Raw genomic sequence first — 69,236 nt, 5'->3', positions numbered from 1 at the left:
GAAAAGTCTGACGATACCAAGTGTTGGGAAGGGATGGAGCAGCTAGAACCCTCAAACAGCGTAGGGGGGATGTGAAATAGTCCAGCGACTTTAGAAAAACCTGGTCGTTTCTTAAAATGTCAGACATACACTGAGCAAACTACCCAGTGTCTCCACTCCTGGGTTTCTATCCAAGGAGATGAGAAGATCACTTCCCAGGGTTGCCACACTGGTAGCTGCCTGAGATTCCTTTCTACTGGACCCCTGGATATATCCCTTTGTTTCTTACTTTCTGCACTTTTCTTTTAGGAAGCAGCCTCAACCCCTGCCCACTCCTTGCCATAAACCTGGTCTGGACTAGAAGGTAATCAGGAAATAGACCTTCTGTGCATGTAACTGCTGAGACTTTGTGTGCGTGTATGTGTGGTCAAATAGCTTGCATTCCTTATCCTGAGTTAACCAGCACCATTCTTGCTGATGTAGATTCTCAGATTCCTAACAAAGGGTGTTCGGGTGGTACATTTTCAGAGTTCTTGCATGTCTGAAAAATGACTTTCTTTTGACTTCACATTTGAGTTTGGCTAGTGAGGCCAATGTGCCAGTTGTCTACCCAAGATCCATCCCCCACTTCTTTCTTGCTAACAGAACCGTTTTCCTGTCCGTGGGCTGCAAGGTACTTGATTTCTCAGGGTCCTTGGTAGCCAGGAAGAGTTCTGTGACACACTTCAGGCCACAGAACCGTAAGCAGAAATTTGCCTGGGTTTCCTAGGTAAGAAGCTTTGCTCTACTGACAAAAGGGAACAGATACACCTGACACCAGCCTTCTTTCTTCTTACAGTGAACATGAATGTGATGTCTGGAGCTGGAGCTGTTATCTTGTGACCATGTGGCAACAAATACAAGATAAAGGCCTGTGGAATCACAGAGATGCTAACCTGAATGCCTCTGAGGCACAGAGCAAGGAGCAATGCTTCTTAAAGATTTGTCATTAGATGAGAGAACTAGCCTCCTATTTGTTTAAATTGTGTTTTCTATTACTGAGAACATTTTTAATGGACCCAGGAGGGATATGATATTGGTTCAAAGTAATCTTCCCTCAGAATTCGAAGACCTTTCTTTGCTATCTTTTGGTCTCCATTATTGCTGATTCCAGACTTGTTCATGTTCCTTTCTTTGTAATCTTTAAAAAAACAAAAAGGAAGCTTTAAAATTAATATTCTTTTAATCTATGTTGCTCAGATATTTCTTAGTATGTAAAGTTACCAGTCTTTTAAAAATCCATCCTACTATCGTTTGATGGACCATTTCATTTTAATTTTTTTCTATTTGATAATTTCCTCCCTTTTGTTCCCCTACATTCTCTTTCTGGAACAGCTGATACAGATATTGAACCTTCTGGATGGATCCTTTATAGCTCTTACCTTTTTTTTCATATTCTCCATCTTTTTGTTCTGTGTTCCAGGATCCACTAAACATGCTCAAGTCTTAATTCAGGGAAGTGGATTTGGTTCACCTGATAGAGCATCTGCCTACCACATGGGAGGTCCAGGGTTCAAACCCAGGGCCTCCTGACCTGTATGGAGCTGGCCCGCAGGCAGTGCTGATATGCACAAGGAGTGCCGTGCCACGCGTAGGGGAGCCCCACGCCCAAGGAGTGTGTGCCGTAAGGAGAGCCACCCCGCATGAGAAAACTGCAGCCTGCCCAGGAGTGGCACCGCACACACGGAGAGCTGACGCGGCAAGATGACGCAACAAAAAAGAGACACAGATTCCGGGTTCCACTGATAAGAATACAAGTGGACACAGAAGAACACACAGCAAATGGACACAGAGAGCAGACACCGGGGGGGGGGGGGGCAGGTCTGGGAGAGGGGAGAGAAATAAATAAAAAATAAATCTTAAAAAAAAAGTCTTAATTCACATTCCTGTGGGTGTGAACCCATTTGTAAATAGGACCTTTGAAGATGTTATTATGAGTTCAGTTAGGGACTCATTTGTGAATTGGGACTTCAAAGACCCTGCTCAGATGAGGCCAGATCAAGTTGGGCCTTAAACCATATGACTGGACTCCTTAGGAGGCAGAGGAAATTCAGACATGGTCGGTAGCAGCCCGATTCAGAAGAAGCCAGAGAACGAAGCAGATGGCCACGTGCCAGAGGCAGAGAGCCCAGCTAAGGAGGCTAAGGGTTGTGGCAAACAGCTACCGACTGTGGGAGAAGGAATGCCCTGCTGGCATCCTGATTTGGGACTTCTAGCCTCCAAAACCGGGGGCCAATAACTTCCTGTAGTTTAAGCCAAAGAGTGTGTGGTCTTAGCAGACTCAACGAACTAAGATGCTTTCTATTAATTTCTTTCAAAGTCAGCATTATTTTTAGTGTTCAAGAATTCTCTTTTTGCTTTCTAATTGCTCCTTCCTCAAAGCTTCTTGTTCTTGTTTTGTGGATGTGTTATCTCCTAAAATATCTCTGAGGAGCTTTCACCCCAAAGTTACTGTCTATAACTTGAATTATATTTACTTTCTTTCGAGTCAGTTTTTTTTCTTCTTCTTCTATTAATTTTAATATTTCTCTTGCAGCTCCAGTTTTCTCCCATTTATCTCGTACTTCCAGGGTAAGGAAAAATTCCTCACATAGCCTAAAGTGTGCTGCTTAGTCTAACCCCAATTACATTATTTTATTTTATTTTTTAGTTTCTAGGCTGGGGATTGAATTCGGGACCTTGTATGTGGGAAGTCAGTGCTCAACCACTGAGCCACAATTGGCATCCCTGCGTTGTTTTTTTTCATGTGTTTGCTTGTTTATTTGTTTTTTTGGAGGCACCTGGGATGGAACCCAGAAACTCCCATGTTTGAAGCAGGCATTCAACCACTTGAGCCACATTTGCTCCCCTTAATAACATTTTCAAAACTATTTTTTAAACCAAAGAAGACTTAAGTAAATGGAAGGACATTCCTTGCTCATGAATTGGAAGACTAAATATCATTAAGATGTCAGTTCTATCCAAACTGATTTACAGATTCAACGCAATCCCAATAAAAATCCCAACAGTCTTTTTTGCAGAAATGGAAAAGCCAATAATCAAATTGATTTGGAAGGGTAAGGGGTCCTGAATAGCCAAAAATGTCTTTAAGGAAGAATGAAGCTGGAGGACTCTCACTTCCTTATTTTAAAGCATATTTCTTAGCTATAGTGGTTAAAAACAGCATGGTACTGGGGTAAAGACAGACAGATTGACCAATGGAACAGAATCGAGAATGCAGAAATAGACCCTCATATCTATAATCAAATGATTTCTGACAAGGTGGTCAAGCCCTCCCAGCTGGGCCAGAACAGTCCATTCAACAAATGATGCTGGGAGAACTGGATATCTATATCCAAAAGAAAGAAATTCTATCTCACACCTTATACAAAAATTAGCTACAAATGGATCAAAGACCTTAATATAAAAGTGATAACCATAAATCCTGGAAGAAAACATAGGAAAACATCTTCAAGATCCTGTGATAGGCAGTATGGTCTTAAACCTTACACCCAAAGCAAGAGCAACAAAAGAAAAAAAATAGATAAATGGGACTTCCTCAGAATTAAACACTTTTGCACCTCAAAGGACTTTGTCAAAAGAGTGAAAAGGCAGGCAACTTGATGGGAAAAAATATTTGGCAATCTCATATCTGATAAGAGTTCAATATCCATGATATATAAAGAGATCATACAACTCAACAATAAAAAGACAAATGACCCAATTAAAATATGGGCAAAAAACTTGAAAAGGCAACTATCCAAAGAAGAAATACCCCAAATGATGAAAAAACTCATGAAAAAATGTTCAATATCACAAGCAAATAGGGAAATGCAAATCAAAACTACAATGAGATGTTACTTCACACTTTTAGAATGGCCACTATTAAAAAGTTGGAAGTCTCTAAATGTTGGAGAGAACCTGGAGAGATAGGAACACTTAGTCACTGTTGGTGGGAATGCAGAATGGTACAGTGGAAGACTGTTTGGCAGTTCCTAAGGAAGTTGAATATAGACTTACCACGTGACCCTGCGATACACTACTGGGTACATACCCAAAAGAAGTGAGAGTAGTGATGTGAACAGACATCTGCACACTGATGTTCACAGCGGCATTATTCACAATTGCCAAAAGTTGGAAGACAACTCAGGTATCCATCGGCTGATGAATGGATAAAAAAATTTTGTGTATATATACAATGGGATATTATACAATGGTAAGAAGGAATGAAGTCGTGAAGCACGTGACAACATGGATGAGCCTGGAGGACATTATGTTGATTGAAGAAAGCCAGACACAAAAGGACAAATACTGTATGATTGTGCTATTATGAACTAAATGTATTATGTAAACTCATGGTGTTAATAATTAGAATACAGGTCACCAGAAAAATAGAATGAGGGTAGAAAATGGAAGCTGGGGGTTAATTTGTGCAGAATTGGTTAAAAGGTTGTTTGTAAATCTTTGTAAATGAATGGAAATGGTGAGAGCTATTATATGGGCATGACAGGGGTCTGAAGGAAAGTTTAAGGACATGTATATTACTAGAAGGAAAGCTAAAAATTGTAACATGGGACTGTAGAGTATAGTGAAACCTCATGTAAAATACAAATATGCGTTATATTGCACATATAAGATTTTTTACAAAATATAAGTACAAATATACTAGAGAGAAGGAAACAGAAGAGCAGGTATGAACAGAAGGAGAAGCATAGAGAGATTGAGAGGTAATAAGTTTTGTTTGGTTTTTGTTTATTATTATTTGAATGAAAATGCTCTAAAATGATTGAAGTGATGAATGCACAACTGTGTGATTATACTGAAAACCATGGACTATACACTTTGGATGGCTTTATGTTTTATTAATATGTATCAATAAAATTTATTTGAAAAAGTTATTTCTTTTAAATTAAAAAATTTTTTGATTTTGATAAGTACAAACATAAAATTGCAAAAAACATATGAATATTCAAAGAATAATAATAAAGCTAACATCCATATAACCAAATTCCAAATTAAGAAAAGATACACGGCCCGGACTCTGTGTTCTTCTGTGTTCAGGCTTGCCTCGCTCTCCACGGGGAAATCATTGTTCTGATCCCTGCGATAATCACTTCCTTGTGTTCTCTTTAGTTATTTTTTGTTTTTTGTTTTTTACTGTGCATCCCTCTACAAAATAGTGTTTAGCTTTACCTGGCTTTGAGCTGTATAGCACCATATGGTTTGTAATATTCTTATTTCTTTTGTACAACATAATTTTGAAAGATTCTTTCAAGTTGATGTGTATCAATTTTCAATGTTGGATGATAATCCAATGTACGAATATTCTAGATGTTGCCCTTCCAGACTCCATTGGGATTATTTCCACTTTCAAGCTATTACAAATACTACGGCTATGAACATTTTAAAAGGTGTTCTCTGGTGTACATGTGCAAGAATTGCTCCAAGGAGGCAAATTTGCTGACAGATTATGACAGGTTTAAAATGTACTCAGTTACGACGAACTGACTTCTGAAGTGGTTGAATCAACTCATATTCTCGCCAGCAGAGTATGAGAGTTCACATTCTTGACAGTACCTGCTATTGTCACACTTTTAAATTTTTGCTAACCAGGAGTGGGTGTTGGATCCTTGTGGGTTTTATTTGCATTATTCATGAGATTGGGCAGGGTTCTTATGTTTACCCGTCACTCCCGGCTCCTCTGGAGGTGCCTGTTCAAGTCTTTCCTCCTCTTCTCCACCCCTGCATTTTTGCTCCGGTTGGCTGTCTACCTTCCTTATTCATTCATAGGAATTCTTTACATATCTTACTTTGTCAAATTATGAGTGCTTTAAGTATTTTATTTCTTTGCTTTATAGTCTTTTGATAAAGAATGTTCCTAATTGTAATGCTGTTGAATTTAGAACACACTCCCTACCTCATGATCATAAAGATATTTTAAAATATCATCTTCTAAAGCTTCGGAGTTTTGCTTTTTACATTTAGGTTAAATGGAGTTAATTTTTGTGAGGGCGGAGGTCTAATTTCATTTTCCCCCATATGGATAACTCATAATCCCAGCACTATTTATTGAAAAGTTCATCCTGTACTCACTGACCCGCAGTCTCTCAGGTGGACGCACATGCGTGTGTATTCATATACCTATCTACTTATTTATTTCTGGACTTTCATTTTTGTTCCATTTGGACTATTTGTCTAGTCTCATGTCACTAGCACACTGACTTACTTGCTGCAGTTTTATGTCTTGGTATCTATCTGCTAGGGACACCTCTCCCTGCTCCTTTTTCAAGAATGTCTTGGTTAGTTTTAGTCCTTTGCATATAAATTTTACACATAGCTTATCAAGTTCCCAAAAAATACCCGTGGTGATTTTGATTAGGATTGCCTGGATTCTACAGACAAATTTGGAGAGAACATTGTTATAGTATGGAGTCTTTCAATCCACTGACATGGCTTAACTCTCCATTTTTAGATCTTTTTTTGCTGTCACTAAATAACATTTTATTCCAGAAGGGCCTTGCTCCTTTTTCATTAGATTTATTCCTAAATACTATATATCTATTCTTTTATTCTATTATAAATTATATCTTATTTTATTTCATTTTATAATGTTTATTGCCAATGTATGGAAACACAAAACAATAGATTTGTACGTACTAAGTTTTTTTTATCCAGCAGTTTTGCTAAATTCTCTTCTTAATTCTAATAAGTAATCTGAGGGAGTTTTTGGATTTTCTATATAAGACCTGAAAATAATAACAGTTTTTTCCCCTTCATTGCTAATTCTCTTACCTTTTATTTCATCTTGTTGCCATACTTACTTTTAAGACAGCATCATCTAATAGAAATCTGTCATAAAGTAAGCCATATATATAATACAAAAATTTCTATGGCCACATTAAAAAATTAAAAGCATGTGAAATTAATTTTAATAATACATTGTATTTAACCGAATATACTACAATATTATTTCAACATGTAATCAACAGAAATTATTAATGAGATAGTTTACAATAGTTTTTTTCTTTGTGCTAAGTTTTTGAAACCTGGTGTATATTGTATCCTTACACTACATCTCGATTTGGACTAGTCACATTTTAAGTGTTCAGTAGTTACATGTGGCTATTAGGCAACAAAGGGAGAAGATATAGAGCATAATATTTTAAAATTTCTTTTGTTTTTTATTTTTTATTTTCCAGTGCAATATTTAATATAAACAGGCATAGCAGCCATTCTTGCCTTGTTGTTATAATCTCAAGGGGAATGCTTTCCATACTTCACCATTAATTGGGATGTTTGCTATAGTGGTTTTTTTTGTACAGATCTTGATCAGAATAAAGACATTACTTGTATTCTAATTTGCCATGAGATTTGAAATATAAATAGATGGTGAACTTGATCTTTTCCTGCATCCATTGAGTTGCTCATATAGATGTCTTTCTCTTTCAGTCTTTGAACGTGGTGAATCCTATTAACTGATGTTCAAGTGCTACACCAGCTGCAGCTCAGGAGTGGACACCATGTGGTCATGATGCATGACACTGCCGGGTTTGTTTCGCTAATGTTTTGTTTAGGAGTTTTGTATCTATATTCACGGGTGACATTGGCCTGTAATATTCTTTTCTTGTACTGTCCTTGTCATAAAAAGATTTGGGGAGTATCCCCTCTTTTCCTATCACGTGGAAAAGTTGGGATAAGATGGGACTTGTTTCTTCTTTAAACATTTGATCATAACTCAGAGGCGAAGCCCTGTGGGCCCGAGTTTTCTTTGTGGGAACGTTTCCGATGAGGGATTCAGCTGCGTTCCTGGTGGAGGGGCGGGCTGACGGTCAGAGGGCGCCCCGGGACAGCCGTGCGGGTTGCTAAAGTACTGAAACAGTCTCATACCAGAGGGTACAGAGCCACCACCTCCAACTGCCCAAGGCAGCGCCCGCTCCAGGGCTGCGGCAGGACCCTCCTATGGCACAAAAATCCAAGGGTTAACGCCGAGCACAGCCGGGGGCTTCCCGGACCCTGCCCCGCGCTAAGGCCGGCACCGGGGCTGAGGAGCTGGAAGAGCCCGCGCCGGGTGTCAGCTCCCTTGCTGGGTCCTAGGAGCAGGGGCGGCGCCCCCTCAGTTTTTCTCTTCTCCAGGCAGTTTCGGCTTGTTGTATTTTTTTTTTCTAGGAAATTTTCCCCTTTCATTTAAACTTTCAATCTATTATAATCAAGTTATTCATAATGTTCTTTCCTCTTTTCTTTTTAGAAAATGTCTACAGAATCTTTAGTTATGTCCTCTTCATTCTGACTTTAGTTATTTGCGCTCTCTTTTTCTCGATCACTTTCGCCAGAGGGTTGGCAGACCTATTAGTCTTTTCACAGAAATAATTTTTGTTCATGCTGATCCTCTCTATTGTATATTTACTACTTCATTACTTGCCACTCTTTCCTTTATTCTTTCCTTCCTTCGGTTTTCTTTGGTTTACTTTACTATTCATTTTCTAGTTTCTTGAGGTAGCTGCTTACTCATTACTTCCAACGTTTTCTCTTTTCTAATAAAAACATTTAAAGCCACAAACTTCCCTCCAAATATTGTTTTAGCTGCATTTCACAACTTTAAAAAATATTTTCCTTATCGCTCAGCTCAAACATATTTTGTAATTTCCATTATTTCTTTTTGATCCGTGAGTTATCTAAAAATACAATTCTTAATTTCCAAATCTATAGGACTTTGAAGTTATCATTTTGTTATTGATTTCCAGCTTATTTGTATTGTGGCTAAGGAACGTATTCTATATGATTTCAGGCTCTTGAAATCTCTTGAGATTTGCCATTTTTGCAAATATTCCATATGTCTTGAAAAGGAGAGTATTCTGCAGTTGTAGCTGCAGTGTTCCTTAAAAGTCCATTAGTTGGGGAATGGTCATAGCTCAGTGGTTGAGTGCCTGCCTCCCAGGTATGATGTCCGGGATTAAATCCCACGTACCTCCTAAAAAAAAGAAAATCCATTAGTCAAGTTTATTAGTAATGTTGTGCAAATCTCCTATATCCTTGAGTTTTTTCCTGCTTATGGCATCAATTAGAGGGGGATGTATTTTTAAATCTCCCACTAAAATTGTGGAATTGTTTATATCTTTATGTAGGTCTCTCATTTATGTTTCTTATATTTTAATACTATGGTATTTGCATACAGTTTTGAAATCATTCTATCTGGTGAATTAGATCTTTTTTCATTATGAAGTAACCATTTGACTGCTAGAGATGCCTTTTATCTGATATTTATAAAACTGCACCAACTTTCTTTATGTTAGTATTTGCCTGACCTATTTTATACCATGTTTTACTCTCAATCTTTCAGTGTCCTTATATTTTGGAAGATGTCTCTCGTGAACTCCATCTAATTATTTTTATCCATCTGATAGTCTTTGTATTCAGCCTACCTGCATTTATTGAATTACAGTACCTTTAATTTATATCTATCATCTATTTGTCTCATCTGTTTTTTCTCTTCATTCTTGCCTGCTTCAGGATTGTTTTCACATTCTATTTTTCCCTTCTACTAAATGTTATACACCGTATTCCCATTCTGATGGTTACCCTAAAAATGACAACTTGCATTCTTTTTTTTTCCATTAAAAATTTATTTAAGTATATCATTCATACATGTGCATACATAAATGACAAGCGTATAGTAAAAGTTGTGAACTTACAAAACAAATATTCATACCATCATACAGGGCTTCCATCCATCCCTCCACCACCAATACCTTGACAACCTGCATTCTTACCAAAGTCTAAGCATATTTGACATCTTCACCTTCCTCTTGAAGAATACAAGGATCTGAGAACACTTTAACTCCACTCACCCAAGCTATATGCCATTGCTGTCTACTTTAAATCTGTTTCTATCCAGAAGACATTGTCCTTACTGTTTTATATTATCGATGTTCTGCATTGTTCTTTATTCCCTATTGCCTCAGACTTCTGTCTGTGATCGTCCTCCTGCCTGAAGTTTCTCTGGAATTTTCTTTAGGGAGGGTCTCCTAGTGGCAACCTTAGTTTTTGTATTTGTAAATGTTATCATTTCAACCTTATTCTGGAAATATCTTTTCACTGGGTACATAAGTCTCCCACGACGTTTTCACTGGTTATAGAATTCCAATTTGATATTTTCTCTCGAGACATTGAATGTATCATTCCGCTGCCTTCTGGCTTTCGTTGCTCCTTATAAAAAGTCAAGTGTAAATCCCTCATTTCCTTTTTCTTTGTGCTATATGGAGGTGCTTGGATTTTACTCCGAGGGCACTAGGGAGCTACGGAAGGTTTTAAGCAGGACAGCGACTCAATCAGATCTGCATTTTAGCAAGCGCTCTCTGGCACCGTGTGGACAGCGCTTCAGAGGGGATGGCAGCTTAGGGAGACGGTTGTTGTTCCAGTCCAGAGAGACGGGGGAGGAGCCAAGCCTGGGGGTGTAGAGGTGAGGAGGGCAGGGCGACCTGAGTCCGGGTGGGGAGGCTAGAGCGGCAGGATGTGGGGATCAGTGTAGGAGGGGGTGGGACGACGCCCTGGGCCCCGGTGTGGATGAGCGAGGCGCTGTTCACTGAGGTAGCGAAAACCCAAGAGGGTGGCCCTGGTTGCGGGAGGAGTCGTCGTCCTGGACCTGGAGATCCAGTCATTCCACAGACGGCCGCTCAACATCCGCTAAGGGCCAGCTCAGGCGTCCCGTGAGTGGGGGGACCCCAGGCCGCCTGGCGGGCAGCCGGCCCCGCGCGCCCTTTACGTCCACCGCGGCCAGCCCCGCCGCGAGTCACGGCCTCGGCTTGGGGCCTGGCAGGCAGCGGCCGCCCCAAGTAGGCGCTCCTCGACCGTCTGCGGCCGGCCGGCTGGGTGGGCGGAAGGATGGACGGTGGAGGCACCGGCTCAGGAAGGCCCCATCAGGCCGCCCCGGCGCCGGGATCGAGAGAGGACTGGGTCCCGCGGCGCCCCGACGGGCCGGGCAGCCTTAGCCAGCCGACCTGCGGCCGCTCGAGGGTCCGCGCCCGGCCCGCCGCCTCCTCGCCGAGAGGCTGTTTCCTCATCTGCTCTATAGGACAATGCCCTTCCCGCCCTCCGAGTCCCCCGCCGGTGTGGAGGAAGCGTCTAGGTGCTAATTAACACGTCCCGCCTCGGGGCGGGGCGGCGCGCGGGGGCGAGCGGAGCGCGGCGGCCGGCGCCCGCGCCAAATAAGTCCCGCGGGCCGGCGCCTCAGATAAGCCGCGCGCGTTTTATCTCGCTCCCCTGCGAGGCGCGGAGCCAGGCTCTCGCGAGGGCGGGGCCGGGGGCGGGGCGAGGGCGGCGAGGGGGCGGGGCGTGACCCGCAGGGCGCGAGCCGAGCCCCCGCGGGCGGCCGCGCGCTCTCCGCCCCCTCCCCGCGCGCGCTCTCGCGCCGGGGAAAACGTTGCGCAGGTTCAAAAATGGAACGTCGGCGGCGTGAGGGAGCGCGAGGGGGTGTGCGCGCGTGCGTGTGCGCGTGCGCGCCCAGGCGAGGGTGACGGGGACCCCGCCGGCCCGAGCATCGCGCGCCGCAGCCGCGGCCCCGCAGCTCCGCCCCTGGCCCGGCCCGGCCCCGGGCCCGCTCGCCCGCCGCCCCGCATGGAGCTGTCAGCCATCGGCGAGCAGGTGTTCGCCGTGGAGAGCATCCGGAAGAAGCGCGTGCGGAAGGTGAGGCTGCCCGGGGGCGGCTCCCCGGCCCCTTGTGGGGTCCCCTTCTTTCCCCAGCACTGCCGCCTCCACGCTGGAGGCGAGGGGGAAGGTGGGCGGGGGCCCAGGCAGCCCCGCGCTGCTGCGCCCGACTCCCCACCCCGTGCCTCAGTTTCCCCTGCCCCCGGTGGGCAAGTAAGATAAAAGTTATCGCCCCGGGATGCTGGGGGCAGTTGAACCCGTGAGAGTTGGAGAGAAGGATCGGGATGTAGGGTTTCTGTGCGCCACCCTTCCTCGCCCACCCTAATTCTAAATATGGGGAGACTGAGGCCCGAGTGGAGGAAACGACTGGCCCAGTGTGTTGATGGCAGAGCTGGGTCTCGAACTCGACTCTGTGCTGTTGGTACCTAGTCCTTTGAAGTTGGAGGCGGAGCTTTGGAGAAGCCAAGCCCTGAGCGATCCCGCCCCCTACCCTCGAGCCCGCCCCCTGCCCCTGAGGGTTTTCCAGCTGGACTTTGACCTCTTCCTATTCCTTCTTCCACCCGTCCCCCGCGTACACCTTCTTCCGCCAGCCCCCTCCTCCTCCTACTGGCCCTCCGGCCTCGCCCGGGATTCTTTGAAGCCGCCTACAGCGCTGGCGCATCTTCGAAGCTCCTCCCCCTCGGCTTTTGCCTCCAAAACACACACCCTGCAATTTAAGGAGGCGGCGGTTCTGCTGGGCTCAGGACCCCGCCCTTCGGGGCTGGTCTTGGCGGGGCTGGCTTCGGCAGTCCTGGTCTGGCTCTGCTTTTCCTCTGCACGTGTTTGCCGACGGGGCTCGCATCCCTCATCTCCCTCGTGCAGCCTCTTCCGAGGCCTGAGAGGTCTCTTCCTCCCATTTCACAGAGGCAGAAACCGAGACCCAGGCAGGGGAAGTGGCCTGCTGAAGGTCACACAAGTGTAGAGATGGAGGTAGAGCAGGAGCTCAAATTGGCTGACTGCTGACCTCTGTTTTGAGAGAGAAATTCAATCCTGGCTTGGTCAAGGATGAGGGTCAAGGTGGGTCAAGCTTCTTTTCTATCCCCAACTCAGCTCAGGATTGAGTTCTGCCTTCCGGTTGGGGCGTCCCTCCCTCGTCTCCCTTGCCCTGGGGTCTCCTCGATTTAAGAGAGTATTAATTTAGTCCACAAAACCTGGTGCTTCGCATGCAGTGTAGCATGAAGCAGGCACAGTGATGGGCCGCCTTCTCCAGCAGAGCTTGAAGGGTTGTGCAAGAGAGTGAGGTGCTCATACCTTGGGTCATTCACTCAAAACCTATTTATTGAGGATCTATTATGTACCAGGCTCACTCCAAGCTCCAGAGATACAGCCCTTCCCCCAAGGAGCTGGCCTTCTGGCAGGGGAGACAATGAATGAGGAAATGCAGACAGATGCCTCCAGTGGGGACGTGTGCAGACATAGAATTGCAAAAAGGTGGCCAAGGACATAGTTTGGTCCTAAAGTTCAGGTGTGGAGGGACTTTATGCATCTGATGGGGTTGGACTGGAAACTTTCTAAGGCTCCTATTGGCTGTAGAAGGGAGAGTCCTGGCTTTATTTTCTAACATCTGGAAGGGTGACCACACTTTCTGAAGGAAGGGTCTTTGCCAGCCCTCTCTGGCCAGGGTCTTTTGAGTTGAGGGCTCTAAAGTCACTGGCCTGTGGCCTCAGGACAGGGTTGACAGGGCTGGAGCCATGGGGGAAGGGAAGGAGGAATTTTCTAGCATTTGAAGTTTTCCAATCTGAAAAAAAGAAAAAAGAGTTGTGGTCTTGGCCCTGGGACTCTGGCCACGCACATCCCCCTTCCTGGCCTCAGTTTCCCTGTGTGACATGAAGAGGTTGGGTCTTGGAGCTCCTGCCATGATAGCCCCAGAGGTTTGAGGCCAAGTGTGCTCCTGTGTGCCCGTGGTCCAGGGTGGTCATGAAGCAGCCAGATTTGGGTCTCTCTGGGTTGGCAGGAGTCTGGTGGAGGGTGCCCAGATTGCGTATGTGTGCTGGGGGGCAGCAGTCTGCAGAGGGAATATGGGCTGAGGTCATTCAGGCCTGCCTGTCCTGGAGTGGCTGTCACACCGATGTCATGCCTCACTGTCTCCTCTCTCTCCTCAGGGTAAAGTCGAATATCTGGTGAAGTGGAAAGGATGGCCCCCAAAGTAAGGATCCTTCGTATGTGTCTGTCAGCCTGTCTGTCCATCCCTCCTCCTGCCTTCTGCCCCCTCCCCTGCTGGTTTTTAGCCCCAGTCACTCTTGTAATTGGCCAGCTGGCCTTGATCAAGTCATCCCCTTCTCTGAGCCTCAGTTTCCCTTCAGCCAGCTGAGGGGCTTGGAGCTCCTGAAGGTCAAGGTGGGCCATCAGCCTCTCTTCACTCCCCACCCCCCTCAGGTACTGAGCTCCAGCTTCCGGTTGGCGCCTCCATCCTCTTGTCTCCCCTCCGTCTGGGTATCTGGGAGGCGGAGGCCCAGCATCTTGGCTTCAGAGATGGCTGCTGGCCAGTGCAGGGGCCCCCAAGGCACAGCATGTACTCCAAGTACAAGGGAAGCTCACGGGGGAGCCCGGGAATGCGCAGGGCCATGTAGGGGCAGAGCCCGAGCCTGCCTTGCCTTCGGACGGCGCTCTCCAGGCTCCAGAGCAGATTCCCCTGCAGCTTGGGAGGTAGGTGTGCTTGTGATCTCCGTGGATGAAACAGGCTCAGAGAGGGTAAGCCTTAGGTCACAGAGCATGTGGAGGCGGAGCTGGGGCTCGAGCCAGTCTTCCCTGCTTCCGGTGTCTCCTCCCTGCCTCCCCAGCGTTACCATCCCAGAGCTGAGGGTTTGGGAACTGGGTCTAAGACCCAGGAGGTGGCTCCTCCTCCCCTGCCAAGGTCCTGCGGGGAAGCATCCCTTCAACTGGAAGTTGCATGGGGAGGGAATGAGCTTGTTGTGGGGTTCCCCATTGGTCTCTGGGTACCCTGCCCCCTGTCCCACCTCCTTGAGACTGACTCCTGGAAACCCCCTCTGCCCAGAGGGGGGTGACCTAAGGCTTACTCTCTCTGAGCCTGTTTCATCTACAGCAATCACTGTGGGGTTGACCCACAGGCAGCCCGATGGCTGGGGTTGGTGGCTGCCGGTAGGTAAGGCACACATCCTCACCTGCTGCCCCTGTTCTCAGGGGCCAAAGGAGGATTCCCTCCTCTGCTGAGCTGGTCAGAGGTGGGCTTCAGGCTCCATACTGAGGGAGGGAAGAAGTGAGAGGAGAGGAGGAGCGTGAGGGGCAGTCAAGGAAGATTCCCGGGCAACGCCACTCCCCTTTGTGGCTCCTGCTCGCGAGTCGTGGTGACCAGTATGCTGGCCTTTAAGGCACCGTTTGCTCTCTTCCTGCTCTAAAGACTCCATCTTTTGAAATAGTTCCTTATCTAAACAGAGGCCCTTGTTAATTAAAAGTTACCTCCTCCATTTTTATTGATTGCGAATGGACCCATCAGGCCATAAGAGTTTCACTCAGGAGGAGGAGGACTAGAACCCCCTGCACAGCCCTCGCTCTTTCCACTGGAGAGACAGCCAATTTGTTTGATTTCTTACTTTGCTGAGACTACCACATGGGCCCTCGTGATGCCTTTTGTGATCCCCAAATGGGTTCTGGAAGCCCGCTTTGACCAGATGGCCTACCTGGGGACCCCTTTCTGCTCCCACACCCTTTGTCCTGGGCTCCAGGCCTGGTTGCCCTCTTGGCAGTTCCCTGCCCTGGCCTCTGCTTCCTCTTCAAATTGCATTAATAAAGCCTCCTTGGACAGGTTGTTGTAAGGATTATATGATGGATATAAAGTGCCTGGTTCATGCTTAGTAAATGTTTGCTGTTAGTAGAAATCTAGACAGATAGGTTTCCAGGTCTCTCTGTTTTTCTCCAGCCAGGAAAGACACCTGGGGGCGGGGTGGGGGAGTTCTGTTCTTCACAGGAGCTCAAAGTAGTCTCAGAGATTATTTAGATAAATGCTCCCTGTCTTCAGATGGGGGGGGGGTGGCCATTCCAAGGACATAGCTGCTAGCCCTTGTGCAGTGTGGTACCTGTTTGATGCTTGCATGAGGCAGGTAGGGCCCATGCAGGGCCCACTTTGTCTTCAGTCTCTCCTCAGGGGGCCTTGCTTGGAGGGGAGGCCAAGAACAAGCAGGGAGCTGGTGGTCACCTAGACTGCTTCCTCCAGGCCTGAGAGCCTCTGCAGGTAGGGGAGTGCTGGGCAGGGGGCTCATGACACAGTCACCGCGATGTAAATGAGCACTAGCTCTGTGCCAGGCCCCTTGAGCCTGTATATATGCCTTGCCAATTTTCTCCCCCAACTAGACAAACAACTGCTCTTCCTCCCCTGCAGGCAGGGCAGAGGGGCTATGTTGCTAGCTCTGGAAGGCTCAGAAAGGGAGGGACCAGGGGCCTGGGGCAAAGGATATTAAATCCACAGCGACTAGTGTTCTCAGAACTGCTGAGACCTCCAGATAACCCACCCTCATTTCAGCTTGCCCAGCTCCCTGCCGCCTCCTTGGGAATTCCTCCCTTCCTTCTCCCTGCCCTCCCCCCCCCCCTTGCAAATGCTACCCTAGGTTTTAGGGAGCACTGCCTGCCTCCGCAGAGCCTTATTAATCATAGTATCGGCAGGAACTGGTTACCAGGCTATCAATCATTCAATCATTAAGCTCCCAGGATGAGCCAGGCATTGGCTTGTTTTTTGTTTTTTTTCCCCTGAACTTTAAAATATATATGTATTTTTATTTCTTTTTAAAAGATACTTAGGTTACATAAAATGTTACATAAAAATATATAAGGGATTCCCATATGCCCCACTCCTCACACCTCCCACTTTTCCCTACATTGACATCTTCTTTCATTAGTGTGGGACATTCATTGCAATTGATGAGCACATTTTGGAGCACTGCCATACAGCATGGGTTATAGTTTACATTGTAGTTCACACTCTGTCCCACTCCTTCCTGTAGGTTATGGAAGGATATATAATGTCCTGTATCTCTCTTTGCAATGTCGTTCAAGACCATTCCAAGTTATGAAAATGCCAATTGGCATAATTGCCTCTTAGCCACCCATTTTGCAGCTGGAGAGACAGAAGCCCAGAGCAGATAAGAGGACTTGCCCAGGATCATGCAGCTGAGATGGAGCAGACTGGGACTTAGGACCGTGGGCTGTCTGACCCCAGGCATGGCACCTACCTGTGGGATACCCAGCAAGCTCCATGAAAGGTGGCCCAGAGCCTGTCTGCTGGCCTTTTGGCCACTTCAGTGGGGAGTGTTCAGGCTTTGGAGCCAGCCCAGCTTGGTGGAGGAAGCTTCTGCTATCGCCCCCCGCCCCCTGCCCCACCACTCCCCGGCTGAGTTAGGAGTCCTACTTGGTATTCCTTGTTTCAGGCAGTTTAGAGCGGGGCCCTTTGAGGCCAGGGCCTCATTTTACAGAGGGGGAAATAGAGGTTGAGCGACTTGAGGGCTTAGTCCTGGCTCACACAGCTGTTAATCCTACCGAACCAAGCCTCGTGCTTGCTTCTGTCTTGCATCTGGCCTCTCCCTTGCTGTGTGACTCTGGGCCAGGTTTTTGCGCTCTCTAGGCTTTTCAAATTGATTTAATTGCTTATTTGCGTTATTATGTACAACACCACTCTAAGTGCTTTCCAAGGTTTTACACCTCTAAGCCTCTCGACAGCCCCAAGGGATAGGACCGTTAGTAGCTCTGCGGAGGCCGCACCCAGGCCGTCAGGAGCTGAGCCTGCCCGGGTGCTCCTCGTCTGGAGCAGCCTTCCGTTGGAGTGGGGTGGGGGTGGACCTGGCTCTGCTGCGGACCGGATCCGCCCGTCGCCCAGGCGCCTGCGTCACACCTCAGCAGCGCCCCCTGCGGAGCAGAAGCCTGCGGAGGTGGGGGCACACGCCCTGCAATGGCACGCCCCCCGCCCCCCACCCTGCGCACAAGGGGTTAAGGCGGCTTGTTTACAGGGCGCGGGGGCGGGGCGGGCGGTCACGTGGCCGTGTTTATCTCGGGGCCTCGCTGGCCCCGCCCCCGGCCCCTATTGGCTTGCGGGGTAGCCCTCGGCGCGCGCACCCCCTGTGCCTGCGCGCGCCTGCGTGCAGCGGCCTGGCTGCGGGAGCCGAGGGGCGGGGAAAAGCCGGGGGGCCCGCCCCTGCCCCGCCCCCGGAGCGCTCCCTTCCCGCCCAGCTGGCGTCGCACGCTTCAGCAGACAGAGCGGGGCTGGGGAGGCCGTGGTGGGCGGGCGGGAGACCCACCCGCACGGCCTCGCCGCTGGGGACCCCACCGACCCCGGCTCCTGTCCTGCCTGCGCCAGGTTGCTCGCGAAGCGCGCCTTGCTGGCTGTGGCCCCTGCGGAGGGGCGCGTGATGCCCTCCGCTTTACCCGGGACGGTGTCCGAGAGGTTAAGACACTCGTGCAGCCCCCCCCTCCACCCCCAGCGCGGAGCTCCGCCAGGCCTCCTGCAGCCAAGGCCGATCACCGGCTGCCCCAGGCCAGAAACGGTCCCCCTTCTCCGGCCTTTTCTGGGCATCCGGTGTGTGCCAGCCCCGTATCAGACAGAGACGGGCATCAGTCAGACAGCGCCTTCCCGGGGACCTCCCAGCCCGGTGGGCAGCCAGGCACAGTGACAGGTGAGGGACTCGAAGGTAGAGGGTTGCTGGGAATCGAAGTTCCGGTCTCAGCCTGGCCACGCACTGGCTCTGTGTCTTGGGCACCATGCTTGCTTCCATGCTTCGGCTTCTTCATCTGCAAGCTGGGAGAGTAAGAGAACCTACTTCCTAAGGTTGCTACTAGCAATGGAGGTTTCTGGGTGGGAGTCGCGCTGGTGCATCTCGCTTTTATTGTGGTGGTGGTGGTGGTGATGAAGATGAGGTAATTGAGGTCCAGAGACGGGTAGGGATTTGTCAGAAATCACACAGCAGCTAGTCGCTGCATCAGCAAAATATGGGGCGTCGGGAAGGGGCAAGCAGTGGGTAAGTGGTCAGGGCAGAGAGGACTAGAACATTGTAGAGACATTTCAACCGCTAGAGAAAGAGACAAGGAGAGGCATATGGCACAGGAGGAACACAAAAGCCCCTTTCCATATCAGTGACAGTTGTGAAAATATATCCTTTATTTTGAGGAAGAGGGAGTTAGCTTCTCCTAGTTTGGGTTTCACCCAATTCAGTCTCACTTGCATTTCAGCAGGGGTGAGTGAAACTCTGCAGGTGACTTCAGCAGCCATTCCAGAGCACGTGGGGCCCAGGACCTGGGCAGGGCACTCGGGGAGGAGTTGCTCACTGCAGCCAGGAAGTCAGCTGGATTCGTCAATAATTACGGCAGGTGCCAAGCGCACTAGGAAAGGCTGTGGGAGGGCAGCAGAGGGAAGTGTTTATTCTGCTTGGAGGCAGCTTGCAAGGGGGCATCTGGGAAAGCTCCAAAGACCTGGCTCTTAAAGGATGACTTGGGAGTTCCCCGAAGGGACAGAGCATTCCAGAAAGATAGCACAGCTGCACAAAGGAAGCTTGAGCTGGAAGTGCAGCACAGGGATGAAACAAGGTTCCTTTGTTACTGAGTCCCCTGAGCCTAAAAAGGGCCTGGCAGGAAAGAGGTGTGTGGAAGTGTTAGTTGAAGAAAGGAAGAAAGGATTTTTGCCCTCGGGCAGCTTGTTGTTCAAGTCTAGCTAGTTAAGTGCCATATGAGATGTCCCAGGATGGTCTAAGACAAAGGTTTTAGCTCAGCTGATTAGGGGGCAGCAGGGGCAGGGAGCGCTGCCCATCCTCTTTCTGCCTCTAAATGGGTCCCTGACACCTATTCATTGTGATCCGAGCACTGGCAAAGCCTCTGGCCAGAATCATAGAATATTGCTTTGTTTTTGTTCCTACATATGTTTTAAGTTTTAAACACTAGCATCTGTTTATGATGAGTGATACGGGTTTTCCATTTTGGAGGTTATATACATTTGCTTTAAAAATAAAAATATTTTGCTTTAAAGGTAGACACTAAGTAAATAAAAGCGCATGTAGAGAGAGGTTGGGGCAGAAGTCACCACGGTGGTGCCACAGATACCTGAGCTCCAGGACAGCTGCTCCATCACTGCTGGGCTCTGCCCCAGCAGGGGGATGCTCTTTGGTGTAGGGGTAGTGGAAGATCCCTGTGAGATACTCAGAGAGGCCTGCCATCGGATGGCTGAGCGGTTCGGCCACTAGACATTTACCAAATACCAGGAGGGTGCTAGGCCCAGAGATAAGGGAAGCTTACACCCGGCCAGAAGATGTCCGTTGGGCCAAGCAGGCGATGCTGGGGCTGGACTTGATGGGTGGGGAGAAACAGCGACAGCGGCAAACACGAAGTGCTCCCTGCACGCAGGCTGTGCAATAAACACGTTTAATCAGCACAGGAATCCCTTACAGTTGGCCCAGAGACGTTCAGTTCAGAACTTCTCCATTGTTCAGGAACACACAGCTAGCAAGGGGCAGAGCTGGGATTTGAACACGGGCAGTCTGGCTCCAGAGCCGCTGCCCTTTCCTGTGCTCTCTTGCGTCTCCTCGGAAGGGTGTCTGGGGCTCACAGGGGCCTGCTGTGTTCCAGGCACGATGGTCTATGGTGACCATGGACCCAACAGGAAGTTGGACACCCTCATGATTACCATGGGGGCGGGAAAGGTGCTCAGAAAGAGGGGCCTTCTGGTGGTTGGGGGCCTCGGGAGGCCCCTGGCTCAGCCTGGGTGGGCCGACACTGTTCCTCAGAATAGGGGCCAATTACTCTGGGCCAGGAGGGGGCAAAGGCCAGCAGACAGTGAATGCCAGGTGAGAGTGGGCAGCTCTGACCTCTTGTTCTTCTGCCCAGGTACAGCACGTGGGAGCCAGAGGAGCACATCCTGGACCCCCGCCTCGTCATGGCCTATGAGGAGAAGTAAGGGGGCCTCGTCCTGCCTTAGGGCCAGAGCAAGGGGTTATGGGGCGGGGTTTCCAGTGGGGGCACTGGGCAGAGGTTACAGCTGGGGGAAGGTGCTAGATGCCAGGTCAGGGCAGCTGAGGGCCCCATCCCTTTCCTGTTGCCAGGTGTCATTTGCCACTTCCTTACCCTCCCATGACTCATCTCTCTGCTTTAAAATGGGCCACCCCTACTAACACCTGCCTCGATACCCTCATAAGGCAGGGGTTTCAGTTGTGGTGCAGGGTGTAAAAATGCTTCACAGAAATGTCCTGTGTGTGAGGGGCAGCAATATCAACAAGTCAAGTGCTGACAGAGCAGAGGTTGATTCTCCCTGGAGATTCTCTCACCAAGAGAAGGAAAGTCTGATGAGCCCAGGAATCAGCAGGGGAGGGAGTGTGGGCCCTTGAGCCAGGACATCTGAGTTCTGGCACGTCACCCATGGCCACTTCCTGGCGGGTTCCGCAGGCCCGTGCTTACCTGCTCCGCAGATAGGCGGTGACGGCACGTCTCGGGAGGGCCTTGGACTCAGGTGTCACTGCCTTGGATGCCCTGACTGCCGCCTTCCACAGCAGCCCTGGCCCCGTGGTAGCCCCCAGCCCTCCACCAATGCCACCTGGCGCAGGGCGGGACCATCCCACAAAATCCTTTCTACTTGCTCCTTACAACAGCCCCCTGAGGCAGGGATGAGGGTGTCATTGGACATGGCAGCAGCGGCTCTGGGAATTTGTCCAGCAGCCTCTCAGCTGGGAGCCAGCACCTGGGGGGCTCCGCCAGGGCTCCTGACCTCACCCCGGTGTTTCCTGCTGCCCTTGTCTCTGTACTCATTGCTTCCCCCCACGAGGTTTCCTGGTACTGGTTGAAAGGAAAAGATGTTGCTGTTATTTCCTTTAAAAATCAGGGTGCCTCAGTTCCACAAGCTCCTTTCTGGATCCAGGGTGCTAGGTGAGGACTTGCCCCAAAGGGTTGTGACAGGAGAATCTTGCAGCTTGTCCTGTAGTGTGGCAAGGAGAGCGTTGGGAGGGCCATTGGCCTGGGTGAGAATCCTGGCTCGGCCACTCACCAGCCATGAGGTGCTGGGCAAGGCCTTTCCCTCTCAGCCTCAGTTTCCCTATCTGTGAAATTCCGGTCATCTCCAGGGGCTCATGGGAAGCAAACATAGGTGAAGGCACTTTATAAGTCATTAAGTGTGGGCACACATGTGCCAGTTACCTTCCGATAGATGGTCATTTGGGGTCAGCTGGTTCAATTTCATTTGTTCAACAAATATTTATTGAGGGCCTACTATGTACCAGGCACTGTTGCAGGTCCTGGGGACACAGCAGGGAACAAAACTGACAAACAGGAGGAAGGGTGGGGACCACTGAGGGGGTGTGGAGGCCGCTGAGGGAGGCCTGGTAAGTCCTGGTAGAAGATTTTACGTTGAACAAGCCCATACAGACTATAGCTAAGGAATGAATTAGGAGCGTGGAGCCCCTGCAGCCCCACTGTGTGAGTTTTGGCTCAGTCCTTGTCTCTCAGCCCTGGTGAAAAGGTGTCCATTGTTAACACCTACTTTGCAGGGTTTTTGAAACTCAGAAGGGGTCTGGCAAGAGCCTCAGTCCTGCGGGCTGGAGGGGTCGAGAGGGCACTGAGAAGGGGGCCCTGCGCTGCAGCCCTGGACGCTGAAGAACAGAGGCCCAGCGTGGACAAAAACTAGGCCCCAGGAAAGCAAGGGCTAGATGGACCCCCATGCCCACCTCCCCCTCTGCCCTCCCACCATGCCATGCATGTGTACACACACACAGACACCACAGTGTGCAGGGCCAGAGCAGGGCACAGCAGGTTGGCAACTGGCGTCTTGTGACCTGGCCCCCAGGACTGCCCTGCTGGCCCCTGACGGGGACCCCAGAGACCTGGAGCCTGACCTTGACTTCATGGTGCCTGGCCGGCCTGGGCCTGGAGCTCAATGCACTTGCACCAGAGGCAGAAACTATCAGAACTTCGGCATTGGGCAAGTGACTTACTCTCTCTGTGCCTCAGTTTCCACAGGTATAAATGGGAATAATAATAGTGCTCCCTTGTAGGGTGAGGATTAGAGCGACTGGAGCAGTGCCTTGCACACAGTGCCCAGTGTGTGGGGATGGTGATAATAGGAACCAGTAGTCCTAACAATGGTGAAAAGCCATATCACTACTGCTGTAATGGTTTTCCCCCAAGGCCCTTCCCTTTTATCCCGCACTCCTTCTTCCTCTCCCCTTCTTTTTCTTCTCTTTTCTCTTTCCTTCCTTTATTATTTCAGCCTTTCCACTTCCCACTCTGATGAATACAAGGCACCACTCTTGCTCACCAGAAGAGGAGGAGCTGAGGCCCAGCTGGGAAGGGATTCCCTGGCTGCAGATGCGGAACCCGAGGCCTGGGGTCAGGGTGGCACTGGGCCTGCAGGAGCGTTTCACTGTCTCCTGCTTCAGGACGCCGTGGTGCCTGTTGACAGTGCTGGTTCTAGGGCCCCACCACCGACCTGTGTGTGTCCGCGGCTCCCCAGGAGACCCCAGCCTCTGGGCTGTACTCTCTGCCACCTGGAGAGTGATGGGACCTCTGAAAGGGATGCCCCAGGGCCCACTGGTTTCCCCTGGGCCAAAGGTCCCACACCCAGTGAGGGGTGAAAGGACCGGCTCTTTCTGTGGCCACGTGGCCTGCAGAGCATAGGACCAGAACACGCCGGAAGAGGCAGAACAGAGTGGCTCCTTCCCACCCCCGTTTGCACCTGTACTCGGAGTCTCCGTCGTGTTGTCCTGTGTATGTGGTGTGGCCTGCCCAGTGCCCTCAGGTGGGCCTGGTGTTGTGTCTTGGTGTGTGGTACCCACCAGGTCCTCATCCAGGCTGGCTTGTCACCCTGTTCCCCGCTAGAGGACCCGACAGAGTAGGAGCCTGCCCCTCTGCCAGGTCCCCAAGCTTCACACTGGGGAGAATCTGGGCAGAGCTTCAGCCACAGAGGGACTCGCCCTTCTCAGCAGCTCTGCTGGGGCATCACAGGCTCGTTGATCGACAGGTTCCTACGGTCTCCTGGAGGAGAGTGGAGACTCGAAGTCCATCGTGGGGGTGCCCCTGCCCCATGGCCCTCGCATGACCCCGGAGCCCAGTAACGCCCCCCAGGTTCTTGGAGCGCCTCCCTGAGTCCTCATTGTCAGCTGGGAAGACTAAGGCCTTGGTCTTGAACACCTGGCCCTGTTGTTACGGCATCGAGGGATCCATGGGGAAGAGCCCCTGCCTCAGGATTGGGGACTGGCCTGTGGAGGGCGCCCCCTCCTTCATAGACTGCAGAGGGCTGGGTGCAGTGGGTGCCTTGCTTTCCCGCAGATGTCACCAGTGTTTCCTTTTTTTCTGCTCTCTGCTTCACACCCCAGGGAGGAGAGAGACCGAGCGTCGGGGTATAGGAAGAGAGGCCCGAAACCCAAGCGGCTTCTGCTGCAGGTAACGCGGCCTGCTTTGTGCCTCCTTTCCTCGGGGTGCCCTGGCCCTCCCCAGCACCAGTGGGGCATGGTGGGGGTGGGGCAGTGGGTGGGTGAGTTTGGCTGGAAGGAGTTGGGAAAAGCTGGAATGTGGGGCAGATGCCCAGGGAGGACAGCCTGGGCAGAGGGAGGGTGGCACATGGCTAGTAGAATCCTAGAATTTTGAAAGCCTTTCTGATGCTAAAGGTCTCCAACACACAAAGTTGTAGTATTTGAGAACCTGAGAAACAAACTTTAGAACTGGGGAAACATGGGAGACTGGAATTGTAGAATCCGAGAAACGGAGTCTCTTAGAATCCTGGAACCACAGCCTTGGAGTATTAGACTGCTACAAACGTACCGTTTTTGAGTGGGAAGAAACTCAGAGGCCTCCTCTTCCAATCTCTGTCGGGGATCCGGTCTCAGTGACATCCCAGGGCGCCCGGTCTTGGGAGCACTCTGCGGAGCTGACAGGTTTGCAGTGGAGCGCAGTGGAGCTGGAGGTGGTGCAGGACTGTGACTCTAGGCAAGCCTCTGCTTCTCTGAGCCGATAAGAACACTGCTGCCCTTAATTTAAAAAGGCCCACTCAGGTATTTGAACCCTAAAACCAAAGATTCTTTGCCCTCGTGCAGTGTGGCTCTGCTGAGCCTCCTGCTTACACCTGAGCCTTCCTCCAGAAGAGGTGGCCTCGCTCTAGGTGGCAGGCACGCTCCCGGGGGTTTGCTGTGAACTGACGGGGTCCTAGGGAGCAAAGTAGCATCTGTCCGACGTCTGCACGTGAGGCTCCACGCCCTCCTTCAGGGACACACGCCTTCCTCCCGCCCCCTAGCCCGTAGGGCAGGTGTGTTCATTGCTGTGCGATAGATTACCCCTCGGTGCAGCAGCAACATAGAGCAATAAGCACTTATTCTCTGGTGTCCGTGGGTGGGGAATTCAGGGTGCTTTGGTGGTCCTTGTCTGCAGTGCCCCCAGGCCAGGGCTGACAGGCTAGAGGACTGTGGCACGTTGGTGCTGGGCTGAGTGGGCCCCTAAATTCCCCCAGAGCAGAGGATCAAGATGGAGGCCAGGGAGAGGGACCCAGGGACTTTCTCGACCTGGTCTTGGGAGCTACGCACCACTGCTTAAAGGGGGGAGGGACTGCTCAAAGGGGTGACTTCTGGACGGTGTGGGTCTCCCGGGTTGATCCTAAAAGTTGGTGACTTCAGTTTCTATGAACTTTTGTGGATGAGGCTTGGGAGGCTCGGAGTTTACTCAGGGTGCCTTGACAGGGTTACAGCCAGAGCTGTCCTCAGCACTTCTGGATCTCTTAGGAGCTGTGGTTCTCTCATGATGAGTTAAAGAAGGACAATGACAACTGTGCCTTGTGGCATCTTAGGAGGGTTTACAGAGCTGGTGGCAGCCCAAGCCAGGTGGGCAGTGTGGTTCTGGCTCAGCTGCGTGGGGCGAGCCTTCCCAGCCTTCGCCATATTATTCATCTCTCCCGTCTCCATACTTGCCCCCTGCCATGACAAGCGTTGGCCTTCATCAGGCGAGTTCCCCGTTTGGAGATGTCTGACCTCAGAGGTCCCATCTGACAGCCTTGCTCTGTCTGTGAGCTCTTGGCCCCTGGTGGCAGGTGGCAGGTCCTGTCCCAGAGGGACCCAAGATCTCCGAACATCTTGGGACCAAGGATCTTTCTTGGGTTCATATAAATTCTCCCCAAAGTCAACAAGACAAATCCCCCAAAATCAGCCCTTGAGCGGTAGAGGAACATGCATTCCAGCTCTGTCCTAGCAAGGGCGAGGCAGGGAGCTGGAGGAGCACACTGGGGGGCTCGTGGGGAGCACCGTGCAGCTGCCAGCAGGGTGCTGCCCCAAGAGACTTCACAGTCCAGACTTTTTCGCCTGCCTCGCAGCTTCTCTGGCAAGCAGGCTGTGTCAGCTTTGGAGGTCCTTCTGTAAGTAAGACTCCTTTCTAAAAGGAAGACTAACTGTAGTCTACTTCAGAAATCCAGATTTGTCTTTTACTGGTCAGACTCCCCTTGGGACCTCTCGTCTGCTCCTCTGCTATGTGCCGAAGGCCCACCGTCTCTGGGCTGCTCACAGCCCACTGGGGCCTGCAGTGAGGAGCTGAGCTGGGCTGGTCCTGGGCTGGGCAGGGGCAGCTCTCTGGGGGAGGGTGGGGGTTGTGGTGATGGCTGGTTCTAGGCCAGTACCCATGGGGAGGAGTGGATGGGCAGATGGGGGGGCACCCAGGGGTGGGGGCACGGCATGAGCAAAGGCGCGCAGTGGGCGGGAGGGTGGGGCTGACCCGCCGTGCCCTGGCTTGCCCCCGCAGCGGCTGTACAGCATGGACCTGCGGAGCTCACACAAGGCCAAGGGCAAGGAGAAGCTCTGCTTCTCCCTGACGCGCCCACTCGGCAGCGGGAGCCCCGAGGGGGTGGTCAAGGCAGGGGCGCCCGAGCTGGTGGACAAGGGCCCCTTGGTGCCCACCCTGCCCTTCCCGCTCCGCAAGCCGCGCAAGGCCCACAAGTACCTGCGGCTCTCACGCAAGAAGTTCCCGCCCCGCGGGCCCAGCCTGGAGAGTCACAGCCATCCACGGGAGCTCTTCCTGCAGGAGTCACCAGCCCCGGACGTCCTGCAGGCGGCCGGCGAGTGGGAGCCCGCTGAGCAGCCCCCCGAAGAGGAGGGTAAGGGCCCCCTAAGTCCCCCCAGAGACTCTGCAAGCCGGAAAGCTTCCGTAGGTCATCAGGTCATCAAGTCCAACCAGCCCAGTGCCCAGAGAGGGCCTGCGGTGCTCCCCAGGCCATGGCCCCGGAGGCTTGGGCACAGAGCTCAGGGCCTTGACCCCAAGCCTCGAGCTTCTGGGAGACCCCGTATCCAGCCAGAGACTGTGGCCTCCGCAGGGACCTGGCTGGAGAGCAGGGAGGAAGGCCCGGTGGGCGGGGGCGTGGGGGCTGATCTGCGTGTTGTTGAGCTGTCCTGTCTCTCTTTCTCTCCTGGCTGCAGCAGATGCAGACCTGGCCGATGGGCCCCCTCCCTGGACCCCCGCGCTTCCCCCAAGTGAAGTGACAGTGACTGATATCACCGCCAACTCTGTCACCGTCACCTTCCGCGAGGCCCAGGCAGCTGAGGGCTTCTTCCGAGACCGCAGTGGGAAGTTCTGAATCAGCGTTTTTACTCTTTACTGTTTTCTTTTGGGCTTGGGGTGGGGACTTCCAGAGATGGGGAGGGGGCGGGGATGGGGTAATTATTTTATTTAAAAAAATACCAAAACAGAAGTAGGGGTTAGACCCCAACACTCTCCCACCCCTGCCCCTCCCTCTGTGAGTGGTGTTTACAGAGAGGTCTCGGGCGGTGGCTGGGGACTGGGGCTGGTGGCCTGGCGTTGCCTGTCAGGAGCTGTCGCCAGGGCAGCGAGGAGGGGGCCACCTTCCCCTGGCACCTCCTAACCCTCCTTCCCTAGAGACACAGCAGCTGGTTCCAGGAAGTGAAGGACACTTGGAAGCCCAAACCCTCTGCCTTGAGCAGCCCACCCCGCCTTCGGGTTGGTTTTTCCTTTTCCTTTTCTTTTTGATTCAGTCTTTGTGTTTAACTTCCCACTTTGGCTGTGCTGTGGGATGTGCAGACTGGCTTTGACCAGGAATGACGAGCCAGAGAGAAGGGGCTGAGAGAGCCGGGGCATGTGCCCCCTGTCCTGGGAGGAGGCTCCGGCCGAGCCCCCCGTGGTGGCCGGGCTGGAGCCTTGTGCCACGAGCCCCGCCCCCCCTCACCCCCCAGCTGGCACAGAACTGCCCACGTGCACCCACTGCTCAGCTGTGCACACCTTGCTCCTCACGTATGTCTCCAGATGAGTCCAGGTGGGTCCCAAACCTACCATTAGAAACCCCGACCAGGTGGATGTGGGTGACTCACAACACAAAGGAACACGCCCCAGGCACCCCACACTCACCCACCTTGCACGGCACCCCACAGCCTGGGATCTGTCCTGCTCAGTGTGCTCTCAGTTGTCGGTGGAGGCCAGGGGCCAGCCCTGAGGGTGCCCTGCCCCCCTCACCCCCCGAGGGGGGTAGTGCTGAGGCATGAAGTGCGCCCGCCCGCGGCCCTGCCCAGCCCCGCCTCCTGGGGGCGCTGGGTCTTTCCGGCTCAGGTGACTTTCCAGCCCTGCCCACCCCCTCAGCCAGCCCAGATGGGTGTGGGCAGCCTGGGAGGGAGCGCCCACTACCTTCTCAGGGCCGCCCTGGCTCCGGGCCACGCCTCCGCCTCCTGCTCTGTGCCCCCCCACCTGCATCCCGCGGCTGAGGCTGACCTCATTTTCCGGGGGGGGGGGGTCCTGCCACGTCTTCCTGAGGAGGCTGCGCACAAGCCCAGGCCCTGGCGAGGGTTCTGCCCACCAAGAGGGGCACTTGCTTTCTGCTTTGCACTGAGGTGCCCCATGGGCTGGTAGCCCCTGCCAGGGAGGAGTGACTCCCCGCCCCTCCAGCCGCATCTGGGAGAAAGGCCTGGCAGTGGGGGAGGGTATGAAAGGCCAGCCCCTGTCCCCCCTACCCCTCCCGGAGTCCTCGTGGAGGGAGGGTGTGGCCGGGAGCCAAGGCCGAGTGTGAAGTCCTTGTCGGTCCCCAAGCGCGTTTCCTGACCCTGATCTGCAGCCTCAGAAGGTTGGCAGAAGCTCTGCAGAGGCCAGGATAGGGTGACTTCTCACCCACTCCCCTTCTTGAGTTCCCAAGCCAAAGACAGCCTGCACCCCGTTTCAGTGTGGGGTGCCCTCTTGGCAAGATCCCCCAAACCCTGAGTCTCAGTCTCCCTTATTCCTCAATCTCAGTTGTCCAGGGTCAATTCAGTGCTTCCATTGGGGGATGGTCTCCTGCAGGATGACCTAGTCCACCCCCAGCCCAGGAGTTCAAGGGAGGGTGGGTGGGTGGGCCAGGGAAAGGGGGAGCAGCAGGAACTCCCACCCACCCAGATGTGGGGCCCCAGGGAGGGGAAGGAGAGACTTGCAGTAGGGGGAGGGGCTCTTCCAGAACAAGGGCTCCCAGCAGAGGCGGAGGCGCTCGAGGTGAGGCTGGAGGTGAGGCTGGAGGGCACGCGGAGCTCCTGGGCTCTTGGCCCCCTCCCGCCTGCTGACTGCGAGGCCTGGATGGAGGGGGCGTGGGCGGGGTCTCTCCAGCTGCATCTTCCAGGGGCTGCACCATCCCTGCATGTCTTGAAGCTTTCGGCCCCTGGCATTGGGATATGGCCAGCAGCTTCCAGTAAAAGCTGTAATCCCCTTCCCCCAGGGCCCAGGACCTCTTCCTGCTTCGTGGGCACTTTTAGAGAGCTGTTTGTGCAATGTGAGGGTTTGTGGTTGGAGGGACTTTTTTTTGTGGGGGGGAGGCAGTTGCGATTCTGTCAAAAGCAGCAGCCTCCCACGCAGTGCCCTGTGGCTCAGGGATGCTGGGTGCTGGGAGGGTGCACCTGTGGAGACTGCTCAGGGCAGCCGAGTAGAACAGGTGACCTCTGGGAGGGGCCAGGTACGACCTTGCCAGCCTCCTCCCAGCGCTGGGCATCCCAGTGGGCAGCTGGGGGGAGAGGAGGCCGGGTGGTTGCTGACGCCCCCTCCCACCCCCAGAGCCAGCCCAGAAGGCCAGTACTCACGGCGGGTGGTCTAGGAAGAATTCAGCCACCTGCCTTTCCTTCCCTCCACCTCCCACCCCAGTTTTGAATGTAGAGACCAGTCGGTACTTTGTCTTGTGCTGCGTGATGGGCTGAGGAGAATGTTCCATCTGGCCTCACAACTGCCATGGCTCTCAGCATGATGATCCCAAGGCCAGTTCTGCCCTCTCGCTCCAGGGAAAGGCGCTGTGCCTCTGTCAGCTGGGTTGGCTTTTGCTTTATAAATGGCCGGGCACTGCTGCCAGGCCTGAGCACAAGAACACTTCCTTTGCACAGAATGAGCTTCGGGCTTTGTTCAGACTAAATGAATGTATTTGGGGAGGGGTTGGGGACATGAGGTGATTGCAAGCACATGCCTTTTTTGAGTGAGTGTGCTGGGAGAGTCGAGTGGATGCAGAGCGTGGTTTTATTTTTGTACTGATATTGGTAAGAGACTGTATAGCATCTATTTATTTAGATGACCTATCTGGTAAATCGAGGCAAAAAATTGTTAAAAATACATTAAAGATGATTTAAGACAAACAAGAAAAGCTTTCTGGCCTCTGATCATTCCTTCTGATGGTGTTGCAGTGTCTCAAGGAATGTGCCCCAGGGGATTGAGTTCCCAGGTTTGCCCGTTGCTGACCATGATTTTGGGCAGCTCTGTTTCTGAGCCTTCCGTGCACACATGAGGATTAATGGGAAAGCGGTGGATTTCGCTGCAGTTGTCCTTGCTGTGTCAGAGGCCAGGCAGAGCCTCTGAGCGCTCCGACCTTTTCTCTTTCCTCTATTCTGTTCTAGAACCCAGAGGGTGGTCTCTGCAGTTCCAGGTTCTGAAACGCGGGGCTGTCCTGGGGCTGGCTCTCGCGTGCCGTGCTGTTCAGCCAGCCCAGTGCACCCATCTGAATGTTCTGAGTGGGGTCGAAGCCCAAGGAGCAAGCAATGGGAGGGCCCTCCCGGCGGGGCTGCATTTTGGTTCCTCATGGGCCACAGTGCAGAGACCAGGTGGCGTGGGTAGGGCTCCTGGCAGCACTGCATTCTGCTCTTCACTTAGCAAAGCCCCCTTTCACTGGATTGCCACAAAAAGTAGCCACTTACTGGGAAGCAGAATTAGCCCAATGGATAGGGTGTCCGCCTACTACATGGGAGGTCCAAGGTTCAAACCCCGGGCCTCCTGACCCATGTGGAGCTGGCCTACGTGCAGTGCTGATGCACGCAAGGAGTTCCGTGCCACGCAGGGGTGTCCCCTGCGTATGGGAGCCCCACGCACAAGGAGTGCGCCCTGGAAGGAGAGGAGTGGCGCCGCACAAATGGAGAGCTGACGCAGCAAAATGATGCAACAAAAAGATACAGATTCCCGGTGCTGCCGATAAGAATGCAGGGAGACACAGAAGAACAGAACGCGAATGGACACAGCAGACAACAGGGTCGGGGAGGAGAGAAATAAAAAATCTTAAAAAAAAAAAAAAGCCACTATCTTCATAAAAGACTTCATAACTCGTAGTTAGTGGATATTTAGCTTCTCCCCCCACCCGCTCATCCCCTGTCCCCTCTCAGCCAGCATTTCCACTGGGCAAGGTTCTTGGCATGGTGGGGTGACTCAGACTTTCATCCAGGCAGAGTGCCCTGATTCCACGCCAGCACACCCAGCATCCCATGGTAAACAAGGGCTCACCTATTAACCTCCCCAATTTAATTTGCAGGGAAGTGGTTTTTCTGGTGCAAACCTCACTGCCCTTGCTTGTTACTTGTTTCTCCTTTGTTCCTGTGGGAACCATGAACTGCCTAACCCCTCATCAGTCTTCTAGGAACAGGGACGACTGGAGGCACGGAGTGTGACTGGTACACAAGATGGATAGCGCTGGCCGGCCCTTGGTCTTGGGACCGTTGAGAGAAGGGTCTTTGTGCACAGACCACAGGATAGGACTTCAGAAGAAATGAACGTCCCTTCCTCCAGAAACCTCCCGAGCCTTAGATTCACTTTCCCCTGGCTGTGTGCCATCCTTATTCTCTGCCTGTATGTACTACTGCTAACCCTTCACTGTTAGTGGGGAATTGCCAGGATCCAACTGCTGCCTTGGATCACGTCTGTAGCAGCCTTTCTGCAATAAATGATTGTATGAACTGCCCGTGTTTCCAGAAGCATTCTTTGGGCTTCTCAGGGGTGTCAGCACCCTAGGACCAGGCATGGTGGCCTTGTGGCTACAGTGCAACAGTTGGCAAGTCAGCCAGGAGCTTGTGGATGCTGAAAAAGCCATGGGTGAGTCAGGAAGTGTATATTCGCGGAGGAAATCCTGGGGTGGTCTGCGGCTTCTGTATGGGGCATGGTTGCGTGGGTCCTCGATGTTGGGGGCTGGCATGTGTACATGGGGATGCCCCCTAAATGCTAAAGGTCCTACCCAAGGTGTTAGAAGCCCTGGGAAGGGGAGCAGATGTGGCTCAGGCAGTTGGGTGCCTGCTTCCCACATGGGAGGTCCCGGGTTCAGTTCCTGGTGCCTTCTAAAGAAGTCAAACAACGAACAGACATCAAGCAAAAACAATGAGCAGATGAAAACAAAGCAATGAGCAGACAACCAGCAAAAACAATGAGCAAGACAATGAGCAAACAAAGAGCAGACAGCGAGCAAAAACAAACAAGCAGGGGGTGGATGTGGTTTAAGCAGTTGGGCACCCGCTTCCCACGTGGGAGTTTCCAGGTTTGGTTCCTGGTGCCTCCTAAAGAAGAAACAAACAGTCAACAAGCAATGAGCAAGAACAACGTACAAACAGATGAGGGAGCCATCTTGGGGCAAAACAAAAAGCCCTGGGAATAGGGAAAAAGAAAGATGTTGGGAGACTGTGGCAACTGTAGGGTGGCCACTGCTGACTGTGCTATGTAGCCACAGATCAGAAGCGTGTCACGGAGGCAAAAACCCTTCAGTGAGAGTAGGAATTAGGGCTAGAAAAGGATGCATGAAGAGCATGCCTCAATCATATAGAATTAATGACTAATAAAATAAAAGAGCGAGACTTCAATATCAAAGCTTTGTTTTGCTGGTTAGGCACAGCCTAAGGTATGAGCTTTAATGTCCAAACCCCAGCGGGACCCACGAAAATGGGACCCCTATGAGAGCAGCACAGCTGATGAGGGATTAGATGCCGATGACATTGGGAGGAAAAGATTGAGGTGCCAGTCAAGGCTAAACCTTTAATGACTACCAAACTGAAAACTAAGCACCCACCAAATGCAAATCGCAGAACAGATAGACCTGGGACTCGGCGTTTGACTGAGGGATCACACACTGGCTGAACTTGTAAGAGCTGGGAACCAAATTCAGACGAAAAGAAGAGAAACGGTAGTATGACAGCTGCTGTGCTTTGGGGGCCAAGGCGCTGAGGGTATAATATTATCAAGTCATGAAATGTCCAAACTAGCTAGTGTCACTTCCCATCCTGCCCAAGGCAGTGCCTCTGTACTGTGAATAGTGGCAGGATGATGTCCCTTTGTTTCAAGCCTGCAGGCAGCCATGGCCCAACAGAGGCACCACCGGTGGCCCTGTCCAATGAGCTGCGGAAAAACTGAGAACTGGGTGTGAAACAGCCACTTATGCAGAAGACGTCAGAGGCCTAGCTAATGGGCTTTTCACTCTGGAGCGAAGGGCGTCGCCGTGCCAGCGGCTCCTGCTCAGTGGCGTGGCTCTCTGGTGCCCACGCTGAGCACAGTGATACGTGGTCTCGCTTCGCAGGCAGCACAAGCCATAGCTGATCTTGGGGAAACAGCGTTATCAGGAAGAGAGGAGCCAGAGTGGTTGGGGTGGCTTTTGGGTGAAATGGGGACAAAGGGAAACCTGAATCAAAGAAAGGCCCTGAAAGAATCACCAGAAAAAAATGTGGACAGATCTAATAGCAGCAGGAGTCCCGAAAGGAAAAATAGACAAGCTACCCAATCTAGTGCTTGTAGACGGTGGAAAAAGCTTAAACCTGAACAAAAATTTGGTCTCATCCATTTGGCTTCCCCTAAACCAAAGGGAACCCAAACCATGAGAATCTCAGCATGGGCGCCCCCTGTGCCACTTGACTGGGGGGAGGCCAAGGTCACCCGGTGGTCTGTTACGTCACAGGCAACCAGAGGCCTCATGGAGAACCCACCATCCATTGGTTCCCTCACAGTAAACAGAGTATTGGCTCTTGTGGATGCAGGTGTGAATGCTCACTTATGTACTAAATAGCAATGCTTTCAAAGGACCCACTATTGCCATTGACAGATATGGGGGGGGTGGGCAGTAGAAGTCAGATGAGTTTCTTTAGTAATACAAATTGGAAGACTACTACCAAAACAGTATGCAGTTTATGTTGCATTTTACAATATATACAATACAGCATGTAATTCATTTTAGAGGTCGACACCCTGTCTGGTTCACTCTTACCAACTTCATCTGGGAATTTCATCTACGGCTATGACTCATTTCCACGATTGTAAGGGGCCATGCTCACTGGGAGCCAGTTAAGCTTACCACACAGGAGGTCCAGGGCTCAAACCCCAGGTCTCCTTGACCCGCGTGGAGCTGGCCCACACGCAGTGCTGATGCACGCAAGGAGTGCCCTGCCACACGGGTGTCCCCTGCGTAGGGGAGCCCCATGCATAAGGAGTGTGCCCTGTAAGGAGAGCCGCCCAGTGGAAAAAAGTGCAGCCTGCTCAGGAGCGGCGCCGCACACACGGAGAGCTGATGTAGCAAGATGACACAACAACAATAAAAAAGAGACAAATTCTTGGTGCTGCTGAGAAGAATACAAAGGGAACACAGAAGAACACACGGTGAATGGACACAGAGCAGACAACTCGGGGGGAGGGTGGCGGGGAAGGGGAGAGAAATAAAAAAAATTAAACCAAATGTATTCTGGAAAATGACAGTTGACTACCAGCAACCAAACAAATAAATAACACCTCTGCATTCTGCCCAATGGATGGAACAAATAACTGAAGCACTGGACACAAATTTTGTGTTAGGTCTTGCTAATGCCTCCTTTAGTATCCCTATAGCTCCTGAGAGCCAAGATCAATTTGCCTTCTCTTGGACAGGCTGGTGATGGACTTTGCAAGTGTTGCCTCAAGGATACCTGCACAGTCCCACAATCTGCCATGGAGTGATCGCCACTGACCTAAGTGGCCCTGTCCTGATCAAGTTGCTTTGTTTCTTTGCATAGACGCTATTAGGCTAACCTCTGATTCCTTTCAGTTATTGGGAACCTCAGCAACTGGGCTGATGGCTCATCTGTCCTAGAAAGGATGGGCTGTAAACAGTTCCAAGTTAAAGGACTGGGGCTTTCAAACATTTGGGTATCTGGTCTGGTAAGACTCGAGTGATCCTGGCAGCTGTGCTTGATAAGAGCCAACCGTTTTCCCGGCCGCAGTCCTCTAAGCAACTGCCAAGTTCTGTGGGACTGTAGGGTTTTGGTGGTCTGTTCTGCCCCCACTTAGCCCAAATCCTCAGATTCTTATGCTGGTTAGTGAAAGAAGTAGCCACTGGGGATTGGGGTGCCCCAGAAAAAGAAGCATTTCAACAAGCTAAAAGAGTCGTAGAACAAATCCAAGTTCTAGGAGTTTTAATGCAGGGACAGCCATATGAATTAGATGTTGCCCGCTACCCGAAAGGGGATGTGTGGGGCCTTTGGTAAAGGCAAGGCAACAAGAGAATTCCCCAAGAATTTTGGTTACAACTCTGGCACAGGGCAGAAATAAAATGTAATTGTTGGAGCAACTACTCTGTGCTGTGTACAATGGCCTTTTACAAACTGAGACTGCCACCAAAACCTTTCCTGCATGCTGAGCTACCGCCATTCTGTCTTAGACCCACCGTCTACAGATGACCCTACTACACAACCAGTAACCCTACCAGACAATGTTAAAGAAGGAATAGGACCCACCCCAGAAGAAGCTTGGTATACAGATGAGTCAGCAAAGGCAACCGCCCACCTGGGGAGCAGGCGCCATGCAGCCAGTACAGACACCATGTGGGTAGAGAGTGGTCCAGGGCTGAGCAGCCAGGGGGCAGAACCACAAGCTGCGTGGTTAGTCCTAACGCGTGAAAACAGTTCTATTATTTTATGGGCCGTATGCAAGGGACTGACCATGTGGTTGCCACAGTGGGAACAGCAAAACTGGATACTTTTGCATAAGCCACTGTGGAGGCAAGAAATGTGGAAACAACTGGCAGCTTGTTTAAAAGGTCTGGAAGTGATTATTATATTTCAAGCGTCAGCACACACTCAGAAGTCCCCACCAGGTAACCAGCAGGCAGACCATTTGGCTTGTGTCTCGGCCTTGGAAGGAGTCCCAGCAACAATACTGCTACCTGGTTACATCGGAAGGCAGACCTCAAGGACAGAAGGCTTCATGGCCCGAGCGAAGGAAATGGGGCTGCCGCTGAATCACCAAGGTGTTCTGTCCACATGTAACCAGTGTCCTGCTTGTCGAATGCAACAACCCCAGCTGGGCCTGCACCAACAAGGACAAGTGGCCGTGCTGATCAACTCTGTGCCCCGTGGCCAGTAGGCTACACTGGCCTGTTGCCTGAAGGACAAAGCCTCTTAATTGTGTAGACATGGCAGCTGGTCTCCTGCAAGCCTTCCCTGAAGAAACAACGAGCTACTATCCACGGCTTGCAGAAACTCAGTACTAGGTATGGACTTCCTACTACAATTGACAGTGACCAAGGAACTCATTTCACCAGACATGAAAGGCAGAAATGGGCAGAAGAAAAATGACAGACAGTGGAATTTCTACCTGCCATATAACCCTAAGGCTGCTGGACTCATAGAATGGATGAATGAGGAATTAAAACAGCAATTGAGATGAACGGCCCCTGACGAAACCTTCAGCAGGGAGTGGATGTAGCTCAAGTGGTTGAGCGCCTGCTTCCCATGTATAAAGTCCCAGGATCGATCCCTTGTACCTCCTAAAACAGGCAAACGAATGAGAAAAGCCAACTCTCAGTGGGGAGTGGGTGTAGCTCCATAGCTGAGCACCTGCTTCCCACGTACGGGGTCCTGGGCTCAGTCCCTGGTACCTCCTAAAAAAAAAAAACAGAAAAGAAAATGGCTCCTTTCATAAGCCATTTGAAACCTCAATGCCCACCCATGAGCCTCACGTCTGGCAGCCTACCAGATGCTGGCATCAGAGCCTATTAGAACTACAGCCCTATGCCCCAGGCTACTGCCCCTGACACATCTATGCCCTGCCAAGTACAAACACATGACATTTTCCTTCCATTGCCAGAAGATCCACTCACGGGGTCGTTTGTTCATTGGTCCTGGCTATGGAAAGTTCCACTTGGGTTTTGGAGCCCCTGGGGTGGAGGGTTAGAACAGGATGCCACTATAAGCCCTGTGTCTTCCTCTTCCCTCCTACACATAGTCACATTACAAACCCAGGGCCCCTCTCGCTGAAGGCGTCATCATCTTGTCTATGTGAGGGGAGTTAATTGTACAGATGCCCTGCGCAGCGTCAAACTGGCATACCCTGCCCTGGGTAGACTCAAGGGGAACTGTTCTCAGCCAAACTAATGTCATTGCAAATATTCTTTCAAATGGGCCTGAGTTGCTTATAATCAGCCTGCTTAAACACCTCACTTTTTGCCCCTAGTTTTCTTAGCTTTGCTTTTTCCAGCACTTTCCTGGATTGGACAGATACTTTGGCTGCTGTACATAACAGTTTGAAGTGCTGGATTTGCAGAGAGCTACCCACCTCAGCCGCAGATGGCTTGCCTTGGACACAGCAGCCTGCCACCCTGGGGGGGCTGGATTGGGCTGCTTTGGTGTCCTGGAAACCGGGAAGCACTTTTAATGACTGGTTAAATGGATTGTTGATTCCTTCCTCTCGCCCTAGTTTCCCTTCTTGGAACCCAACCGAAGTAGATATCTTAACCAAAATAAGAGAAAGAAATACTACTACACTCCTATCAGGCTTACTACACTAAATTCTGTTGGGGTGGTCTGGGGTGGCTATATGTTGAGCAAGGAAAACAGCTGTCCCACACCCCTGTGCACAGAAAGACTTAACAAGTGTCAGTAGTCCCATAGGACCCACTATGGGATGGCCACCTAGGAAAGCAGTATTCCCATATGGCAACAGCCCAGGATGATGGGAGCTACCAGGAAACCCATACGACGAAGGCAGCGTGCCCAGTACTCACTGGTTGGCTATGGTTATATGACTCTCACCTCTGGCCAAACCTACCCTATCATTGGACTGATGGATGCACAGGTAGGTCGCCTATTCACCTGGCACCATCCACACCATACTCAGGCTGTTCCCCACAACCTACCTGTGCTTCAACGTTGATTACACCTAGTTAGATCTACCACAGTGGCTCTATCCTCTTGCCATTTTCAGTCCCCAAGGAGGTATCATCACAGGAAATCAAGTGCACGCCCATGCTAACCACACAGCCAGGGCCCTCAATGACAGGAGACAAGCTGTCCAACACACTCCAAGTTGTAATATAAAAATCTCATGGTATTAGATATTTAGCTGCTGCACAGGGAGGTACTTGTGCCCTTATGAAACCCAAAAGTTGTGTACATACCCCAGATTAAACAAAAAACCATCACGAATATACTTAATTTCATGTCAGAACAAGTAAAAGCTATGATTCTTTAAACCATGATCCTTACTTAAATAGCGAAGGTTCCTTCCCCTTGCTTGGTGATATCCATTCATAGGAATTTTAGCTGCATGAGGTATCTTTTCGTCTAGTTGTTGGATCCTCTATTGCTGCTGTGGAAACCCTGCAAACCTGACTCAAGGCTACTTGTGGAGAATGGCAGATGAGATTGCAAGGGTTATGGAGGTTGGCAGGGATGGAGTGTAGGGTAACTGGTTTTTCTGGTGCAAACCTTGCTTCCCTTGCTTGTTACTTGTTTCTCCTTTGTTCCTGTGCGAACCGTGAACTGCCTAACCCCTCATCAGTCTTCTAGGAACAGGGAGGACTGGAGGCACGGAGCGTGACTGGTACACAAGATGGATAGCGCTGGCCGGCCCTCGGTCTTGGGACCGTTGAGAGAAGGGTCCCTGTGCACAGACCATAGGAAGGACTTCAGAAGAAATGAACGTCCCTCCCTCCAGAAACCTCCCGAGTCTTAGATTCACTTTCCCCTGGCTGTGTGCCATCCTTATTCTCTGCCTATATATACTGCTGCTAACTCCCCACTGTTAGCAGGGAGCTGCCGGGATCCAACTGCCACCTTGGACCAGACTTTCTGTCTGTAGCAGCCTTTCTGCAATAAATGATTGTATGAACTGCCTGTGTCTCCAGAAGCATTCTTTGGGCTTCTCAGTAGGGGTGTCAGTACTCTAGGACCTGACACGGTGGCCTTGTGGCTATAGCCCAACAAAAGTTACTCTTTTTGCCTGCTCATCCACTGGCTGTAGGAGCCCAAGGTGACCAGGTGGTAGCTTCAGTTTCTGAGGAACCATTACACTTTCCTCTGGTAGACATGTTCCTTCCCTAAAAACGAGGACCTCGAATCCACCAGACTCTAAGTTGCAGTGGCGAGGGGCACAGATTCTGCAAGGAGGTCACTGGGAGTGGTGATGAGAAGGGTGAGGAGAGGCCAGAACCACCCATTGGTTCTTCCTGGACATGGCACCATGCGTTGAGCACATGTACTGAATTCTGGAGGGCAGTGCCCAACTAAGCAGGGTGCTGCCCTGACCTGTTGCCCTAACTGAACTTTCAAAGGCAATTCCATTGTTCCCCTAGGCCAGCTGCTTCTGATGGCCATAGCATATGGCAGGACCTGTGGATCCTGTGATCACACTCAATCATTGCACCTCCTTCACTATAAAACAGGTCCCTTGACCTGAAGCTATGTTTGGGAGGACCCTGTTGGCAAATCAGAGTGCTGTAGCCTTTGGATGGTGGGATCGCCATAGACTCTGCAGATGGGGAAGGCAAGCCCACGTCCTGAGGCGGTGAAGAAGCTGGTAAGCGTGAATCGCTGATTCCTCCAGAAGGGAAGGAGGCCCAGGTATCAACCAGTCACAACATTTCCAGGCGGTTGCCTCTCAGGAGAGCCGTATCAGTATCTGCTTCTGACAGGTTGGCCATTCCTCAGAAACAGCAGCTAGCCTTTGGGCCAGCTTGGCAAAGGAAGCCCATGCCCTCGGGCCCACACATAGGCTCCATCTCTCCCATGGTGGCCAGTCCTGAGCTTTCGGCACCAGAGTGGCAAGGAGTCGTCCTCTCCTCCCGTGGTTTGAGAGCCTCCTCTATGCTGAGTGCTCTCCGATGAGCACTAACGTGAGATAGAAAAATCTGCCCACTTTGTGTCCTTCAAAAGAACATGGTCAGGGGTCGTTCTTCTGATCCCATGTAATATAGTTCCTCAAAACTGTGTCAAGGCTGTTTTAGCATCAGTTTTAGCACCTGCGGGGACAGATGGATCCTCCCCCCAAAAAATATTTGGTTTGGATGTTGAGACTGTTGATGCCACACACATACACCAAAAGACCTGAAAAGGCTTATTACTTACTTAATTGAGTTCTGGGGAGAGAAGGGCAGACCTTCAAGCAAGTTCAAAATGGTTTGACAAGGAAGGAAAGGAGACTGGCCTGGGTGTTTTTGTTTGTTTTTTGTGATAAGGGGTGGGGCAGATGGTTGAGTACTTTTTGTTGTTGTTATTCAGGTACCTAGGGCCAGGGATTGAACCCTGGACCTCGTATATGGGAGGCTGGTGCTCAACCACTGATGGAGCTCATCAGCGTCCCTGAGTTGTTTTTATCATTTGTTTTGCTTGTTGTTTGATTCTGTTTTTTTCAGGAGGCACTGGGAACCAAACCTGGGACCTCCCATGTGGGAGGCAGGTGCTCAACTCCTTGAGCCACATCTGCTCCCTTGAATGGTTTTAATCTCCCATCTGCCAGCACCTAAGGAGGGAGCACATAGGCTTTCTTATCAGCTTACCTAGATGTGGGGCACCAGAAGAAGAGGGAAGGGTAAGGCTTAAGAGATGTCAGCAGGTAAATGTCAAAAAATGGAGTCAGACTCCTCATTATGGCACCTCCATCTCATCCGTGATCATTGTCATGCCCAACTGTCACGAAGTCATCTTGGCAGTGTGTTAGGACCGGCACCAGGTGTCTTTGTCAATTTACTAAATCCTGAGTCAGGGAGAGTGCTCCCGTGTCAGTAAATTCTCTTTCCAGTTTATTTATTTTTTGCCCTCTAAGCTTCAGACTCTCAAAATTCACTCCCATATGTGTTCTCCAAGTTCCTGCTAGTATGTTAGCCAGAGCCTGCAGTTCTTTTGGTGAGTAAGTTATTTCCTCCTGGAGAGGGAGTACACTTCCCTTCTTGGTCTCTGCTGAAATAAGGAAAGGCCAAGGTGAACCCTCCTATGCAGAGAAAAAGCATCATCTTGAGGACTGCCTGCCTCAGGTGAGGCCTCTGCAGGGCCACCAGGCATGGGGTGGCTTCTCTGCTCTAGGAATGGGTGGCAGATTGGTATTATTTATGAATTCCGAGATACTGATTATGTTTAGAAACTAGTCTGTTCTGGGCATGATACCCCTTTGATTGTATTACATTCAGAGGTTTCACTTTTACTTTATTAAATCAAGGTTAGGGCTTTGATTTGACTACATCATAGGGTGTGCAGGATTGAGTCCCCACCCCCTTGGTGGGCTGATAAAACAGACCCTCGCACAAAGTAGACACGCAGAGAAGAACACAGAGGAAGAGAGACAGCTCGTTACACAGGGCAGAGCCCCAGGAAGAGAGATGAGCCTGATAGTCTACAGCTGACCTTGTGAAGAGAACAGAGCAGCTGAGCCTGAAAAGAAAGAAGCCCAGAGATAGAGACTCCCAGCCTACAGCTGAGATTATAAGAAACTGGGACAGGAGCCTTAAGAGGAAGAGGAAGGCTGAACCCTTGCAGACATTGCCTAACATCTTGCTTCAAAACATGGCAACTAATTTTGGGTAAGAAAGTACCTCTTATGGTACTTTGAGTTGGACTCTTCAGGGCCTTGTGACTGTGTCTACGCCAAATAAATACCCTTTATAAAAGCCAACAGAGTTCTGGTGCTTTGCATCAGCACCCCTTTGGCTGACTAATACAGAAGGGGAATGGGGTTTTATGCCAGCTTGGAGGGTTTAGAGGAACCTATTGGTCAAATTTCTAGAACCTTTATTCCCAAATGTCTTCATCCCAGGGCTTAGGGTTCTGCTCCTTCCACACTGGGGCTCTCAGCTTCAGCATAAGAGACTTTGTCAGCAGAGCAGGCCTGGAGCTGCAGAAAATGAGGGTCTCCTTAACCACTGTCAAGAGGACTTCTGGGGAAGCAGACTTGGCCCAATGGATGGGACATCCACCTACCACATGGAAGGTCTGTGGTTCAAACCCTGGGCCTCCTTAGCCCGTGTGGAGCTGGCCCATGCACATCGCTGATGCATGAGGAGAGTGCCGTGCCACACAGGGGTGTCCCCCACGTAGGGGAGCCCTACATGCAGGGGGTGCACCCTGTAAGGAGAGCCACCCAGCGTGAAAGAAAGTTCAGCCTGCTCAGGAATGGTGCTGCACACGTGGAGAGTTGACGCAACAAGACGGCGCAACAAGGGGAGGCACAGATTCCTGGTGCCACTGATAGGGATGGAAGCGGTTACAGAAGAACACACAGCGAATGGACACAGAGAGCAGACAACTGGGGCGGGGGAAGGGGAGAGAAATAAATTAAAAAATCAATCTTAAAAAAATAAGAGGACTTCTGGCTTTCACAGCAAAGTCTGAGTGGACAGTGGGCTGATCTGAGGCTGCCTTTTTCTTTCTTCATGCTTTTACATTGAAACCAACTCCATCATTCAAGGATATCTTTGTTTTCCAGACCGTTATGACAAATACAACACAATGGGTTGGTTTAAGTAATAGGAAATTTATTATCACATGGTTTTGGAGGCTATCAGGCTTGCTTTCTCCTGCGGTTTGTAGCTTCTGGCAGTCCTTAGGGCTCCTCGGCTTGTATTTCTTCCTCCTGTCACATGGCAATGTCTTCTCCTTTCTAGCTTCTGTGACTTCCCAGGTCTCATGTAAGGCCTCCAATAATAGGCATTAAGACCCATTTTCAATAGAACAGCCAAAGGGATGTACAGTCTTGTCTGGAAGGGCCTACTCCTGCTAACCAGCAGGAAACAGCTACAGAAGAATGGCCATCATCCTTCAGCTCCCCTTAAGAACAAGGGCACATGAGCTGAGAGGGCAGTTGAGGAAGGTTAGTATAGGGAAGGAGGGAAGGCGTCTGAGACCCAGCAGAGAACATGTCCATGAGACCTTGCCCGGAAACCCCCTGCTACTAAAAAAGCCAGAAAGATCCCACCTAGACCCTGGATGAAAGGTCCCATCTGGAACCCTTACTGGGGTCAAGGGGAGACCCAGATACAAAATGCTTCTTCACTGGGCCCCTGAGAGCTAACAGGCAGGGACGGTAAGGCAAGCCATCAGAACAGCAAGCAGCTGGGGCCCCTCCCAACGCTAGGAAAGCACTGAAAAGTCCTAACCCGGGGCCCCACATGTGTGACTCATCCTGTAGCACAGCCACCGTCTAGGTCTCAGATTGTGTACTTACCTCTTTTCTTGCTTCTTAATAAGCTATTCCCCCCACCCAGAGTTTTTCCTTATCTGTTTGCTTGTTTTGCTCTTTGTTCATGCTTATTTCTGTTCCTTGTTTTTGCTTGTTGATTTTGCTCGATGTCTGCTCATTGTTTTTGCTCAATGTCTGCTCGTTGTCTGCTCATTCTTTTTGCTTGTTTTCTGTTTGCTTTCTTTAGGAGGCACCAAGAACCAAACCCAGGACCCCCCATGTGGGGTGGGGGGAGCTCAATTGCTTGAGCCACATCTGCTCCCCCTTAATAAACTCATTCCCTTGGACTGCCGCTGCCACACCCTAACTAAAATTAACATCTTCAAAAGTCCTATTTACAGTGGCTTCACATCCACAGGAATGCAGCTTAAGATTAAGAACATGTCTAAATTGGGGTACATCATTCAATCTGCAACAAAGGACAAGAGCTATTGCAGGGAAGCGGATTTGACTCAATGGATAGAAGGTCTGCCTACCACATGGGAGGTCCAGGGTTCAAACCCAGGGCCTCCTGATTTGTGTGATGAGCTGGCCATGCACAGTGCTGGTGCGCATAAGGAGTGCCTTGGCAAGCAGGGGTGTCCCCTGCGTAGGGGAGCCCCACGTGCAAGGAGTGCGCCCCATAAGGAGAGCTGCCCAGCACAAAAGAAGGTGCAGCCTGCCCAGGAATGGTGCTGCACACACAGAGAGCTGACGCAGCGAGATGATGCAATAAAAAGAGACCACAGATTCTGGATGCCGCTAACGAGAATGCAAGAGGACACAGAAGAATACACAGGGAATGCACACAGAGAATAGACAACTGGGGAGGGGGGAGCGGGGAAGGGGAGAGAAATTTAAAAAAATAATAATAATTAAATAAAAATACCAGTGCTTCATCTTATTGGGATCATCCTCACAAGCCTCCAGCCCTTATGGTCAAAGGGTGCCTGAGGGTGTCATCTCCCCTGAGGTCTGAGCTGTGCACTGCAGAGGCCCACCTGCCAAGGTAGGAGGGAGTGCCCAACTGCCAACGGAGATAGAATCCTCTGCCCTAGCCATGGCTAAAATCAGAGATGAGGACGACAGACTGTGAGTTGACTAACTGAAAGTATCTGAAGAGGAAGGAAGATGATAAGAGCAGTTTTTTTACATTCTGAGTTTAAGGTGCTTTTGTTTGTTAAGTGGAGCTGTCCCATCAGCCGTTCACACACAGCTCTGAATCTTAGCAGAGAAAAATGTTGGGGGCAGTTTCTTACTTTTTCAACTTTTATTTTGAAAAATTTCAAACATATGCAAAAGTAGAGGCAACAGTATACGGAACTCCCATAAACTTTCATCCAGATTTGATAATCAGCAATGCTCTCCCATACTTGCTGAGATGCAGTTGTGGGCCTCATCAGTACACATGTAGAAGATAAAGCCACAGAAGTGGTGGAAGGGATCCTGGGAGAGAGTTTAGAGCAGAGGTTCTTAACCACGGATCCGTGAACTTGAATTGAAATTCAAAATAACATTCTTGTGGGGACATGTTGGTGCAGGTGTGATAGATTTATTAAATAATACATGGAATAGTGTGGACTTAGTAAAGATCCATGGCTTTCACCTGACTGGCAAAGGGGTCCATGGAACAAAAAAGTTTAAGAACCCCTGAGTTAGAGGATAAAAGAAGGCAATGGAGGAGATGGGGAGGGCGAAAGGTGTGGCAGGTATGGAAGGGCTGGTGGATTCTGCTGCCTCTTAGTTGCCTGGCAGAGACAGAGCCCGGCCCTAGCATTAGCATTTTTGACAACTTCCTTTAGAAAGTGGAGGATGTAGCCTACTTCATCCTCGGCTTGGAGGTTTGGCCCCAATACTGGGTCGCCATAAGCATCCTGGTGCAAGTTCTCACACGTGTCAGATTCAGGCTACACAGTCACGTGATTAACTGAGTAGGCAGCACAGCTTTCTGGGCTCGGTCCTATTATTGCACATTAAAAAAAAATGTATCCTTCACTAGAGAAGTTGTGGGTTTACAGAACAATCATGTATAAAATACAGGATTCCCATTTACCACACCACTGCCAACACCTTGCACTGGTGTGGGACTTTTGTTACAACTGATGGTAACACATTTTTGTAATGGTACTATTAGTTACGGTCATGGTTTAACTTAGTGTTCACTATTAATGTAGTGTAGTTCCATGGATTAAAAAAAAATTTTTTTATCCTATTACCAAATATACAATCTAACATTTCCCCTTTTAATCATATACTGTTTTTTTTAAAGATTTATTTTTTATTTTTTTCTCCCCCCCCCCCCGTTGTCTGTTCTCTGTGTCCATTCGCTGTGTGTTCTTCTGTGTCCACTTGCATTCTTGTCAGCAGCACCAGGAGTCTGTCTCTTTTTGTTGCATCATCTTGCTGAGTCAGCTCTCCATGTGTGTGGTGCCACTCCTGGGCAGGCTGCACTTTTTTCCACGCGGGGCAGCTCTCCATGTGGGGCGCACTCCTTGCACATAGAGCTTCCCTACGCTGGGGACACCCCTGCATGGCACGACACTCCTTGCACACATCAGCACTGCACATGGGTCAGCTCACCACATGGGTCAGGAGGCCTAGGTTTGAACCTTGGACCTCCCATACGGTAGGCAGATGCCCTATCAGTTGAGCCACATCCGCTTCCCCATATTGCATTCATGTTGCTGTGCTACCATCGCCACCTCCATTACCAAAACATTTCCATAGTTCCAAATAGGAACGCTGTACAATTTAAGCCCCCAAATCCCATTCCCTATCCCCACCCCATCCCCTGGTAACCCATATTCTAGATTCTGACTATGAGTTGGTGTATTCTAATTGTTTCAGATCAGAGAGAGCATACATTTGTCATTTTGTGTCTGGCTTATTTCACTCAACATGATGTCTTCAAGGTTTATCCATGTTGTCGCATGTGTCAGGATGTCATTTTTTTTTTACAGCTGAATAATCTTCCGTTGTATGTATATACAACATTTTATTTATCCATTCATCATTTGATGGACATTTGGGTTGCTTCCATCTTTTGGCAATTGTGAATAATGTGGCTATGAATATCCATATGCAAATATCTGTAAGAGCCCCTGCTTTCAGTTCTTTTGGGTGTATACCTGGTAGGGAGAGTGCCAGGTCATATGGTAATTCTATACTTAGTTTTCTGAGAAACCACCAAACTGTCTTCCACAGTGGTTGCATCATTTTACATTGCCACCAGCAATGAGTGAGTGTTCCTATTTCTCCGCATCCTCTCCCAACACTTTTTATTTTCTGTTGTGTTTTTTTTTAATAGCAGCCATTCTGCTGGGTGTGAAATGGTATCTTATTGTGGTTTTGATTTGTATTTCCCTGATGGCTAATGATGTTGAACATCTTTTCACATGCTTTCTGGCCATTTGTGTATTTTCTTTGGAGAAAAGTCTGCTCAAGTCTTTTGCCCATTTTTAAATTAGGTTGTTTGTCTTTTTGTTGTTAAGTTGAAGGATTTCTTTATATATGCTGGATATTAATCCTTTATCAAATATCTTTTTTCTCTTCCTTTATTACAACTTCCTTTTCTGTATAGTTGATCTTTTTTGATCTATCTGACTGATCACTTCCTCCTTTCTGTTTCTGTATATGTTTAAAATACTTTGTGGTTACCCTAGGTTTTATATTACACAACCTACAGTCTATAACCTACTAATTTGAAAAGATACCAGTTTAGCTTCAATGGCCTCATAGAATGAATTAGATAGTGTAGCAATTTGGTATTGTTTATGAATTCCAAAAATAGATATTGGATTATGTTTGTAAACTGGTCTGTACCTGGACATGATTAAATTATGATTAGGGATTTGATTGGGCCACATAAGTAGGATGTTTAGACAGATAAAACTACATGGCAGAGCAGAGAAATTTGTTGGAGTTTTGATATTGGCGTTTTGATGCTGGAGTTAAGAGCTGGAGCCCAGGAAGTGAACACACAGGAACAGAGACAGCTCCTTAGACACAGCAGAAGCCCTGGGGAGAGAGAAGAGCCGGTTGCCTGATAGTCTACAGCTGGCCTTGTGGAGAGAGGCAAAGCCTAGAGAGCCTCATAGTCTACAGATGACGTTGTGGAGAAAACAGAGGAGCTGATCCGGGAGAGAAATGAACTCCAGGAAGAGAGGGACCCAGGAAAGCTGAACCCTGGCAGACGTCGGCAGCCATCTTGCTCCAACACGTGGCAAAAGACTTTGGTGAGGGAAGTAACTATGCTCTATGTCCTGGTGACTGTAAGCTCCTACCCCAAATAAATACCCTTTATAAAAACCAACTGATCTCTAGTATTTGCATCAGCACCACTTTGGCTGACTAATACAGGTAGTAATCACTCCTCTTCTATTTTTTGGAAGAGTTTGAGAAGTATTAGTGTTAAATCTATTTAAATGTTTGGTAGCATTCAGCAGTGAAACCATCTGGTCCTGTACTTTTCTTTGCTGGGAAGTTTTTGCTTACTTGTAATAGGTCTGTTGAGATTTTCTATTTCTTCTTATTCCAGATTGGGTAATTTGTATGTTTCTAAGAAATTTTCTGCTATATCTAGGTTTTCTAATTTGTTAGCATATTTGATCATAGAACCCTCTTATAATCCTTTTTGTATTTGTAAGGTCAGTAGTAATATCCCCACTTTTATTCCTGACTTTGGTTATTTGTGTACTCTCTTTTTCTTTGCCAGTCTGGCTATAGGTTTGTTGATTTTATCGATCTTTTCAAGAAACCATCCTTCGGTTTTGTTGATTTTCTCTATTGTTTTTCTACTGTCTATTTAATTTTCTCTGCTCTAATCTTTACTATTTCCTTCCTTTCACTAACTTTGGGTTTAATTTGCTCTTCTTTTTATAGTCTCTCTAGGTTTGAAGTTAGGTTATTAACTTGTGCACTTTCTTCTATTTTAATGTAGACATTTAGAGCTATAAATTTCCCTCTGGGCATTGCCTTAGCTGCATCTCATAAGTTTTGGTATGTTGTGTTTTCATTTTCTTTTCTCTTTTTTTCTTTTTTATTTTTTTTATTTCTCTCCCCTTTCCCCCCCACCCCAGTTGTCTGTTCTCTGTGTCTATTTGCTGCGTCTTCTTTGTCCCCTTTTGTTGTCAGTGGCACGGGAATCTGTGTTTCTTTTTGTTGCGGCATCTTGTTGTGTCAGCTCTCCGTGTGTGCGGCGCCATTCCTGGGCAGGCTGCACTTTCTTTCGCGCTGGGTGGCTCTCCTTATGGGGTGCACTCCTTGTGATGGGGCTCCCCCACGCAGGGACACCCCTGAGTGGCAGGGCACTCCTTGAGTGCATCAGCACTGTGCATTGGCCAGCTCCACACGGGTCAAGGAGGCCTGGGGTTTGAACTGTGGACCTCCCATGTGGTAGGCGGGCGCTCTAACTACTGGGCCAAACCCACCGCCTCTTTATTTTCATTCATCTCAAGATATTTCCTGGTGTAGGAGTTTGATATTATTGGTGAATTCCAAAAAGAAATATTGGATAATGTTTGTAATGTGATCTTTTCCTCTGGGCATATTAGATTATATTGGATTCATAGGTTTACTTGATTAAGTAATTATGTAAACCTCTTGTGCCTGTAGGGCATTGAGTCCTTGTCCTTTGATGAATGGGGACTCACAGATAAAAGGCATGGCAAAGGAAAGAGTTGAGGGCTTTTAATGTTGGAGTTTTGATGCTGGAGTTTGATGCTGAAGCCTTAAGCTGGAGCCCTGGAAAGCAAGCTCACAGAGGAAACAGAAGCAAGCCCCAGGAAGAGATAAACCCTGAGCCCAGGAAAAAGAAGCCTGAGGAAGGGAGGAACCCAAGAAGCCTGAACTCTTGCAGATGTCAGCAGCCATCTTGCTCCAACACATGGAAGTAGACTTTGGTGGGGGAAGTAACTTATGCTTTATGGCCTGGTATCTGTAAGCTCCTACCCCAAATAAATACCCTTTATAAAAACCAACCGATTTCTGTATTTTGCATCAGCACCCCTTTGGCTGACTAATACAGAATTTGGTACTGAGGAGTGGGGAAGTGCTTTTGCAATTACCAAAATGATGGAACGGTTTTATAAATGGGTAAGGGGTATTTTTTGGAGGAATTGTGAAATGCTTGATGGAAAAGGCCTAGATCACATTGAAGAGACTGTTGATAGTAATATGTATGCTAAAGAGACTTTTTATGATGCCTTAGCAGTAAATGATGAAACTATTATTGGAAACTAGAGGTAAAGTGATCCGTGTTTTAAAGTTGCAGAGAACTTAGCAAGATTAACTCCTGGTATTTTATGGAAGGCAAAATTTGAAAATGGTGAGCCTGAGCATTTAGCTGAAGAAATTTCCAAAGTAAACCCAGAGCATGTGACTTGGCTTCTGCTTGCAGCTTATAGCAAAATGCTGGATGAGAGAGATATGGTGAGGATTGAACTGTTGGGCACAAAGAAAATAGAAACTGATTCTGGAAATTCCAAGCCTCTGGAAATCAAGCTCCCAGATGAAAGTGCCCCACTGGAGGACTTAACTAAACTTGGGCTTGTAAATCAGGATTGAAGATGCAGTTATCTTGGAAAGAGTTGTGAAAAGTCTTACTGACTGGTGGCTTGGACCCCTACTTCTTGCATGCTAAACCAACAAGGTTTTTGAGAGAACTGTATGAAAAAAACACTGTCATCTTGGACTAAAAGGGACATGGAAAGGAGAGATTAAAGGAGAAAGAGCTTTAAGAGGAAAACCATGAAAGCTGAGATCTGGAATTAGGACATCACCTTGGACCAAGAGAGGAACCCCACCCATGTCTACAGAGAGGGTGAGTTTTCTCCAGCAGTTGAAGAGGGTGGACGTTCCTGTCTGGTGTTCTGGGAGAGTTTTGCTGCCCCAGGGTACAGAAAGTGTGGAGCACATTCCCCAAGGATTAGGGCAGTTAAGGTCAGCACCCCACAGGTCTGAGAGGAGTGGACCTGTCCCCCAAAGGGAAGGCCAGGTGGTCAGCTCATTGCTCTGAGAGGTTTGAGCCTGTATGCCAAAGATTAGGGGGAATGTTGTCTTCATGTCACTGTACTAGGGGGGTAAGACTCTAACCCAAAGTTTGGGTAAGATGTAGCAATCAGCCCAACAACACTCTTGGAGGGAGAAGTCTAGAGCTTGGTCAACACCCAAATGCTTGATGAGGGTGGGACCAAGAAAATGGCCATTGGGCAAGTATGTGGAATGGGTGGGTTCCCATAAGGCACCAAGGCGTAGAAATCATCATTTTAAGAATGACTCTCAGACTGAAATCAAATGGAGGATGTCCTACAGGTTTACTGAATTGTAGAGGACGCCTGACTCATGCTTCCCTCCCAATTTCTCCTTATTGTAATGAAAATATTTATCCTTTGTCCATTTGTGTATTGGAAGTAGAGGAATTGTTTTCTAAGTTTCAGAGATCTATAGCAGACAGGACTTTACCCCAAGACAAACTGCATTTCTTTAAATTGATTGTGATATGATTTAGTGCTTGCATTGTAACTGATTTAAAGTTTTGGTTTTGTTTTTTTTAAATATTGTAATGTCTTTTTGGAATTCAGAGGGTGGAGTGTAGCAGTCTGATACTATTGATGAATTAATACACCTAGTTTCCCTAATTATTTCTTTTTCTAATCTATCATTTGTTTAATAGCGTGTTTTTAATTTCCACATATTTATTCATTTTCCAGTTTTCCTTCTGTTATTGATTTCTAGCTTTATTCCACTGTGATCTGAGAAGAAGCTTTTTACGATTTCAATATTTTAAAATTTATTAAGATTTGATTTGTGGCCTAACTGTGATCTTTCTTGGAAAATATTCCATGAGCACTTGAGAAAAATGTATACTCTGCTGTTGTTGGTTGGAGTGTTCTATATATGTCCATTAGGTCCAGTTGGTTAATAGTGTTGTTTAAGTTCTCTATTTACTTATTGATCTGCTGCTTAGATGTTCTATTAATTATTAAAAGTGGTTTATTAAAATCTCCAACTATATTGTAGAACCATCTATTTCTCCCTTCAATTTTTGCTTCATATATTTTGGGGCTCTGTTGTGAGGTGCATCTATGTTTACAATCATTATATCTTCTTGCTGGATTGACTCTTTTACCAATATATAATATCCTTCTTTGTGTCTTATCATCTTTTTCCACTTAAAGTCTATTTTATATGAAATAATATAGCCACTCTGGCTCTCTTTTGATTACTGTTTGCATGGAATATATTTTCCACCCTTTTACTTTCGACTTCTTCATGTCTTTATACCTAAAGTGAGTCTCTTATAGACTGCATATAATGGATCATGTTTTCATCCAATTTGACAATTTCTGCCTTTTAATAGAGGAGTTTAATCCATTGATATTTAAGGTGATAACTAAGAGGAAAGAATTTACTTTTTTCCATTTAGCTATGTGTTTTATGTTTGACCATTTTTGCTGTTTTCCTCAATTACTCCATTACTGCTCTATTTGTAATTAGTTGATTTTTGGAGTGTACCATTTTGATTCCTTTCTTCTTTCCTTTTCTCTACATTTTCTTAGTAATTACCTTTGCAAATACGATGAACATCTTAAACTAGTAACAATCTATTTCGGTTAGTACTAACCTAGTTTCAGTACTATACAAACTCTCTATCCTTATATATCTCTATCCCTCCCCCATTATATTATTGTCTCAGATTACATCTTTATACATTGCCTTCTCTTTAACATAGATTTATAATGCTATTTTACACATTTGCTTGCTTAGTCAGATGAAGCGGGGCGGGGGTGGTGGTGGTGGCGGGGAACAGTTATAAACCAAAATTACAATAATACAGGATTATATATTTATCTATGTAGTTACCTTTACCAGTGTCTTTTACTTCTTATGGCTTCAAGTTATTGCCTTGTGTCCTTTTATTTCAGTCAGAAGGACTCTAACATTTTTGGTCTTTTGGTAATGAACTTTTTCAGCTTTTGTTTATCTGTATGTGTCTAAATTTATCCATTTTTTAAAAAATAGAAATTTGTACTTTTAAATATATTTATTATATTTATTCCCCCCTCCACATTGTTTTGCACTTGCTGTCTGCTTTTTATGTCCATTTGCTGTGTGTTCTTCTGTGTCTGTTTGTCTTTTCTTTTAGGCAGCACTGGGAACTGATCCTGGGACCTTCTGGAGTGAGAGAGAGGTGCTCAATTTCTTGCACCATCTCAGCTCTCTGGTCTGCTGTGTCTCTTATTGTCTCTCCTCTGTGTCTCTTTTTTTTTTTTTTTTGTAATTTTTTTTTCTAGTGTGTTTTCCTAGAAAAGTTATTTATATTATGTATCAGGGTTTTTTTGTTTTTTGTTTTTTTCTTATTTCTCCCCCCTCCCTGTTGTCTGTTCTCTGTGTCCATTCACTGTGCATTCTTCTGTGTCTGTTGTATTCTCATTAGGTGGCTCTGGGAATTCATCCTGGGGCCTTCTGGAGTGGGAGAGAGGTAATCATTCATTCTCTTGCTCCACCTCAACTCCCTGGTCTGCTGTATCTCTTATTGTCTCTCCTCTGTGTCTCTTTTTGTTGTGTCATCTTGCTGCATCAGCTCTCCATGTGGGTGGCACCACTCCTGAGCACGTTACACTCTTGCGCGGGGCTGCACTCCTTGCACAGGGGACACTCCTTTTGTGGCAGGCACCCCTTGCATGCAGCAGCACTCCCTGTAGGCCAGCTCATCACACGGGCCAGGAGGCCATGGGTATCGAGCCCTGGACCTCCTATATGGTAGGCAGAAGCTCTATTAGTTGAGCCACATCTGCTTCCCTGTGTCTCTTTTTGTTGTGTCATTGCTGTGCCAGCTCTCCCGTGGGCCAGCACTCCACATGGGCAAGCACTCTGCTCGGGCCAGCTCTCTGCTTGGGCCAGCTCACCACATGGCCCAGCTTGCATTCACTAGGAAGCCCTGGGAATGGAACCCTGGACTTCCTATATGGTAGACGGGAGCCCAATCGCTTGAGCCACACCCGCTTCCCTCCTTCATTTTTGCAAGATAATTTTGCCAGATATAGAATTCTTGGTTGACTTTTTTTTTAAGTTTTCATCTTTAATGAAATGACTTTGGAAATAATGTACATTCCATGACACCAACTCTAGATTTTGGAGTCACAGTAAGATACATAGAATTACATCTGTAATTGAATGCCAACATTTGAAGCAGTGAGTTTTGTTATATGGCAAACAAAATCAAGAAAGCAACCATCGAACAAAAGATACCAAAGGCAAATTGCAGGACAGCATATGAGAACAGCTGCTGCTTCATCAAAGGGTGTATTCATCAGCCAAAGGGGTGCTGATGCAAAATACCAGAAATTGGTTGGATTTTACAAAGGTTATTTATTTGGGGCAGATGCTTACAGTTACCAGACCATAAAGCAGAAGTTACTTCCCTCAACAAAATCTATTGTCATGTGTTTGAGCAAGATGGTTGCCGACATCTGCGAGGGTTCAGGCTTCCTGGGTTCCTCTCTTCCCAGGGCTTGCTTCTCTCTGGGTTTAGCTCTTCTGCTATCTCTACAAGGCCAGCTGTAGACTATCAGGCAAACAGCTTGTTTCTCTTTCCAGGGCCTTTTCTCTTTCCTCATGACAAAACTCTTCTGTGTGTTTACTCCCCAGGGCTCCAGCTCAAAACTCCAAACTCCCTTCTCAGTGGTGTGGTTTCTCTGTGAGTCCCCACCCACCAAGGCGATGAGGACCCAATGTCCTACTGACATTGCCCAATTAAAGCCTTAATCATTATTAATCAAGTAAAAGCAAACCTCTGAATCCAATATACTCTAATTGTCTGGAGGGACAGACCAGTTTACAAACATCCAATATCTATTTTTGGAATTCATAAACCATATCAAACTGCTAGTAAGGGTTTCTGGCATAACCAGTGATGAGTCTCCCAAAGACTGTTCCAGTACCAGCACCAGAGCCAGCTATTCCTACTATGACAGCACTAGCCCCAATAAATTTGGCAGTAGTTTCAATGTCTCCCTTTGGGTTAGCTGAGAAACAACATTCTGGGCCTGATTAAATACTGTAGAGCCCTCTCCAGTCCTATCCTCTGGTCACGATAACACTGATGCAGAAATCGGTCTATATGCAACTCTGGATCCAGCTCAGATTAGAGCTGGGGCGCAGGCGAGCTTGGCATAGGCAAATATCTTATGCTATTTGGGGCAGCACAGGACTATGGGTGACAGGAGACAGGGGTTCTTCTCCCACTTTTTTTCTATGTAGCAGCTGTGGCAGCAGAGGTCAAAGGAGTGGGACTGACAGGTTTTTCTTTCCTTTAAAGACTTCAGGCGGCAGACTTGGCCCAGTGGTTAGGGCGTTCGTCTACCACATGGGAGGTCCGCGGTTCAAACCCCGGGCCTCCTTGACCCGTGTGGAGCTGGCCCACACACAGTGCTGATGAGCGCAAGGAGTGCCGTGCCACACAGGGCTGTCCCCCACGTAGGGAAGCCCCACGTGCAAGGAGTGCACCCTGTAAGGAGAGCCACCCAGCGCAAAAGAAAGTGCAGCCTGCCCAGGAATGGTGCCGCACACATGGAGAGCTGACACAACAAGATGCCGCAACAAAAAGAAACACAGATTCCCGTGCCGCTGATAACAACAGAAGCAGACAAAGAAGACGCAGCAAATAGACACAGAGAACAGACAATCGGGGTGGGGAGGGGGGGAAATAAACACTTCAAATAGATCATCCCACTGTCTTCTGGCCTTTATGGTTTCTGATGGGAAATCTACTGTTAATCTTATTGGGGAGCTCCTGTATGTGACAAGTCATTTCTTTCTTGCTGCTTTCAAAATCCCCTTTGCCTTTGGGTTTTGACAACTTTGTTATAATGTGTCTTCATGTGGTTATCTTAGAGTCTACCCTATTTGGTTTTTGTTGAGCTTCCTGAATGCATATGTTCATGTCTTGCATCAAATTTGGGAAATTTTCAGCCATTTTTCTTCAAATACATTTTCTACCTCTTTCTCTCTCCCTCTTACCCTTCTGGGACTCCAATGATGCTTTTGCTGCCACATTTGATGGTTTCCCAAAAGGTTCTCAAGCTCTGTTCATTTTTCTTCAATATTTTTTCTTTCTGCCCCTCACATTGGATAATTTCTAGGGCCTTCTCTTCAAGTTCACTGATCCTCTCTTCTGCCTGTTCAAATCTGCTGTTGATACCATCTAATTAGTTTCATTTCAATTACTGTATTTTGCATTTCCAAACTTTCGGTTTGGTTTCTTTTTATAATTTCCATCTCTTTATTTTGTTCAGAAAACATTTTCCTATTTTCTTTAGTTCTTTGTATATGGATTCCTTTAGCATTCAATATATTTATGTATTTACGATGGTTGACTCAAAGTCTAGTAGTTACAATATATGAGCTTCCTCAAGGATGGTCTCTGGGAAATTCTTTTTTTTTCCCCATAAATGGGCTATACTTTCCCGTATCTTTGTGATTTTGTAATTTTTTTTGTGGAGAACTGGACAAACTGAATACTATGTTGTTGTAACTCTAGAAATCTAGTTCTGGGAAGCGGATTTGGCCAGTGGATAGAGCGTCCGCCTACCACATGGGAGGGCCATGGTTCAAACCCCGGGCCTCCATGACCCATGTGGAGCTGGCCCACGTGCAGTGCTGATGCGCACAAGGAATGCCCTGCCATGCAGGGGTGCCCCCCACGTAGGGGAGCCCCACACACAAGGAGTGCACCCTGTAAGGGGAGCCGCCCAGCACGAAAGAAAGTGCAGCCTGCCCAGGAATGGGACCACACACACGGAGAGCTGACACAGCAAGATGAAGCAACAACAACAACAAAAAGAAACACAGATTCCCGTGCCACTGACAACAGAAGTGGGGAAGAAAAAAAAAAGAACACACAGCAAATGGACACAGAGAACAGACAACTGGGGCGGGCGGGCGGCAGGGGGGGGGGAAGGGGAGAGAAATAAATAAAATAAGTCTTTAAAAAAAAAAAGAAATCTAGTTCTCCCACTCTCCTGGGATTGCAAGTTTGTTGTTGTTGTTATTATTGTTAAGGGCTGGAGCCATCAATTTGCAACTTTTCAAAATTATTTTCTCCTCCCAAACAAGAAATGGAAAGTGTCAAGAGGAGGCGGGAAAGTAGCTATTGCTTCTTTAAGAATCTTCTGTCACTTTTCCCTGAGGTTGAAACAATGGCCACCCTCAGAGCTGCCCTACCGTCCCTGTCCCCGTCCTCCCCCCCTCATCTAAAGTAGCTGGTCCAAAGCAGTAAGGACTCTCTTTAACATTTCCGGTCTTTTGGTGATCAGTGGTCAGACCATACTCCCCCGGATTTTGCAGAACTAGGTCCTTATGTTATCAGAGATGATGTCTGGGTTCTTGGCCTTATCGTGAGAAAGAATTCAAGGATAAGGCACAAATTAATCAGGCAAGCGGAGAAATTATTGCGCAGGGGGCAAAGCAAGAAAAACAAGTACACCTTCAGGGATGAAGGCAGGCATTTTCAGAAGAGAAAATGCAAAGTTCTGCCCTGGGGCCCCCTGTTTTATGGGGGTACAGGACTCCAGGGTCTGCACTGATTGGCATTGAGACAAAGCAGGGGAGCTACTGGAGGATTTGATTCTCTTAGGAGGGCGGGGCTGCTAACCAGTGGTGACTGATTGGCTTGTGGCTGCTGTCCATGAGCTCTGCAAGGAGTGCTGCCGGGCGGTGGCTAGCCTCTGCTCACGGTCCACGAGGCGTGAAGTAACCTGAAAGTGGGTGGTGGGTGGTGGTGGAGCCCTCCTGCCCCTTCCCTCTTTCCCGCCACGTAACGCTGCTGCTTGGTCGCCTTCCGATAACGCAGCCCTTGGGAGTATGTTTATAAGCTGCCCCTTCAGAACTGGCTTGTGAGAGTCACCAGGCTGATGTAAGCCAGCAGATCATTGCCTCAGTTTCTGTTTTTGTGGCTTATTAGGTTCTCTGCCCATGTCCTTCTTAGGTCCCTATTCTATCCTGCCTCACTTAAAGCCCACCCTGTCACCAGCAGCCAGTACCAGGAGCCCGGGCTGCCATCCCCACTGCTGCCTGCCAGGGGGATGGTAGCCACTGCATAGAGGGGGAAATTTACCAGTACTTACCAGCATGTACCTGCCTCTGTCTGGCTCTCCCCTGGATCATGCCCACCAGACTCCAGAGTTCCCAGATAGTTGATTCAGACTGTTCCTGCCTGTTCAATGGTTATTTTGGTGGAGGGACTGATTCCTGGAGCTTCCTACTCTGCCACCTTCCCATAATCTTCCTCCTCATCCAACATCTTTTTTTTTTTTAAACAAATCTTGGCATGATAATCTGTTTTTTTTTTCAAGATTTATTTCTCTACCCCCCCCCTCCCCAGTTGTTTGCTCTCTGTGTCCATTCGCTGTGTGTGTTCTTCTGCGTCCGCTTGCATTCTTGTCAGCGGCACTGGGAAATCTGTGTCTTTTGTTGTTGTTGCGTCATCTTGCTGCATCAGTTCTGTGTGCGGCGCCACTCCTGGGCAGGCTGCACTTTTTTTACGCTGGGCAGCATTCCTTATGGGGCACACTCCTTGCACATGGGGCTCCCCTATCCGTGGCATGGCACTCCTTGTATGCATCAGCACTGCGTGTGGGCCAGCTCACCATACAGGTCAGGAGGCCCTGGGTTTGAACCCTGGACCTCCCATGGGGTAGACGGATGCTTTATCGGTTGAGCCAAATCTGCTTCCCTCGACACTTTTTAAGTAAATCTTTTTATCTGTTTTAGAGAGCCAGAGTTGGTGGTGGTTGCTTTAACTAAGAACCCTGAACAGCACAGTTCTAAATTTTTAAATATTCAATTTTATGGACACCTCTGTGATATAAAGCTTTACCTTATCAATTTAGATACATATTAGATACTGAGAAGGAACAGATGCTATTTGGACTATAAAATAATCCAACTATTCTAGACAATACACAGAATAATTATTCTCAAATAATTATTTTCCTTCTGCGCTATAGCAAGTCCCTTATACTCATTTTTATTATCCCCCCTCTTAGAAAGTAAACCAGATTTTACACCCAGATTTAAAAATTATCTTATTTGATTATTTTCCAATTATAAAAATATGTATCCAGTTAAAAAGTTAAAAAAAAACCAACAACATAGAAAAATACAGGTCTTCTGGCCTTGAGCCAAGGTTAGCTGGAGCGTGTCTGTGAAGCTCACTGCTTGTTCCTAAAGGTCAGCACTTAGGAAGCTCTGAGATGCTCCAGGGACAGTTTATTCTAAATCATGGCATGGGCCCGGGGCAGTCAAGTTGTAAGTTCCTGAAGTCATTGTTTAAATCATCAGGTTTCAAGTCCTGTGAGAGAAACGGAGGAATGAGGAAGCACAGCGGGGGGGGGGGGGGGGGGGGGGGGGGGGGGGTTGACGCCAAACCCCAGACACTGAGAAGTCTGGGGCAAGGAGGGCCAGGTAAGGCCTGGAGAGCCACGGGAGAGGGTGGGTGAGGACTGCGGGGAGAAGGAAGGAGTGAGGAGGGACAGAGGGAGGGAGCGGAAGCCGGGGAAGGCTGCCGGGGTGGGTGGGGAGCAGGGGCGGCCGCTGACCTTCAGGATCCTCCCCAGCCGGCGGTTTATGCTGTTCCACCTTTGGTCCAGCTTCTGCCAGGGCTGGAAGGTGTCCTCTCCGTAGTCCACAAAGTTTCTCCAGCAATCAGCAAACTCTGCGGTTGACCAGGGGAGGCAGGTGGGGCCCCAGGGACAGCGGGCTGCGCGGCCACGCCCCACACAGCCAGCGGGGGGTCCAGCTTCTCCTTCCTTTCTCCTCCCCATGATTTCCCTTTCCGGGTGGAACCTGGGCCGCAGCTGGGCGGCCACCCTCCTTGCGCAGCATCTCACACGTCCCCCCCCACCCCCACCCCCGGCCTCTCCCTCCTAGCATCGGCACCCCCCATCCCCAGCGCTCCTGCAGCTCAGCTCCCCGCTCCTCACCCTGGCCACTCATGACGGCCACGGCGATGCCGGCGCTCTTCAGCTGCTGCAGCCCCTTGATGTAGTCCCAGCGCCAGTGGAAGTAGAGGCGGGCGGCGAAGATCTTCAGGTGCAGGCTGGGGTGGGCTCTGCTGAACTCCACCAGCTTGGAGGCGCAGTCCGGGCAGGGGCTCCACGTCATGTAGCAGGTGATTTCGTGTATCTTCTGCCTTTCGTCCAGCCACATGGATTTGATCTTGTTAATAAAGCAAATCTCTGCATGGACACCTTCCTGGGGAGGGTCCCAGAGAAAGAGAAGGATCGAGGACGAGAGGTCAGAGGTCGCATGACGGAGGCTGGAGGGAGGGGGTGAGGGGCTCAAGGCCGGGAGTTTGCCTACAGGGGTTTCCACCTGGGGTCCCAAGGAGCAGGTGGGAGGGGGAGGGAGCACGGCGGGGCAGGTAAGAGCCCTGGCTTGGCCCTGGACCCGCTCTGGTGCTGGTGGTGACTGGCGGTGGCACCCAGCGAGCCTAGGGGACGGTGGCCTCAGCGTGGAGGGCCTGGGATGAGGGAATTCAACCCCGAGAAAGCGGGACACCAGGAGGGGACTGGAGGCTGTGGGGGTGCCAGGAACCGTGCAGTGACTAGGTGTCAGGCAGAGTGTAATTCACATTGTGTCGCTGGAGCCTCCATTTTTGCACCCATTTTTACAGGGTAGGGCACCAAAGCTTAGCTCTGTGCAAGGTCACAAAGTTGGGCTCTCCCAGTCTCCGTTTTCACATCCAGAAAACGGGAAGGAACCCAGTCCTAACCGACCCCTCAAGCCAGAGTCAGGGCTCACCCGCAGCAAGCAGCTGCAGAGAGAATGGGGTGGGTGGGGGGCCCAGGGGCGGGCCAGCCGAGGAAGACGGCACCAGACACAGGTGGGGGGCACGAGACCCAATTCGCCTGCCAGGTTCTGCTCCCTGGGTCCCGTGGAGGAGGCCCTGGAGCCAGGCCGACACTTGGGCGCCCTGCCCAGAAGAGGGGCAGAGCCTGCTGACAGCTGGAGAAGGCCGGCGGCCCGCCTTGCCTCCGCGGCTCCTGGCGTCCCCAGCCCTGCCTCCTCCCAGCCCCCTCATCCTTACGCACCACTGAATCAGATGGTTCGAGGTTCCCCTGACACACCCCATCCCTGAACCCCCAAACCCCCACTCACAACCTCACAGGTACCTTGGTCATTTCTTACTCCCCCATCTTTCCCAGGCCTCTGTTGGAAAGAAAGTCCTTCCTGGCTCTATCACTCAGCTTCGCCTCTGGGGCCACCGCCTCCAGGAGGGCTTTCCTGACTGCACACTGTGGGGAGAGCCTGCCTCGGTCCCCCCCAGTCTCCTTCACTCTCAGCACCCACCGCACTATATTGAAATGCTCTGCTTAGGTGTATTTCTCGCCACTCGAGTGGATGTCCTCTTGGATTTATTTAGGGTTGTCCCAAAGATGGTTCAAGCCAGGGCTTGGCGCAGAAGGTGCTTATGGAGCTGACCCTTGGGAGAACACGCACCGGGTCAGGGTGGAGGTGAGCCACGTGTGCCAGAGGGGCTGCAGGTGGGTGGTATGCGAGAGGAGGGGAAAAAGAAATAAGGGAGCAGCTGGCTGCAGGTCGCATGCCTTGAGAAAACTAGAACTGGAAATCCACTGGGGAGGAGTCCCAAGTCCTCCTTCCTGGGATCTTATTATTAATTATTTCAATTTTAATTTTTTTATTTAAGGGAAAGTTAGCTCTGGGGCTGGCTCTGACTCTAGCGCTGTGGTTGGCTCCAGAGGAGGGCTGATGGGTAAGGAGACACCTGGGCAAAGACCAAGGGCAACCTCTCCTCTAGGCCTCTGGAGCCTTGTGGACCTGCGGTCGCCAGAGGATGTCATCTTGGGTCAGTGGTTCTCAAGTTCATCCAAGTGCTGGAGTCCCCAAAAGTCACAGTGCCCCTCGTGGGACACCACGCAATTCATTCATTCCTTCACTCCTCGTTCCTGCACTGGGGACACAGTGGTGACGTGGGGGAGGCAGGCGTGAGGCCAGCGGCTGCCCTCGCCAGTGCAGCATTGCACATGGCAAGTGCAGCCAATGAGGAAGGAGCCACACGAGTGCAGCTGGGGCTCCTGGGAGTCAGGGTGGCTTCCCTCAAGCAGCAACAGAGCTGAGAGCCAAAGGCTGAACAGTAGCTGCTGAGAGCAGGAAGAGTGTTCCAGGGGACCCAGCCAAGACAGAAGGACTGAGAGCCTGCTGTGCAGGACGGAAGGCTAGGGAAGTGCAGAGGGAGTGAAAATGGCAACGGAGGAGCTTCTCGCCTCGCATTCCTCTTACTGTCCCTGCAAAGCGGTGGTCTTGCTCTCCTTACCCTGCCCTGACACCGCCCCTTGGCACCTTGTTTTGAAAGCAGATGTTGTCAAATATGGAGCCATCGTCGGACAAACGCTTCAGCTTGCAGCACAAATAGGTTATTCTCTTCCGGAAGGGCTTTTGGACCTCGCGATGGTTGTTAAATTGGACGTAGAATATTTCTTTTTTAAGCAGGTGGCTGTGCAACAGGAAGAAGAAAATAAGCAGAGGCTCCTGTCACCTCCTGAACCCCACACCTTAGTTCTCCCCACCTTGCACTCTGCCTCCCTCCCACCCACCCACTCACACGGCAACGCTATCCCTGCAGCCCACATTTTAGGCCAGTTTGCATGCAGCATGTCAGTTTCTCCATGGGTTGGGTGGGGATCCCTTCCCTGAAAACTGTAGATGGCACCCTCCCCTGGAGAACCTCCCCTCTGCCGCTCACCCACCTTTGTCGTGAACCCCGGCCCCCCTGTCCAGCTGCCGGTTGGACACGGCCTCCTGGGTGTCCCGATGCTGGAACCCTTCTCTTTTGGAAGTAGGGGATGGACACTTGTCCTCTAACACTGTGCTTCTGGCTTAGGTGCATGGATAACAATTGTGTCTACCCAAGGGCACCCAGGCAGTTGAACAGGAAAGCCTCTTGTCGCCAAGGGCGTGTTGAGACAGTTTTGACTGAAGGATTCGGTAGCTTTTCCTCCCTCTATTGTGGCTACACTCTACAGAGTATTCAAGTTTGTGTCTTGGTCCCCTTCCCCCCATTTAATTTTGTATTGCAAAGTGACCTGGCCAACGTGGGCACAGGTTCTACATTTGTGGAACCCCTGGACTCTTTTTTGATAAATGCCGTTAGCTTCCCAGAGACAGGATTGGGGACATAGGACTTGGAGCCTTCTAGACCCCGGGGACACAGCCTGCCCAAGCCAGTGGGCCTGCGCCTGACACCTGACAAAGCAGACGCAGCACAATCTTAGCTGCTCGGGAAGCTCGACAGCGGCCCGGCCCTCATCCTCGGGGTCCCCTGATGGCCCTCCCATAGGCAATTTCACTGAGCCAGCAAGTCAGGCTCGGGTGGCCACGAGCCCCCAGAATCTGTGTCTGGACACGGGAAGCAAGCAGAGGGCACGGACCACAGGTGCCACAGATTTCCACCCATTTGTGCCAGGCTGGAGATATTTCCACCACATTTTCAGCCAACTCCTTGAAACACCACTCGTTCCACCAATGAAAAACCATCTCTAACATCTGTTGTGCTAATGAAAAAAGCCGATAATCACGTGAATGAAATCTTATTTCTGACATCCCTTGTGCTCATCAGTTCGATGGATGTGGCTAAAGATCACTGGAGAGCTGCTGGGCGCCCTCTCGGCATTTGGTGCAGGGCCAGCCACTCAGCCTGGAGCACCTGCTCCCACTTAGGGCGACTGGCTTCCCCGGGGTGAGGAGTAAGACGAAGACCCCAGTCGGGGCACACTTAGGGGGACCGTCTCGTCCAGGTGAGCCTGGGATTTTCCTGGTTTGAGCACTGGAAGTCCCATGGCCTGGAAAACACATCAGTCCTGGGTAATCCAGGACAGTCTAGGCTGAACTACTTTAAATGACAGGCAATAACTCTATCTTAGCGCCACAAATGTAGAACTTGGACCTTGATTAACTAAAATTGTAGGTATGAAGACCAATTGTCGTTCCACACTGGATAGTGTCTTCATGGGAAACAATGTACCTTCTTGTCTTAGATAGGAATGTTTCCCTCCACAGAGCAGAAATAAGAAAATTCTTTGCAAAACTGTGCAAATTAAAAAAAAAAAAAAGTTTTCTGTTAACTGCCCAGGGAGCCTATCGTGGGGGCATCCGCTGGGGCAGATGGGAGGTCCCAAGAGAGGGAGAGAGCCAGAGGTTAGGGCTGGAGGGAGGAAGAGGCAGGAGACAGCGAGGGGGACCGAGGCGGGGGCGGCGCAGAGCAGGCGGCAGTGCCTGGCCCTGGAGCGGGGCCACAGCAGCTCTGGCTTGTCCCAGCCCCACTCCTCGCCCCAGATGCTCCCGCTCTACTTCCCTCTCACAGCGCTGCCCCTGGCCCTAGGAAAGCCCCTGTGTCCTCCCAGGGCACACCCTGCATGGCCAGGCCCTGGGGTAGTTTAGCCTCCTTGGGCCCTGACCCGGCCACTTGGATTCATCCATCCTGACAACTGAGACAATTCAGCGATGTGCCATCCAGATCGCTCGGCCTCCTCACTGCCTCCCTCCTGGGACATTGAGACAGATGCTCAGAGGCAGCTGGAGAGAAGGCCCCGATGCTGCCCTCGGGAACGGTGTCCAGGGACCACCAAGCAGCAGAGGAGACGGGGAGAGTGAAGACAGGCGACTGCCAGCCCCGACCACCCCACAGTGAGGGCGGCCGAGGGCCCAGGGAGGAGCAGCAGGCACTCTGGGACCCCAGATGCACTCCAGCCCAATTTTACAGCTTTACTCAAGCCTAACTCCTTCCTTCCTGGTTTTCCTTCTGTGCAGCCGGCCCAGAACCGCGCCCTATTAGGCTGCGTCTTGCTTCCTCTAGTTGCAAGGTTCGGGGTCTTAGGCTTCCCTGTCAGGCGCCTCGCTGGAGCCCGAGTCCAGTTGCTTCTTCCCAACTACGTTCAGGTTGAGGTTTGCTTCTGCGGTCAGAGAACCAGAGGGCCCGTTCCTGCAAGCCTCGCCTGCCCCGGCCGTGGTTCACAGCCCGCCGGCTGCTTTCTGCTTTTTGGGAAATGATCTGATTATCTCAGGCCTCATTTTACCCAGTCCTAGTTTTTCCTAAAAACTGATTTAAAGGTAAATGTAACCATGAAACTTCCCCCCTCCACCCCCACCCCTGAGCTGTATCCCAGCACAGAGCTTCATCTCTGGGAGCGATTTGGGAATGGGAGAAGGTGAGAGCAGAAGTGAGGGCTGGGGTGGAAATGATGGCTGGGGTAGAGCACAGGGTGCAGGAAGGTTCTGGAATGGAAGGAGGGTGTGTCAGGGACACGTCAGGAATAACCTGGGGGACAAACCCACAGAACAAGGCCTCACACGCTCGCCGTGGCTGCTCATCTCAGAATGCCCCAGTCATTTCATCAGGAGCCCCATGGTGGTGACTCCAGGCTGTCTGCAGAATGTTTCCCAAATCTTCTGATTTCCGCACTCATACACATCCAGGCCCATTTACTTTCAGCTGAGCAACCAGGTTGGGTTAAGAGGTGAGCTGGGAGGCAGGGGGGTGCTCTCTAAGACCTTGGGGGGTAGAGATCTTTGGGGGTGAAGGGAGGACATGGGGAGGAAGAAAGGAAAGGGGGGCTGAGGGAGAATGGAGGGGGAGTGGGCCTGGTGAAGAGAGCAGCTCAGGGGAGCAGCAAGTGAAGTCAGGGCCAAGACGCTGCAAAAGAGGCAGGGAGGGCATGAAGAGGGGACAGGAAAAGCAGGCAGAGGGGACGGGCGGTTGGAGCCACTCACCCGAGAATGTCCTTCAGCCTGCGGTCGGCCTCCCGGTAATTTTCCTTTAGGCCCTTCCACATCTGGAAGTGCTGTTCTCTGTGGTGCACAAAGTTTTCCCAACAGAATTTGAAATCTGAGATGGAAGAGGGGAGGTGAGGGGAGATGACGGGGGCCCCTGGCCCTCCCTCCGCAGCCCTTCCCCCGCCTTTCCCTGCCCACAGCCCCGAGGGCACTGCTCACCTGCCGGGGACATGACTCGGATCTGGGTCCCTGCCTGGCGCAGCCTGCGTAGCCCCTGCCTGTTCTCCAGCTTGTTGTGGCGGTAGAGGCGGCAGGCAGCGACACTCAGGGCCACCTTGCGGTTCTCCTCCAGGAAGCAGGCCACCTCCTCGGCGCAGCCCCGGCAGGGGCTCCACGATATGTACCAGGTGATGCGGTAGCACCGGTCGGGGGACAGCAGCTCGCGCCACTGCCTTAGGAAGAGGCTTTCTGCGTGGTCGTCACCCTCGGGGGAGATGAAGGCAAGGGGGGGCTCTAAGGGGAAGCAGGTGGCGCCGCAGGGGGCGGGGGGGGGGCGGGGACAGAAGACCCCGGCCACCTGGTCATCCATTTGTCCCTTCTTCCCGACCCCTCCCCCACTTCTTCCTTTATTTATTCATTCCTTCCCCCAGTCATTGACCCATCCATTTATTCTACCTTCCGTTCTCCCATTCATTTCATTCATTCATTCATTCATTCATTCATTCATTCATTCATCTGAGCGGTGCTGTCCCCTGCGGAGGGCACTAGCCATTGCAGCCACAAGGGAGCACTAGGCATGGGGCGGTGATGAAATGTGTGCGGTGAGTGTCAAACGCACGCCTCATTTCGACGTCGTAGTTTGAAAAGAAAAGAAGGCCGGCTATCTCAGGAAGAATTTTTATGTTACATTGTGTGTTGCAGACAATAGTTTGGATACAGTGGATTAAGTGAAATATATTTTTAAAAATCACTATCGCCTGTTCATTTTCACTTTTTAAACTGGATGGGGCACAATCTAGACAAATGACTCCGGCTGCGTTTCGACGGCTCAGCCCCGTCCCTGCCCCCCGAGGATCTGGGTGCACCCGCCCGGTGTGGGTGCGGGAGAGGCGGGGCTGTGGCTGCGCTGGCAGGACACTGTACCTGCTGGTGCTGGGCGGAGCTGCCCCCCGAGGGTCTGGGGCGCCCTTACTCCTGGGCGGGCTGCGGGCCGGAGGGGCCACCGTTGCCTGGTAACAGGCAGTGGCAGGAGGAAAGCAGGGCCGTGGTGGGGGGATGTTGACGGGATAGGGCGCTGAGTGGGCAACAGGCCCCCGCTTTCCAAATCTACTCTTTTCTTGGTGGCCGTTAGATGCAAAGCTCAATGACAAGATTTGGGGGACCAACGCTCTAGGATCCTCCGGGTGGTCCCTGAACAAGGCCATTGGTGATGTCAAACACCCTCCTCTATCGGATACCAGAGGTCTTAAGAAAGGTCTTAAGAAAATGTGGTGGGATGAAAAATCTACACTCGAGCAACCGCCACCCTGCGTTTGACTCCTGGTTAATTTTTGTTCTGCGTGCTCAGCTGGGTTGGCACCCGCCTGCTCGGTGAGTGCAGCCTGGCTGATACCTCGTTTTGGATGACCCCCCTCTCTAGAAGGACAGGCGAATGGTGATAGCCCCCACTTTCCACTTGGTAGCACAGGCAGGTGCTTTTCTCAAAATTGCGATGATCAAAGTGCTTTGCGAATTCCTCCGGGGATAACATCTTCTTTGGGTTTCTGTGGGCAAAAGGGAGAAAACTGAAAATGGAGAGCGCGCGCTCCCAGCACTCTCTCCAAGCTGTTGTCCCCTGGGTAGGCCCCCGGGACTCCTCCTCTGGGTTCTGTGCGCCCACTCTCTCAGTCCTCCTTGCCCCCCCCCCCCCCCCCCCGCCGGTAGAATTTCCTGCTGCCTTTCCAGGCAGGAAGACTGGGGAATGAGGAAGAGGAGGGGTGATCTCTCCCACTTTGGGTTTAGCTCTATGGCCCTCAAAGGACACTCCCTCCCCCAGCAGGTTTCCTGTCCTCTCATCCCCAAACCCATTAGAAAAATAAAGAGAAAATAATTCCTCCACTGGAAAGTAATGACTTTCTTTGTTTCAGTTCCAGTCTTTCCACCCTTTTTACCAGTGCCTGGTTTTTTTGTTTCTTTGTTTTTAAATCAAGCTAATACCTACATTCAGAGAGGCAACTCTTCTAAGGGCTTTATGGATATAACATCCTTTAATCCTCCCAAACCCCATTCCATTTTGTAGATGAGGCACAGAGAGGTGGAGGAATCTGCCCAAGTCACAGAGCCAGTAAGTGATGGAGCAGGGACCCTGTCCTCGTTGTGACTATTCCATTTTGTCACCTTGAATATGCACCTATGGATGTGGCTTTCTCTTCCACCTAATTTTTAAATGTGAGCAATTTTCTTTCTCATTTCCATCTTAATGTGTAGTTCTACGACATGGAGTGTGACCGCTTAGTCTGTGACTATTTTAGACCATCCTGCGTTTAATTTTCTGCTCTCAGGTGAGACATCTTTGGGAAGAGGATTTCTCTCCTTGCCTAGGAGAGCTCTTCCTCCTCTCCCACCCACCACCAGGATATTGTACTGATAAATGTAAATATTACAGAAAACCCGCCGATTGCTTCAGTCGTCCTTCGGTCAAATTCTAGGAATTTCCCAAAGACCCAGAGAGCGGGCCACCCGGCGCAGGAGGCGGCAGGGAGGGGGCAGCCCAGCTCAGGAGACTTTCAGAGAGGGGCTTTGCAAGGAAGGCAGGGCAGGGCTGGGTGGAGGCGTGGGGCAGTCGGGCCGGACAGGGCCCAGCAGGGCCCAGCAGGGGCCACCGCGGGGGAAAGGGCCAGCCCGAGGGGAGGGAGGGGCGGTGGTACCTGCTCTGTGGGGCCTGGCCGCTGCCTCCTAGGCTTGCTCCGGGCCTGCCCCTTGGCACTGGCCCCTCCGGCTCCATTTTGCTCTCCCGCGTGGGGTGGCGGCTCCACCCTCTTCCGGCTGCAGGCAGCCTGGTAGGAGGGCCTTGCCTGGCCTCCCGGCCTCAGCCTCACGAGGGAGAAAAGTCCCTTCTCTTGGGGCTTCCTGCTTAGCAGGGGCGCTCTCTGGTGGTCCCCCTGGGCAGCAGGCCCAACGGCAAAGGGAAAGAGAAAGTAATTGTCGCCGGAGAGGGGCCCCGGCCCTCCGCTCTCCACACCACCCCGCCGGCCCGTGCAGTTGCAAGGAGGGGCGACGACGACGGCTGGGGCCCGCAGGGGGGCGGCCGCGTTTCCTCCCCCACCACGAGGGGAGGGAATTCTGAGCCAGGGGCCGGCACCAGGGCCACCCAGGAGCTCACGGGCCCTGACAGGGCTCCCGGCTGCGTACACGGCAGAGCTGGACCTAGAGCCCAAACCCGGGCCCTCTCCCTTTCTCACCACGAAGCTGGAGAAGAGAAGGGTGTCTCAAGAGGGGGGTCTTGCCGCCCGCACAGGCGTCTCAAGGGTTGTGTTTGGACCACGGAAATGTGAACATACACGCACGCACGAACACACCCCGGTGCATACACACAGAGCCCATGGCCTAGGTCTACCCGAGACTGAAACCCAGAACATCCGGAGAAATGGATGTAGTGTATACGTCACAGAATCCGCCTGGCTAGGATGGTCCTCAACAGGATGTTTTTTCAGGAGGTACTGGAGATCGAACCCAGGACCTCATACGTGGGAAGCAGGCGCTCAACCACTTGAGTTACATCCCGCCCCCCCTCAACAGGATTCTGCTTAGGTTGGGGAGATTGTGCCCTCTAGGGAGGCCCTGGGCCTTCTGGTCAGGGGTCCAAGGTGCAGCCCGGTAATGTGGTTGATACGTAGGTAGTAGCATGTGCAACAGCGCCCCCACCTGGAGAAATGCTTTCCTACCTCTGCACCAAGTGGACACGGAGGGAGGTTGAATTCCAGAGGTGAAGTTTTTTTGTTGCCATCCAAAACAGATGGACAAAGGGTAACAATGTCAGTGGCATATAACATTCATCCACTGACCAGAAACGGTTGCTTCTTTGAAGAAAATGTCATTATGGATCTAGAGGAAGACCGTAACCCCGAAACCAGCTCTAAGGTGGCAGGAAGGCACAGAGGTCGAGACACCATCCTAACTTGTGACCTTGGGCAATTTCCTTAAGCTTTGGGGCC

General features: G+C 50.3%; 2 protein-coding genes across 8 annotated transcripts; one reads left to right on the top strand and one right to left on the bottom strand.

Moving 5' to 3' along the window:
- The first annotated feature begins 10,550 nt into the window (after positions 1-10,550).
- Positions 10,551-30,208, top strand: CBX7 (chromobox 7). 7 transcript variants are annotated; one of them, XM_023589959.3, is made up of 7 exons: positions 10,551-10,700; positions 12,541-12,693; positions 13,779-13,822; positions 20,491-20,556; positions 23,964-24,030; positions 26,365-26,716; positions 27,036-30,208. In XM_023589959.3, the coding sequence occupies exons 2-7, from the start codon at positions 12,682-12,684 to the stop codon at positions 27,191-27,193; spliced, it is 699 nt and encodes a 232-aa protein (XP_023445727.1). In that variant the 5' UTR covers positions 10,551-10,700; positions 12,541-12,681; the 3' UTR covers positions 27,194-30,208. The 7 variants fall into 7 exon arrangements, with proteins under 7 accessions (XP_023445727.1, XP_004447900.1, XP_004447901.1 ...); XM_058308821.2 differs by lacking the exon at positions 10,551-10,700 and adding an exon at positions 11,460-11,676; XM_058308822.2 differs by lacking the exon at positions 10,551-10,700 and adding an exon at positions 11,486-11,676 and having other exon boundaries at positions 27,039-30,208.
- Positions 30,209-58,324: 28,116 nt separating this feature from the next.
- Positions 58,325-68,314, bottom strand: LOC101426294 (DNA dC->dU-editing enzyme APOBEC3). Its single transcript, XM_058308820.2, has 8 exons — positions 67,950-68,314; positions 66,656-66,806; positions 65,263-65,527; positions 65,041-65,155; positions 61,615-61,768; positions 59,235-59,505; positions 58,851-58,966; positions 58,325-58,603 (listed from the first exon to the last, which is right to left on the bottom strand). The coding sequence occupies exons 1-8, from the start codon at positions 68,024-68,026 to the stop codon at positions 58,532-58,534; spliced, it is 1,221 nt and encodes a 406-aa protein (XP_058164803.1). The 5' UTR covers positions 68,027-68,314; the 3' UTR covers positions 58,325-58,531.
- Between the last annotated feature and the right edge of the window lie 922 nt (positions 68,315-69,236).

The sequence above is a fragment of the Dasypus novemcinctus genome, chromosome 12 (genome assembly GCF_030445035.2).
Source record: "Dasypus novemcinctus isolate mDasNov1 chromosome 12, mDasNov1.1.hap2, whole genome shotgun sequence".
In the NCBI taxonomy this organism is placed as follows: domain Eukaryota; kingdom Metazoa; phylum Chordata; class Mammalia; order Cingulata; family Dasypodidae; genus Dasypus; species Dasypus novemcinctus.
This window is presented reverse-complemented; position numbering and strand designations above follow the sequence as displayed.

Coding starts and splice junctions, on each gene's coding strand:
- CBX7 (XM_004447843.4), top strand. CDS start 11,608: ATGGAGCTGTCAGCCATCGGCGAGCAGGTGTTCGCCGTGGAGAGCATC. Junction 11,677..13,778: donor GGAAGAAGCGCGTGCGGAAG/GTGAGGCTGCCC, acceptor CTCTCTCCTCAG/GGTAAAGTCGAATATCTGGT. Junction 26,717..27,035: donor GCAGCCCCCCGAAGAGGAGG/GTAAGGGCCCCC, acceptor TCCTGGCTGCAG/CAGATGCAGACCTGGCCGAT.
- LOC101426294 (XM_058308820.2), bottom strand. CDS start 68,026: ATGGAGCCGGAGGGGCCAGTGCCAAGGGGCAGGCCCGGAGCAAGCCTA. Junction 65,528..66,655: donor GGGGGGTCATCCAAAACGAG/GTATCAGCCAGG, acceptor ATCTCCCCCGAG/GGTGACGACCACGCAGAAAG. Junction 58,604..58,850: donor GGCTGGGGAGGATCCTGAAG/GTCAGCGGCCGC, acceptor TTTCTCTCACAG/GACTTGAAACCTGATGATTT.